Raw genomic sequence first — 70214 nt, forward strand, 5'->3', positions numbered from 1 at the left:
TCAGGTGGTTTATGACTATTAGTTGAAGATCAATATTCAGGTGGTTTATGACTATTAGTTGAAGATCAATATTCAGGTGGTTTATGACTATTAGTTGAAGATCAATATTCAGTTGGTTTATGACTATTAGTTGAAGATCAATATTCAGGTGGTTTATGACTATTAGTTGAACATCAATATTCAGGTGGTTTATGACTATTAGTTGAAGATCAATATTCAGGTGGTTTATGACTATTAGTTGAAGATCAATATTCAGGTGGTTTATGACTACTAGTTGAAGATCAATATTCAGGTGGTTTATGACTACTAGTTGAAGATCAATATTCAGGTGGTTTATGACTACTAGTTGAAGATCAATATTCAGTTGGTTTATGACTACTAGTTGAAGATCAATATTCAGGTGGTTTATGACTACTAGTTGAAGATCAATATGTTGGAGTAAACACCGTACTCCTGGCGACCGTGTCAGCGTGCATACGCCCGTCAGCGTGCAAACCCTCCCCTAACCCGGGCGACGCTGGGCCAATTATGCGCCTCCCCATGGTCTCCCAGTAGCGACTGTCTGCGAAAGAGACTGGAATCGAACCAGTATCTCTAGTAGCACAGGTAGCAACTGCGAAAAGTGAATTGATTATCTTGACAAAGGGTAAAATACTCACTAACACAGCTCATGAAACATGGAACCAGCACTTCACATGCCGCGTTTATATTTTTTCGTGGATGGCTGCAAACTATTATTAGGTCAGTGTTTTTTAAATCAAAACAAGCAGAGCGGTAGAAGAATGTCTTGTGGTATAGGTACGGTGGGTCGTGACTGGCCTCACACTCCATCCAATACCGTAGGTGGCGTTGTATGCACCTATCATTCAAGATTTAAGAAGAAGAATATAGAAAGTAAGCCTACACGGTTTTGACTAGATATTAAACAGTTTATGTCACAATTGACTAGAATTTACTTTTCGTAGCAGGGAAAGAGATCTTACGCAACAGGTTGGGAGAATTAGGTTAAAGTTAGGGAAATGATTAAGATTAGCTATGGAAAAAAACTACTTTAGATGTAATTTAACACAATGTATCCCTTCTAGTCATGACCCAGAAGCACTGGGCCCTAGACTGCAAGTTATTATATCCGGGTTATTTAAATTAGCTCCAGTTGAGTGTCTTTATCGTGAGGTTACATGTACCCTTGAAATAATAAACGAAAGAACAAAGTTAACAACTGGTTTGAATTTCAATGGACTCTTGGTGCATATGTGCACATTTCTAAACTTGAAAACAATCCGAGTGTAAAGTGCATTTGATTGTTTTCAATGGTTGAACTTTGACACAGTTTTTTCTTTTTACAGACGGACAGCTCGCTGGTGGTCAAAGGTAACGTGCAAATAATTAATTTACTCCACAAAATAACGTTATAACTAAGTGTTTGTGGCTACAGGAACGTTTTTACTTGCAGTGCAATGACAATGTTACAGGTATGTTACAACTAGCTAACTGTATCCACACATTAATGATGTCCTGAATTATTATCCTTTTTAAATTGTGTGTGTGGGGGGTTCTATTATTATCATAATTTACATTTAAGTCATTTAGCAGACGCTAATATCATAATATTATTGTCATAATAATCTTCTATTTTTTTTAAGTAATAAAAAAATAAAATCCTTCAGATGGCAAGTTCCAGGAAAGTCATTGAACTGTTTTATGACGTGGTCTCTCCCTACTCATGGCTTGGCTTTGAGGTCAGTGCCTTTAGATTGTACATGTTTTAATTTCAGAGGTAGAGTTGTATGCATTGATTAATCATTGTGCATGCATGTATCCGATCTTGAGGTCATGTGCCGTTACAGAAATGTGTGGAACATTGACCTTAAACTACGTCCTGCGTTCCTGGGTGGCATCATGCAGGGATCAGGTAAGTAGCTAAGATCAACATTACACAAACCAGGCTTCACAATAGGCTATGGATGGATTGTTATGTTTACATTGCACATGTTGTCAGTCAGCCATTAAGTCATTACGATGAGTCATCTGTATTGTGACGTAAAGTCTGTACTTTTATCCTGTATTCCAGGTAATAAGCCCCCAGGTCTGGTCCCAAACAAGTTCCTGTATATGACTACAGACCTGCACCGTCTAGCCCAGTACTTCCAGGTCCCCATCAGTCCCCCTGCTGACCCCTTTGAGGCCATGTTCGAAAAAGGTGCAACCCCCCTGCATCTTCTTCATGTAAATATGCCAGTAGCCTATTTTGCCAAGCTTATAACAACGCTATTGGATATATGTTCACATAGGGTGGGAACAGCACTAATCTGCCAGTACTGTTTCTTATATACAATGGATCTTAACATATCTTAAAGATCAATGAATGTTTCCTAATGTAGATCAACAGCATCTTTAACAGCTCTTGGCCTCAGTGTAGTAGAGCAAGATTTGGTAGCTCAACATTCCATTGAGTACTGCTGTCTGTTGGGGACACTCAAGGAGAAAAACATCTGTGCATTCAACATGTCTGTTCTATATTATCAATGAGCTTTATACCTATGAACCTAATATACTGCTCTGTATGGTCTCTATTAACCTTTTTGTGCCTCGCCGTCAAGCAAAATAAACTCCTTGCTGACCTCACGGTCACCACATTATTCTCTTGCAACCATGTATTTGTCTGTCCCAGGCTCGCTGTCTGCCATGCGCTTTGTGGCGGCGGTACAGGAGAGGGAGGTGGGAGGAGATAAGCAGGTAGAGCAGGTGTCACGGGAGCTGTGGATGAGGATCTGGAGCCAAGACAAAGACATTACCCAGCCTGCATCACTCTCTGAGGTACCAGGATGTACTCAAGTCACTGTAGCTTGAATTCAAGGCTTCTCTCCATTCATCATCTGTCTCGTGTTTTTCCCATGTGCCTTTCACATAATATCTGAAAAATTTGCATTTTACTAAAGTGTTAAACATGTGTTATCTTCCAACACTAATGACATTGTTCTCAAGATCACAATCCCTGAGTGCTGGAGGGCATAATCCTCCTAGAGCATTTTGAGAGTGGGTCTGGGTAGATAGTGGCGTCATGGATTTGAACATTGCAGGTTGTTTGTTTTTAATGTGATTCATGTTTTTTCCAGGCAGCCATGAAGGCAGGGCTCTCAGCCAGTGAGGTGGAAGAGCTGCTGAAACTGTCCACCTCTAAGGAAATCAAAGACAAGCTGAAGAGATCCACCCAGGAAGCACTGGACCATAGGGTCAGTGTCTCCCCCTCCTCTCCCTGTTCCCTCCCAACCAACCCCACCCCATACATGTAGATGGTTTAGATGGCTGTTAATGACAATAGCAGCCATCAGTGTGGGAGTGGACATCAGTATCAGTACATTCACTTCTTTCGCTATCTCACCTTGTCTCTGTACTCTCTACCTCAGGCCTTTGGTTTTCCTCTAGCTGTGTGTCATGTGAATGGAAAGGCGGAGGTGTTCTTTGGCTCTGACCGGTTTGAGCTCATTGCCCACTGCATAGGTGAGCCCACACTTCCTCTGGCATCATAAGGTGTAATGTTCCTGCATAAACTCCCACTTTGGATGCATCAGAATATTCACAAAAAGCATATTATAGAATTGACTTTAACCAATATGACTTATCAATCCACCATCATACCAGGGCATGTAATGCTTAAAAACAAATTGGATGAATACAATATTTAGCTACAGAAGTGCCATTTCTTACCGATCTCTATAGCTTCTGTCCAAAAATGAATCCTGTGATATTACATCAACACATACTGGAGGAGTTACTGGCTAGCTACAGTGGCTAGCTACAGTGGCTAGCTACAGTGGCTAGCTACAGTGGCTAGCTACAGTGGCTAGCTTAGGTAACAAACTAGCCAAGTTGGTCGCGCGGCGCGCATGACCAGAATGACACATCGGCCAACCACCAAAGTCACACCCCAAATTGAGAAAGGGGCTGGGTTTGAACGTTTTGTGTCCAAAGTCAACCTTTAAGATGATAACAATTACCGTAGGCTATAGACTTACAGCAATTTGGCATTTTACATAATTTAGCAGACGCTCTTATCCAGAGCAACTTACAGTAGTGAGTGCATACATTTTAATACTTTTTTTGTACGGGTCTCCTTGGGAATCGAACCCACAGTCCTGGCACCATTTTCTACACGGGACTGCAATCAATACTGTACATCTTATTGTAATACGTCACATGTCATTGTACACGTTTTATGTCATGCACCTCACAACCTTTTGATAGATGTATCTAGGTATGTAATCACTCAACTCAAGACCGTTATCATTATTGCATTATTGCTTCCTGGTTGCTAGATATGGTAGATTCTGTTGTTTAAAATATTGGTTCCTATATCATTACTGTCATCTCTTTGAGCCCATCAAGATTCACCTCAGTGCAGACCTTATCCAATCATATCCTTGTGTTTTCTAGGAGAGAAGTGGATGGGACCCCAGCCTGCTGCTGCCAAACTGTGACTTGAAACATGAAACTGGGACGTGACTGGGACTTGAAACCTGTCACATATGGAATTCATTAAGATGAATAAATATAATCGAACTGATTTGAAGTTGTCTATTTTCTAAATCGGACTGAAAATGATTATTTGAAATAGATAGATGACTGTCTTTTCACTAATAATTTTTACTGCTACAGAAAGAAACCTGACATTCATATTTAAGGACAAGCAAGGCTTTAGGAACATTAGTTGCCAGCTAGGGTGAGAGAAAATGCCAGATATGCGAAACAAAAGGAAGAGGACAGAAAATAGACTGGAAAGAAGTGGAAGAACCTGTTTCCCCAGGTCAAAAGAGAGATGGCGAAGGGTTAGCAAACACAACAAGAGTTTGACAGGTCAAGACAGAATGAGGGAAATAACTTATACAGAGGGAGAGAAATGAATCCACTAAACTGGTGTAACAACATTACGATAGACTCCCTGGATGAGGGAGAGGGGGAGAAATGGATCCACTAAACTGGTGTAACAACATTACGATAGACTCCCTGGATGAGGGAGAGGGGGAGAAATGGATCCACTAAACTGGTGTAACAACATTACGATAGACTCCCTGGATGAGGGAGAGGGGGAGGAAATGGAGTGAGAAACGATGGGAGAGAAAGATGGATGTAGTGCAGGTGAAGAGGGCGGAGTTGAGACAACACTGAATGTGTGACTTAGACAAACACAGAGCTACACAACACAGTTATCCCTGGAGCCTCACAATCCCCCTGAGAGGAGAGAGAATGGGAGAGGAACCACGACACTAACCCTGGACTACACACATTGACACAACAGGGAAAATGTATGAAATGTGTTGGTTTCTGTGACGGAAAGGGTCAAGGATTATATCACTGGATTGTTAAGGTTTCTTTCTCAAGGTCTGAGGCACACACACACACAGAGGGAGAGAGGTAAGATGACTACACTGTGTGTTTACTTTGTCTATGTGATTGTTTTATAATGATTTCTCTGAACTAGATATTGGTTCCATTACTGTATACTGTATATACGAGATAGAGATTGTTTGTGTTCCTCTGCTGAGTGTGTTTTACCGGTTTGTCTATGGGTGTGTGTCATTGTGCTTTACCTGGTTGAAAAAAATGCAGCTGGACAAGTTAAATAATCACTTAAATAATCACTGCACTGACACAAACATGTGATCATTTGTCTTTTGGAGAAGGTGTTGGGATACAACAGAAGTCCAATTTCAGTCTTAATTCACATCACAGGATCTGATCTAGTTAGTCCACTATAAACAGGATCTGAAACTCACTATTACTGGCCATCATGTGAGGATGATGTTGTTCATCATTCATGTGATTCATCCGTTCTTGTGTTTTAATGTTTAAGCGGGTTATGTGTGTAAGTGTGACCTTTCATCATGGGAAAAAAATAAACAGAGGATGTGTTACATGAATATTCCTCTCCCAGGCACTGAGCTGTCTGCCACTGAAACCTTGTTTTCAACCTGATTGAACCAGTGATTCGTACAGGATTTCAGAAGCAACATGACTCGGTTGAAATGTGAAAGTTCAAGACAAAGTAAATGTGGGAAATCTCAGCACAGTTCCCCTGGGAAGGTCTACAAAAATGACTCAATGTCAACCATTTCATCAATTACATTGGTTATGCACTGTGATCAAGAAATGTAATGTCACCTCTTGACATAATGTACCAGTTTGGACACGCCTACTCATTCAAGGGGTTTTCTTTATTTTTACTATTTTCTACATTGTAGAATAATAGTGAAGACAAATGCTATTTTATATTTGAGATTCTTCAAAGTTGTCACCCTTTGCCTTGATGACAGCTTTGCACACTCTTGGCATTCTCTCAACCAACTTCATGAGGAATGCTTTTCCAACAGTCTTGAAGGAGTTCCCACATGCTGAGCACTTGTTAGCTGCTTTTGCTTCACTCTGCGGTCCAACTCATTCCAAACCATCTCAATTGGGTTGTGGTCGGGTGATTGTGGAGGCCAGGTTTTCAGATGTAGCACTCCATCACTCTCTTTCTTGGTCAAATAACCCTTACACAGCCTGGAGGTGTGTTGGGTCATTGTCCTGTTGAAAAACAAATTATAGTCCCACTAAGCGCAAACCAGATGGGATGGTGTATCGCTGCAGAATGCTGTGGTACACATACTGGTTAAGTGTGCCTTGAATTCTAAATAAATCACTGACAGTGTCACCAGCAAAGCACTATCACACTTCCTCCTCCATGCTTCACGGTGGGAACCCCACATGCGGAGATCATCCGTTCACCTACTCTGCATCTCACAAAGACACGGCGGTTAGAACCAAAAGTCTCAAATTTGGACTCATCAGACCAAAGGACAGATTTCCACCAGTCTAATGTCCATTACTCGTGATTCTTGGGTCAAGCAAGTCTCTTCTTCTTATTGGTGTCCTTTAGTAGTGGTTTAGTAGCAATTCAACTATGAAGGCCTGATTCACGCTGTCTCCTCTGAATAGTAGATGTTGAGATGTGTCTGTTACTTAAACTCTGTGAAGCATTACTTGGGCTGCAATTTCTGAACTCTAATGAACTTATCCGCTGCAGCAGAGGTAACTCTGGGTCTTCCTTTCCTGTGGTGGTCCTCATGAGAGCCAGTTTCATCATAGCGCCAGATGGTTTTTGCAACTGCACTTGAAGAAACTTTCAATTTTCAGGATTGACTGACCTTTATGTCTTAAAGTAATGATGGACTGTTGTTCTTGAAGCTGGTTGAAAGAATGCCAAGAGTGTGCAAAGCTGTCCTCAAGGCAAAGGGTGGCTACTTTGAAGAATCTCAAATATAAAATATATTTTGATTTGTTTAACACTTTTTTGGTTTCTACATGATTCCATGTGTGTTATTTCATAGTTTTGAAGTCTTTGCTATTATTCTACAATGTAGAAAATAGTCAAATAAAGAAAAACCCTTGAATGAGTAGGTGTGTCCAAACTTTTGACCTGTACTGTACAATGTTGTAACCTACAAGGCCTCATGTTTTACCCACTTTGCCTTGCTTTGTTGTTAGAATGTCTTCAATGTCAGAAGCAGACTCCCGCTGTCAACCAGGAGACACCATCTGTAGTAAGTGTTACACACACACACACACACACACACACACACACACACACACACACACACACACACACACACACACACACACACACACACACACACACATACACACACGCACGCACGCACACACACACACACACACACACACACACACACACACACACACACACACACACACACACACACACACACACACACACACACACACACACACACACACACACACACACACACACACACACACACATACCATGCACGCACACACACACACACACACACACACACACACACACACACACACACACACACCACACACGCACACATGCACACTACACACATGCACACTACACACACACACACACACACACACACACACACACACACACACACACACACACACACACACACACACACACACACACACACACACACACACACACACACACACACACACACCACACACACACACGCACACATGCACACTACACACACACACACAGTTATCTTTCGTTGTCTTAATGCTCGCGTCTGTTCCTCAGATATCCGTGTGTACGAGCAAGAAGTGATCATCGTGCCCATCCTCCTATTGGCTAGCTTCCTGGTCGTGCTGGTCTTCATCATCCTGCTACGGTACTGTCCTGAGAAGGTGGACCGCATCCGACCACAGAACACTGTGGCCACGTCCAGATCACAGCGCTCCAGAAGACAACTGCACGGCATTGATGGTGAGTGTGTGTGTGTATGTGTGTATATTTGTGCTCAAGGATGTGACTTTGAAAGACTGTTTTCATAGGGAAATACTGTAGGTAATTTGAGGTAATGCATCTTTATGTTTCTGTCTAAGTCAACAACATAGGCTCTTATTCTATTTGCACAGTCTAGTAATGAACAGAATCAAACCTGTTATTATACTGTAGCTATCTACTTCTAAACTTCAGGCAATAACCTCTTCCTCTCTCTTCCCTCTCTGTCCTCTCCCCCTCCTCTCTCTATTCATCCTCCCCTCCCACTCCACAGCTCCCCTGGGTATCAACCCGCTGGAACATGAGACTATTGCTCTCGATACCCCCTCCTACTCTACCTTCTCATCAACTCACTCCCACCCCTCCTCCAACCGTCTCTCCTTCTCCATGAGGACTCCCTCTCTCCCCCCTATCCCCCCACCCAAGACCTTCATCCCATCCTCCCTGTCCAGCCCCCTGCCCCAGGCGTTGACACCTTCCTTCACCCCTATGGTCCAGCCCAGGGAGCTGCCTCGCCAGAGGCTGCCAGAGTCCTTCAACATAGTGGCCTCGCTGCCCACAGCCTTCTCCCTGCGCTCTGACAAGGCTGTCTCTCTCTACAGGGCCCGCATGGACAACAGGAACGCTGTGCTCCGAGTGCTCAACGGTGAGAGGAGTGGGAGGAGATGAAAAACAGCTACTACTGAAACAAGCTATTTAATAATGGCTTATAAGCAGTGTATTAGCATACCAAAGTGATGATATAGTCAGAACTACTTAGGGTTAGGATAAGGGTTCAAGTTAGGGTTGACATTAGTGTAAGGTAGAATTTGTGGCCAAAGCATGTTACTTCAATATTTTCCGGTATGGTCAAGAAGTGAGGAAACAGCCACTGTAAAGAGCCATTGAATGGGGGCACAGCGTCATTAGGCAGTTTCTTCCCTAGTTTCAATAGGTGTGGCTGGTGCTTGTGGATTGTTAGACAATCACCACCATAATTACAGCAACTGTTTACTTTGTAAAACTGGTCTCTCTACAACCTGTTTCTCTGACCTCCCTTTCAGAAATGTAATTACCAATTGGTACAGCAAATCTGCTTCAAGGCTTTGAGATAAAGACTAAATATGTTCAGCCATAGCAGTTGTTTATCAAAGGCTTGGGAAGGCCGTTTTCGCACAGCATGTTGCAGGCAATTTCATCTTCATCTCCTCCTCCTATCCCTCAGACTCTGCGAGCGCCACAGAGAGGCACAACTTCCTGGGCTTTGCTTCCTTCTTGTCTCAGTTGGGGCCACACCCCTTCCTACCGGAGCTTCTGGGCGTGGTCTCTCTGCGTGTGCCCCTAGTTACCGTTGTTGAGGAGCTAGAGAACAGAGATCTGCTCAGCTTCCTGTGGCGGTGCAGACAGGTAGGAACCACATTACCCATGAGGCATTGTCTCTACTAGCCTATTATTTATCGTAAAATTAGGAGCTGTTTGTGATTTTGGTTATACATTGATTCTCTTTGTGTGTTATGTCAGGATGGTGTGGGCGGGGACCCTCCATGTGAGATCACAGAGAGACGTATATTTACCATGGCCAAACAGGTAGCCTCTGCTCTGGTGAGTAAACTATGGTAATATGTTGGCTTAATGTGTTTCTGCAACAGTGGCTTCCTGTGCGTATGTATTTTCCACAGTGGCTTCCTGTGCTTCTGTATTTTCCACAGTGGCTTCCTGTGCTTATGTATTTTCCACAGTGGCTTCCTGTGCTTTGGTCAGTTGAATTCCAATGCAGGTTTCCTGTATGTCAGTGTACTGCACCTGTCCTGTGTATTATGTACAGAAGAGGGAAAGGAAACAAGAGGACGAAGTCACTGTGGACTAATTGAATGAAAGGGAATAATTTACGAATGTTGAGATATGACACTGTCTCACAGCTTTAACCTCTGACCTTTGACCTCACGTTATCCCCTGTCATCCAATCAGGAGTTCCTCCACAGCCGAGACCTTCTTCATGGCAACGTCTGTGCTCACAGTGTATTGGTCAGCCGGGAGCTGACGGCCAAGCTGTGGGGACTGGGCGGGGTCTACACCAGGAATACCCAGGGAGCTACTAAGACTGAAGTTCCCAGCTTGAAGAAATGGCAGGCCCCTGAGCTATTGGCTAGGAGGCCTGCCAATCATAGCAGTGACGTGTGAGTTACCCTACTTAGTCTATGCTGACATTTCAATCATTTCTCAAGGTATGCAAAATACACTGACACATGTTTGTCTTTCTCTCACTAGCTGGTCGTTTGGCATCTTGTTGTTTGAAATGGCGACCTTGGGTGAGTTACATGAAATCTATTCTTCTGACTTTGAGTGCCCCTTTTGGCCAATGATACACATAACAACTACTCTCATTTATTCTGATATAATCTCTTTCTCTGAGCTACAATCTCTAATTTGTGTCATTAACCTTTCCTTGTCTCCCATCTTTCTCTCGTTTTCCCTCTCTCAGGTGATGCTCCGTTTTCAGATATCTCCGTCAACGAGCTTCTACAGTTTCACCAGAGAGGGAAAACACTGAGAAAGCCAGCCAACTGCTCCAACTCACTGTAATTATCCATTATACTGCACTATTATTATTGTGTTATTGCCAGGAGAAGGAGCTTCTTTAGACCGAGATCAAAGAGAAGATAGAGGAATCTAGTGCCTAAAAGCCTGTTTTAGGATGGGGAGAACCATTGAGGAATTTCACCATTTTACATTTACATTTACATTACATTTAAGTCATTTAGCAGACGCTCTTATCCAGAGCGACTTACAAATTGGTGCATTCACCTTATTACATCCAGTGGAACAGCCACTTTACAATAGTGCATCTAAATCTTTTAAGGGGGGTGAGAAGGATTACTTTATCCTATCCTAGGTATTCCTTAAAGAGGTGGGGTTTCAGGTGTCTCCGGAAGGTGGTGATTGACTCCGCTGTCCTGGCGTCGTGAGGGAGTTTGTTCCACCATTGGGGGGCCAGAGCAGCGAACAGTTTTGACTGGGCTGAGCGGGAACTGTACTTCCTCAGTGGTAGGGAGGCGAGCAGGCCAGAGGTGGATGAACGCAGTGCCCTTGTTTGGGTGTAGGGCCTGATCAGAGCCTGGAGGTACTGAGGTGCCGTTCCCCTCACAGCTCCGTAGGCAAGCACCATGGTCTTGTAGCGGATGCGAGCTTCAACTGGAAGCCAGTGGAGAGAGCGGAGGAGCGGGGTGACGTGAGAGAACTTGGGAAGGTTGAACATCAGACGGGCTGCGGCGTTCTGGATGAGTTGTAGGGGTTTAATGGCACAGGCAGGGAGCCCAGCCAACAGCGAGTTGCAGTAATCAAGACGGGAGATGACAAGTGCCTGGATTAGGACCTGCGCCGCTTCCTGTGTGAGGCAGGGTCGTACTCTGAGCAGTAGGAGTAGCAGTGTTATCTGTGGTGATCCATGTTTCCGTCAGTGCCAAGAAGTCGAGGGACTGGAGGGAGGCATAGGCTGAGATGAACTCTGCCTTGTTGGCCGCAGATCGGCAGTTCCAGAGGCTACCGGAGACCTGGAACTCCACGTGGGTCGTGCGCGCTGGGACCACCAGATTAGGGTGGCCGCGGCCACGCGGTGTGGAGCGTTTGTATGGTCTGTGCAGAGAGGAGAGAACAGGGATAGACAGACACATAGTTGACAGGCTACAGAAGAGGCTACGCTAATGCAAGGAGATTGGAATGACAAGTGGACTACACGTCTCGAATGTTCAGAAAGTTAAGCTTACGTAGCAAGAATCTTATTGACTAAAATGAATTTTGTAGTAGTCAAATGGATGGGACTTCCTATGGGTTAAGGAAGGGTCACATAATTCCATCCAGGTCTTCAGGAGAGATTGGCAAATTAAATATACCTGTGAGCAGGAGTGAAAGTAAGGCGGTACAGCGTCCCTGCAAAATAAATAGTTGAGATACACCATACCGGTAAAACACGAATGAGCCTGTCGCAATAATTCAAGCAAAATGACAAAACTGTAGGCTATTCCACCACTTTATATCATTACCGAAAGTCAGAGGCATGAAAAATGAGTGAACTGACTTGAAAACGGGTGTTATAGCCTACGCTCCAAAATTCAATGTTGTTCGACGAGAACACTGAAATTGAACACTGAAATTTGTCAAGGCAGCGATGAGTGTCCGACAGCGAAGACGCATCATTTATTGCCTAATGTCATTACACTTAGTGGGGTTTGGTGTAACAGATTCACGTGCCTGGATAGCCTAGTAAAGGAGCCCTTTGAAGTGATTGTTTGACAATCAGATGAAAACATCATGACTGGTTGTGTTTATGCTACAGTAGAAGGTAATACATTGTAAAAGTTAATTGACAAATCTTTAGTACTAGGCCCACAGAGATCCTATTAAATGAATAGGGGATTCTATATGTAATTAATGATTAAGGCCATACATAAAATTATTTATGCACACGCTTATAGGAGGTCCCGTACCAGGAAGAAATGAATTCTACTTTCACCCGTGCTTGTGAGCAAACATTCCATAACTGCAGGTAGCAGTAGATCACAAACCTTGGCTTTATACCTGTTCAAACAACACACTCTAGGTGGCAGTATGCACCCTTTCAGTTTGTTTACCAACTCATAGAAGTAGTAGAAGAAGAAAATTGACTAGCTCAAAATGGAGAGCGCCTCAATGACACTGCCCATGCTCTCACAGATGCCATAATGGGACAGACAGATACACTGATCTCTCTCTGTCCTCTGTCTTTATGATGGAGATATGCCTCTATTTCCCCGTAACCACCCTTCTCACAGGTACTCCATCATCAAGGCCTGCTGCCAATGGAAGGAGCAGGATCGCGCCACGTTGGCCGAGGTCGACCGCAAGCTCCAATCAGGAGAGAAGAGTGCCAACGACAAAGTCCTCAAGGTGCCTGAGCCAATCAACATCGAGCAGTACCTGCAAGAGGCTGGATATGGGGAGTCCAACAGCTACACTGTTCTCTGAGTGGCAGCTGTGCCGTCCAATGAAATGCACTATGCCGAGGGACGACGGTGGATGTTTATATATGTATGCCTCCATTCATTACAGAAAGATATTCACTTCCTTCTGCTCTTTTTCAGTCCCCTTCATGGGGGACTGCATTTTTTTGTAGCATAGACTTATGATAAGTGTACTTGAACAGATACAATCGTTGAGTCAACTTCAGTTTGTAGATGATTGTGTATATCAGTGGAGGCTGCTGAGGGGAGGACGGCTCATAATAATGGCCAGAATGGAGTGAATGGAATGGTATCAATTTCATGTGTTTGATATCATTCCATTCACTCAATTCCAGCTGTTCCACTCCATTCCAGTCATTATTATGAGCCGTCCTCCCCTCAGCAGGCTCCACTGATGTACACTACCGTTCAAAAGTTTGGGGTCACTTAAACATTTCCTTGTCTTCCATGAAAACATACATGAGATGAGTTGCAAAATGTGTAGGAAATATAGTCAAGACGTTGACATGGTTATAAATAAGGATTTTTCATTGAAATAATAATTGTGTCCTTCAAACTTTGCTTTCGTCAAAGAATCCTCCATTTGCAGCAATTACAGCCTTGTAGACCTTTGACATTCTAGTTGTCAATTTGTTGAGGTAATCTGAAGAGATTTCCCCCCATGCTTCCTGAAGCGCCTCCCACAAGTTGGTTTGGTTTGATGGGCACTTCTTATGTACCATGCGGTCAAGTTGCTCCCACAACAGCTCAATAGGGTTGAGATCCGGGGACTGTACTGGCCACTCCATTATAGACAGAATACCAGCTGACTGCTTCTTCCCTAAATAGTTGTTGCATAGTTTGGAGCTGAGCTTTGGGTCATTGTCCTGTTGTAGGTGGAAATTGGCTCCATTTTTAAGCGCCATCCACAGGGTATGTGTAACGGGTGTCGTCATCGGACCAAAGCGCAGGGTGGTAAGTGTTCATGCTTTTTATTTAAACTGAACACTATAACAAAATAACAAAGAGAATAAACGAAACCAAAACAGTCCTGTCAGGTGCAGAAAACACTAAACAGAAAATAACTACCCACAAAACATAGGTGGGAAAAAGCTACCTAAGTATGGTTCCCAATCAGAGACAACGGATAGTCAGCTGTCCCTGATGGAGAACCATACCTGGCCAAAACAAAGAAATACAAAACATAGAAAAAGGAACATAGAATGCCCACCCAAATCACACCCAAACCAAAATAGAGGCATAAAAAGCTCTAAGGTCAGGGCGTGACAGTATGGCATGGCATTGCAAAATGGACTTATAGCTTTCCTTCTTCAAGATCTCTTTTACCCTGTACAAATCTCCCACTTTACCACCACCAAAGCACCCCCAGACCATCACATTGCCTCCACCATGCTTGACAGATGGTGTCATCACTCCTCCAGCATATTTTTTTTTCTGCGTCTCACGAATGTTCTTCTTTGTGATCCAAACACCTCAAACTTAGATTCGTCTGTCACTTATTCCAATCTTCCTCTGTCCAGTATTCTTTTGCCCATCTTAATCTTTTATTTTTATTGGCCAGTCTGAGATATGGCTTTTTCTTTGCAACTCTGCCTAGAAGGCCAGCATCCCAGAATCGCCTCTTCACTGTAGATGTTGAGACTGGTGTTTTGCGGGTACTATTTAATGAAGCTGCCAGTTGAGGACTAGACCCTCTAATGTACTTGTCCTCCTGCTCAGTTGTGCAACGGGGCCTCCCACTCCTTTTTCTATTCTGGTTTGCGCCGAGTTTGCGCTGTTCTGTGAAGGGAGTAGTACACAGCGTTGTACAAGATCTTCAGTTTCTTGACAATTTCTTGCATGGAATAGCCTTAATTTCTCAGAACAAGAATAGACTGACGAGTTTCAGAAGAAAGTTATTTGTTTCTGGCCATTTTGAGCCTGTAATCGAACCAACAAATGCTAATGCTCCAGATATCCAACTAGTCTAAAGAAGGCCAGTTTTATTGCTTCTTAAATAAGTACAACAGTTTTCTGCTGTGCTAACATAATTGCAAAAGAGTTTTCTAATAATCAATTAGCCTTTTAAAATGATAAACCTGGATTAGCAAACACAACGTGCCATTGGAACACAGGAGTGATGGTTGCTGATAATAGGCCTCTGTACGCCTATGTAGATATTCCATTAAAAATCTGTTGTTTCCAGCTACAATAGTAATTTACAACATTAACACTGTCTAAACTGTATTTATGATCAATTTGATGTTATTTTAATGGACAAAAAACAAGGACATTTCTAAGTGACCCTAAACGTTTGAACGGTAGTGTATATACTGTATATCAGGGATGGGCAACTCCAGTCCTCAGGGGCCTGATTGGTGCCACACTTGTGTCCTAGCCCCCAGCTAACGTACCTGACTCCAATAATCAACTAATCAGGATCTTCAGTTTAGAATACATTTAGTTTAATCACCTGCGTTTGCTAGGGATGGAGAAAAGTGTGACACCAGTCCGGCTCCCGAGGACATGAGTTGCCCATCACTGCTGTTTATGAAGGTTCACAAATCTTGTCTTCAAAATGATTGTGTAATAGGAGTAATAATATATGTCTAGATTCTTTTTGCTGTGATTTGAGGGACTGAAAGAACACATGGGTGGATACACCAGGCTTCATTAGAGGTTTATAAGGTGTTTATAAGTTGTTTTGTGACACTTCATTTATCATTTTAAGTCCAACAATGTATGTAGCAACTAATAATTCTAGCTTTAATAAATATGTCTGTCTCATAAGTAATTATCCTGCGGAAAAACTCAGGACCCTGGTTGCGCCTCAAGTTTGTTCTGGTCAGGTGATCATGAAACCTCCCCGAAGAGGAAGCTAAATCTGTCACTCCTTTTTTATGGTTCATAAACAGTTAATGAAATTAAGCAGACCAGACCCAGCTGCTAAATCCATGGAGACCAGAACTGTGGCAATTTTTGTTTTATGGTAAATGACCCAAGTGGGATATTTGGTACAAGCTATATGGAAGGTCAGATTTCAGTGGTTGATGTTCTACTGTAAATGAGTACAAACTGAACTGACATTATTTGCACACTCTCCACAATGTGAATCAATGTAGAAGTTTACCAATGTCAATTAAAACTGTTCACACTGATGCTTTTTCTCATCTGAATTGGTCAGCAGTACTCTGTTCCAGTGGCTCCCAAACCTTTTTGTCTTTTCAATTCTTTACTCATTTTTTTCTACTTCGACTTAATACTTTTCTACAAGCCAGGTGTTACAGGAGTTTGGCCTTGAATGATTGTATCATTGCGCAGTGAGAACCCTACAAGTCATTGAAATGCCACTATAGAGTCAAGGCTAATTATACTGAACAAAACAGTTCATATGAGGAAATCAGTCAATTTAAATACATTCATTAGGCCCTAATTTATGGAATTCAATTGAGGGGGAATACAGATATGGATTTATTGGTTACAAATACTTTAAAAACAATGGGCCTCAGGATCTCATCACTCATCATTTTTTTGCATTCAAATTGCCAATCGATAAAATGCAATTGTGTTTGTTGACCATAGTTTATGCCTGCTCATACCATAACCCCACAATGTTGACATTAGCAAACCGCTCGCCCACACACCATACACATGGTCCACGGTTGTGAGGCCGGATGGACGTACTTCCAAATTCTCTAAAAACGACATTGGAGGCTGTTTATGGTATAGAAATTAATATCTAATTATTTGCTAACAGCTCTGGTGGACATTCCTGCAGTCAGCATACCAATTGCACGCTCCCTCAAAACTTGAGACGTCTGTAGCATTGTGTTGTTACAAAACTGCACATTTTAGAGTGGATTTTTATTGTCCCCAGCACAAGGCCAACCTGTGTAACAATCATGCTCTTTAATTAGCTTCTTGATAGGCCTCACCTGTCAGGTGGATGGATTATCTTGGCAAAGGAGAAATGCTCACAGGGAAATAAACACATTTGTCCACAAAATTTGAGAGAAATAAGCTTTTTGTGCCTACGGAACATTTCTGGGATCTTTTATTTCAGCTCATGAAACCAAGGCTTTACATGTTGTGTTTATAATTTAGATCAGTGTAATTCCGGTCCCGGAGGGCTGAAACATTTCTAGTTTTCATCCTATCCTAATAAGGGACTGGTTCAGACCTGGGACAACAGGTGAGTGCAATTAACTACCAAGTAGAAACAAAAAACAGAAGTGTTTCCACCCTCCAGGACCGGCATTGAATAGCCCTGACAGTCTGTAGCAGCCATATACAAACAACACTCAGAGCTAAAGAGCATAGTTCCAGTAACAGGTGTTTATTGGTAGTACTGCATACACAGAGTATCTCCCCTCTCAGGACAAATAACCATATTCAGGTAGTTCAGTCAGTTACTAATACTCACTACATCCCCCTCCATGAAAAACTTCCACAACAAAATAATAACTTTGATTGTAGTACAAACGATCAAAGCTTTAAATCTGGTATCTGGTGAAAAAAAAAAAAAAAGTTAATTAAAGCTCTTTAATGTCCTTTCATACACTTGATTAGAGCCTGGCATCTACATTAACATTATAAATCCACTTTGTAAAAAGAAAAGTGAAATGGACCATTTCCAATAATAACACTATGGTTATAGCACCGTTGAAATGTAGAAAAAGGCAACTTGAACTGTCCTAGCTAGCTAGCCACGGTTACTGTAGGTGACCACGTTTGCAGTGTCAAATGAGTATATGTTTCTCCTGACAGACACACACGAACTCACCCATACTTTGTCAGTTTACCTCACAAACATGAACTCTAAAGACAGACTATCAGATTTTTTTGCACATTCCATGTCCAGGAAAGTCAAAGCATATCCTAATTATTTCCCCTCTTACCTATATTCAACCCCCTTCTCTTTATCTAGTTTCTAAAATGATTGAGGTTTATGATTAAAATCAATCCCCATTTTCCTCTCCCTTTCAGTCTTGGTCTCAGGCTTGAACGTCACTAATACAAGTCTTTAGTGTGGGTCCCAGTTTGAAGTTCATTGGAACCCCTCTTCCTCATCCCTCCCTCCTTCCCCCGTCAGTCTCGTAGGCTGTTGATGAAGGCACAGATCTTGAGGGCGGGTCCTAGTTTGATGTTCATAGTGGAGATGAGGTGTTCTTCTCTGAGTAGCAGCAGGGCCTGTCCGTCAATCTCCTGGGACAAGAACTGGGCTGCCAGCTCCTCGCAACCTGGGAGGGGAGGAGAGAGTGAATACGCTATGAAAAGGGACTGCTCACTAGCAATGAACATACACCTAAAATACACATTGCCGTGGGTTATGGACAAACCAGAACTGTTGGATTTTTAAAATCTATTTCAGGGTTACCCAAACTGGGTCCTGGGGCCCCCCTGGATGCACATTTTGTTTTTTGACCAAGCACTACAAAGCTGATTCAAATAAGCAACTCATCATCTCAGGCATGAACGTTTGAATCAGCTGTGTAGTGCTAGGAAAAACCCAAAACGTGCCCCCAGGACCCAGTTTGGGAAACCCTGTTCTAATTGACCAGTTGGCCATGGGTTCCATTTTTACAGATTCCCCTACTATGAAGACTCTTAATTCATTGTTTACTTCATTGACTGTTAATGAATGAGTACTGACCTTGTAGTGAAGAGATGAACCTGCAGACCTCCTCCACACCCCAATGGGTGGGGCTCCCAGACAGGAAGTTGGCCTCATCCAATGGGAGGCTGCCTTGAGCTGAGTCATCCAAAAGGGGATCGCAGTGGGCGGGCCTAGGGCAGGAGAGGGAGGAGCTAGGGGAGAGTGATGGGGAATCTTCCTCCTCCTCCTCTCCGTCACAGCTGGACACATCCTCTGAGCGACTGGACTCAGAACGACACTACAGCCAATCAGAGAGAAGAGCGTCATACATGTAGGCCTGCAGTTTAAATATGGTACTGGAACTGACCCTGTATGTATGTATTATACATAATCACTGAACAAAAATATAAACACAACATGCAACAATTTCATTGATTTTACTGAGTTACAGTTTATATGAGGAAATCAGTCAACTGAAATAACTTTTTAAAAAAGGGACTCGATCTCTTCACTGTATTTTTGTGAATTCAAATTGCCATCGTTAAATTGCAATTGTGTTTATTGTCCGTAGCTTATACCTTCCCATACCATAACCCCACCATGGGGCACTCTGTTCACAACGTTGGCATCAGCCAAGCCACTCGCCCACTTGACACCATATGGACTGCAGTTGTGAGGCCAGTTGGACGTACTGCCAAATTCTCTAAAACAACGTTGGAGGCCATTTATGGTAGAAAAATTAATATTAAATTCTCCCTCAAAACATGTGACATTATTGTGTTGTGTGACAAAACTGCACATTCAAATTGGCTTTTTATTGTCCCAAGCACAAGGTGCACCTGTGGTATGATCATGCTGTTTAATCAGCTTCTTGATATGCCACACCTGTCAGATGGATGGGATTATCTTAGCAAAGGAGAAATGCTCACTAACAGGCATATAAACAAATGTGTGGTCAAAATTTGAGAGAAACAAGCTTTTTGAGGGTATGGAAATGATCTGATATCTTTTTTTCAGCTCATGAAACATGGGACCAACACTTTACATGTTGTGTTTATATTTGTGTTCAGTATAGTATGCTTACTTACTTTATCATGTTCTTCTATCTGGTGTGTTTCAGTTCTATCTTGTTATTTTTGGTATTACATTGTTATGGATTACTGTAGTGTTAGGTTTAGAGATGGTTAGATACTCATTTTACTGTACTTGTGTATGTGACATTCAAACTTGAAACAGGAGGAGAGTAAACAACAACATTTCTATTTCATGGATCAGAAACATCCACTTTACCTCCTTGACAGGCAAATGTCTGCCGGCTATTTTAGCGCAGGCGATCTCCGAGCTACTCCTGCGAGGACCCCTGCGTCTGACGATGTTGTCTGGGGGAACTGGAGGACCAGGCGGCCGTGCAGAAGCTCGCCCCCTACTGACCTGGAAGTGATGACTGCAGCTCACATTGTATCTGGAGGAGAGTGGACAAAGCAGGTAATAACAAGGAGTCAATAGTGTTGGCTGCACCCAGGACAAAAATGTGATATCAACAGTGCTGACTTTAAAGTGTAGACCTGTTCTAGTCAGAGAGGTGTGTGATATAGTGAGAAGACAGGTGAGGTGGCTAGGGTACCTCTTAGCGCAGGTCTTGGAGCAGAACCTCTTGGAACCCCTGAACTGGCTGGCTGGAGCCAAGCTCTCACAGTACTCGCACTTCAACACTGGTGAGGAGAGAGTCAGACTGTTAGTACAGAGATGACTATGGGTCAGAGGAGGCTGGTGGAAGGAGCTATAGGAGGACGGGCTCATTGTAATGGCTGGAATGGAATAAATGGAACGTTGTCAAACACATTACAATGATTCCGTCCTCCTATAGCTCCTCCCACCAACCTCCTATGCTAGGGATGACAACTACTGTACAGAATCAAGCTATACTACTGCAACATCTCACAGACAACTGGATCAGAGGCAGAATCAAGCTATAGTACTGCAATCTCTCCCAGGCAACTGGATCAGAGGCAGAATCAAGCTATAGTACTGCAACCTCTCACAGACAACTGGATCAGAGGCAGAATCAAGCTATAGTACTGCAACCTCTCACAGACAACTGGATCAGAGGCAAAATCAAGCTATAGTACTGCAACCTCTCACAGACAACTGGATCAGAGGCAGAATCAAGCTATAGTACTGCAACCTCTCACAGACAACTGGATCAGAGGCAGAATCAAGCTATAGTACTGCAACCTCTCACAGACAACTGGATCAGAGGCAGAATCAAGCTATAGTACTGCAACCTCTCACAGACAACTGGATCAGAGGCAGAATCAAGCTATAGTACTGCAATCTCTCCCAGGCAACTGGATCAGAGGCAGAATCAAGCTATAGTACTGCAACCTCTCACAGACAACTGGATTTACATTGATCAGAGGCAGAATCAAGCTATAGTACTGCAACCTCTCACAGACAACTGGATCAGAGGCAGAATCAAGCTATAGTACTGCAACCTCTCACAGACAACTGGATCAGAGGCAGAATCAAGCTATAGTACTGCAACCTCTCACAGACAACTGGATCAGAGGCAGAATCAAGCTATAGTACTGCAACCTCTCACAGACAACTGGATCAGAGGCAGAATCAAGCTATAGTACTGCAACCTCTCACAGACAACTGGATCAGAGGCAGAATCAAGCTATAGTACTGCAATCTCTCCCAGGCAACTGGATCAGAGGCAGAATCAAGCTATAGTACTGCAACCTCTCACAGACAACTGGATCAGAGGCAGAATCAAGCTATAGTACTGCAACCTCTCACAGACAACTGGATCAGAGGCAGAATCAAGCTATAGTACTGCAATCTCTCCCAGGCAACTGGATCAGAGGCAGAATCAAGCTATAGTACTGCAACCTCTCACAGACAACTGGATTTACATTGATCAGAGGCAGAATCAAGCTATAGTACTGCAACCTCTCACAGACAACTGGATCAGAGGCAGAATCAAGCTATAGTACTGCAACCTCTCACAGACAACTGGATCAGAGGCAGAATCAAGCTATAGTACTGCAACCTCTCACAGACAACTGGATCAGAGGCAGAATCAAGCTATAGTACTGCAACCTCTCACAGACAACTGGATCAGAGGCAGAATCAAGCTATAGTACTGCAACCTCTCACAGACAACTGGATCAGAGGCAGAATCAAGCTATAGTACTGCAACCTCTCACAGACAACTGGATCAGAGGCAGAATCAAGCTATAGTACTGCAACCTCTCACAGACAACTGGATCAGAGGCAGAATCAAGCTATAGTACTGCAACCTCTCATAGACAACTGGATCAGAGGCAGAATAAAAAAAAATTAAAGGCTAGTGCATCAGTCTGCTGGTATGGAGTGTATTCTTTAAGGAAGGTAGAAAATATACCACCCACTAACCTGCAGGGCCTCCATTGTCAGCCTGTTGAACACCCATGGCTAGTGGCTCCTTCACTGGCCCAGTCACCTGTCAATCAATGTCAGGTTTGGGTGTTAGAGAAGGATATGTTCTGGCCCTAAAGCAAAGTTCTGTGCAAACAAAACCACATCTCCTCTCCTGATCCATGGTAAGCAGGTAGCTAGGTGCTAGCCAGGTATGTGAACTCACAGGGAAAGGCTCAGCTCCCTCCTGGATGACAAAACCCTCTATGAGGTGGGTGAGGACCTGAGGTTTGACCACCGCCTGGGGCAGAGGGGCTCTGTCTCCCTGACCCCCCACCCCCCAAGACAGGGGTAGAGACAGGGTGGGGGGAGAGGAGAAGGCTGGCACCACTTTAGGAGCTGGAGAAAGAGAGCGAGAGGAAGTGATGGAACCAGGGTAGAAAAGAGTGTGGGTGAAATGTCAGAGTTTGGGAAATTACACTATTGATTCAAAAAACAAACATGAATTTACACTACTCATTCAAAAAAACATGACTTAACCAAATATGAATCATGCTGTGTTTTTTACAACTTAACCTTAAATCCTTGTATCAAGCAATCGCCAACCTTAGATAGGATTCAACTAAACAAGAGCATACATTATGTCTTCAGACATCTTACCTGAGTCCATCGTGGGGGCGGGAGATAGAGGGGCAGAATCTCTCATTGGTGGACAGCAAAGTTGGGAAGGTTCGACTGCCATCTCATTGGTTGCATCAGTTTCCGACTTCCTCTTCAATGAGCCAATTGCAGGCTTTGCCTAATGCAACAGGAAGAGACTAGTTTTTATTAACACACACACACACACACCAACTCTTTCAGTTTCTAAGAGGATTACCGTGGTGTTCCCTCCAGTAGAGGCTATAGTGATGCCGTTGTCCTGGGGGCAGCAGCTTCGGGCCTGTGCCAAAGCCTGGGAGTTTCCTACTGAGCCCTGCCTTGCTCCCACCAGCTGGACTGGGACATGGGGCGGGTGGTGGCCCCCCGTGTTGGGCGGAGCCGGGAGGATAGGTGGAGGGTGGCGTGGGGAAAGCTGGACAGGTAAGCGGTGACCCTGTGAGGTTTTGGGCTGTATGTGCACAGGGCCAGAGCTGTGGCTCACCTTGTCCAAGTTAGTGTTGGACTGCTGCAGTGGCTGCACCACCAAGGTCTGGGTGTTGACGTTAGTTTTGGGGGTGACTGAACCTATGGGGTAGCCCTGAGAGGAGGTAGGAACGTTGGAGGTGGGGACTAGGATGTGCGTCACCGTGGCAGCAGGGGTAACCGTGGTTACCGCCCGGGCCTGACATAGGCCTGAGGGGGAGAGGAGGAGCTGGGAGAGAGGGAGCGTGGGAGAGGAGGAGGCAGGAACTGAGGTGGCAGCAGTTGGGGCCATATTCAGCTGGTTTCCAGTCTTGACATTTATACTGGGGAGAGCAGTGGGATGAGTGTAGCTAGTCAGTTTGTTGGCCATTTGTTGCTGTTGCTGCTGGGTGTTCTGAGAGAACTGCTGCTGTTGCTGCTGAGGATGCTGTTGTTGTTGACTTAGAGAATAGTTGGCTGATAAAGGGAGAGAGTTTAATGCATGTTTAAAGTTGGAATGAGAGATGGTTCTTTGCATCTTAGTGGCACACAAATTGATATAGAATTGTGTCTGCATATTGGAGGCAAAGATAAGTCCTTTCACCTGCGTCTCTCCTGTCTGGAAACTCCGTCTTCACTGCGGCCACTCTGGGAGTGGAGATACAGTGGAGAGCCAGGTTTTGCACCTGAGAGAGTAAGTACAGGGAGAGAGAAAATAAAGCAAACAATTAGAAACAATATTATCTGTGCAAAAATCTCAATTGCTGAGACAACTGTTGACTGAAAAAAAAATGCTTCTCACAACAGGAAGTGGTCACTACCTGGTCATTGTCGGATTGGGCATTGGAGGTGGGATGGACTTCCTGTTGCTGCTGTTGTTGCTGAGGCTGTTGCTGTGCAACTGTTGCTACAGCAGCCGTTGCTGTGCCACCAGGCATGAAGATGAGCTGGGAGGCTGCGAGGGGTGCCCTGAGGGAGCGGTTGACCTGTGGGCTCATAGGTCAGAGGTTATTGAATATAAAGAGGCTCCTTCTCAATTGACAAAAATATCAGTCTTCTCCTCATTCAACTCACTCTCAGGTACATCTGGCCCTGTCCGGCTGAGTTCCCACCCAGCAGCACTGATTGGCTGAGAGCTGATGATGTCACTGATGTGGCAGGGCCGAGGGGGCGGGGATTGGTCATGGTCCCTCCCCCAGAGGTGGTACTCAGATTGACCTGTGACAAGAGGGAAAATGTTGACGCTGCCATATGTCAGAAATCTCAAAGAAAGAAGCTAAGAAACTGCAATTAAGGATAACAATGCTTGCCACGTTTTATTTGAATAATTGACTGTGAAACTTACAGTGGTGGTTGCTTGGGAGACACTGTGGTTGGGAGAGTTGGACTGGCGACTAGCAGCGAGGGTGGCCTGAGAGAGAAACACAAAATTAAATAGGTCAAGAGAAAGTAAAAACTTTGAACGTTGTGGCAGTGCAGTGTATTCCTCTGCTTAGTGTTATTATTACCTGTTATTGTGTTATTACCTGTTATGTAAGGGATAATTAACGAGGGGCTATGTGTTCTATGGAAAATAATGAATGGCGTGCAAGGTGTGTTCCACAACGCGCTAGCGAAGTGGAAGTGACGTTCCACGGGGTTGCATTATTTTCCAGAGAACGCAAAGTGCCGAGTTGATTATCCCTTTTATAACATGGCTATAATTGAACACATTTGCCGGTAGAAATGTGTTAATTTGCCGGTAGAAATGTGTTCAACATCTACTGAAGTGGCTAGCAAGTTTACTAGATAGCTACAGTCTTCTTAGTAAACAAACAGACTTGCTAGTTTAGCTAACCAAAACATCATGCCTAGCTTGCTGCTATGAACATCGAATTCAACAATACCAACGTTTTCAATTCAACTTTTTCTTTCAAAAGAAGCTCAAACAGAACATGTAAGAATGAACTATAGCCATTGAATTCTACCGTGTGTTATAGGGATATAATGCATGCTTTAGAATGCCATTCAAGCCAATCAGAAACAAGTATTCAACAATGCCATGGTATAATAGTGTTATTACTTGTTGTGTCACCTTTCATTGTGTTATTAGCTGTTGTGCTACCCGTTATTATTGTGTTATTATTACCTGTTGCACGGCAGCCAGGTTGTGAAGCTGCTGGGCACTGTTGATTTGCTGCTGCAGCATTAGCTGCTGGAAGTACTGGGCTGCGTTCGGCTGTCTCTGCAGCGCCTGAAGGGCCTAGAGAGTACAAATCACCAAATCATCCTCAACATCACTTCATTGTTCAAATACACACAAGGTCAAAGCTAAATCTGACTTCCGCTTTTAACCCAACCACTACGAAAGACACACATACAGGTATTTTTTGGAGGTGCAGGGGGCTGCGACACTGGGCGCCCGGGGAGCTGTTGTTGTGGGGGGTTAAGTGCCTTGCTCCAGGGCACAACTGCAGGCAATGGCATCTAGGATTTGATACCAGCAACCCTCCAGTATGCACATGCTCTTCTTGACTGGTCATTCCTAGGCAAGGCTAGTAGTTCAACATTCAGTGCAGACATTCGCCCTATTGTCAAAGATAATGATTCATGCAGCAGGCTTAAAAATAATAAAATAATCACCTGCACAGCTTGCCTCTCATACAGAGACATGTGGGCTATCTGGGGAGGGCGGGAGTTCCCAGCAGACGGCGCATTCCCATTGGTAGAGCCCGTGTTCTGGTCATCACCTGCATCCATGCTCTCTGTACAAAACACAGATATCAATCAAATCATGGACTGTAATATCTTACAGTACTGTCAAATAATACTTTTTTCTTTCTTATATGAAAATATATACCATAACAATTGCAAAGCAATTTTATTACCTAGAAATCTCTCTTCTCAGTAGCAGACATTTGACCTCAATAGACCCATACCCAGTTATCACGTTCTAATCTAATCTATAAATTAACTGGCCATAACTGCTAAAGCTATATCTTGCTGTATGTTGTTGCAGTTCTTAGCTAGCGAATGCAATGGGTGAAATTGTCATTGGCGGTTGGAGGCCGGCTGGCTGTCAACAACATGATCGATGACCGAAAGGGAAGCAGCCAGGAGGGAACATGGACGGACAAGTGTGCTCTTCCAAACGTTTAAAACGTTCAATTAGATATTCAAAATTAAGGACAGACAATTGCGTTTGATATTAGATAGCTATATAATTTACTTTCAATGACTGGCAATGTTGCATTAGAACAAAACCTAGGCGAGATCATTGCAGCAATAGTGCATCTGGCTAACGTTAGCATAGCTAGCTATCAAGCTAGAGCTAGATCATAAGTTAATTGCAAGGCTTTGTGAAATTTCTCTCTTACCTCAATCTCCTGGACCTTTATTTTCTTTAACCTTTTAAATATAAAATCCAGCTTTTGTCTGTAAACGTTTTACGCATTTGCATTTGGAAGGAATCTTTGATGTTTTTCTGATTATTGTGTGAAGCAAACAACGGTGAGCCAGATGAGAGAAATCCCGCCCCCTCTCATTTTTTACCATTCCTTTTCCGGCGCCAAAAAAAAGCGTCATTGAGATGCATCAGAGAGGTCTCCTAAAATGGGGAGACTATGAACAAAAAGTGTGGTAATTTCTAAACGGTTCACCCGATATGGATGAAAATACCCTCAAATTAAACCGGACAGTCGGCACTTTATTGTATCATTTCAAATCCAAAGTGCTGGAGTGAAGAGCGCCCCCCCCACAATTGTTTTTTTTAATCACTGTCCCAATACTTTTGAAACTCACTTTTTTTTTATACTTGTGTGTCATTAAAGTTTGCTTTGCCTACCTATTTCAGGGATTTAGAAGAATGTCTACTATTCGTTTCCTATTGCTATTTCATACAAAATAGAAGGGGAAAATGTGTAATCTTCATCATTTAAAGAAACTGAGGGAGAGTAAGAGGACTCACATGCTATAAAGTTTATGCACACCTGAAGACAACTCCAAATACAGGGCTGACGAGAGAGAGAGAAGAGAGCGAGCGAGCGAGAGCGCAAGGGTCCAAATCAGCAAGGGTCCAAATAAAAGGCCTGGAAGACTTGAATGAAGCCACTTGAAAACGACAGTAAGCCCATCTAATCATTTGTTGTAGAATAACAGATGCGTAATAAAGATTTTGTATAATTTCAGACAGTAGTTTTGCAGGCGGAAGTACAGAGCTAGTAATCAAATCAGTTATAAGTGTCACAAATGTCAAAGGAACAAGTCGAAGGGATAGAAAATGGAAAATGGAGGTCCAGGGAGAGGAGGGGGGCTGCAAATAGAGACGGCCTTGGCCAGGGAGATGTAGAACCAGTAGAGCTGAAGATAGGGAAAAGAGGAAGAGTGAACAGAGGGGTGGGTGGGAGAGGTAATGGAAGTTTGGGTGTAAGAGGTGAAGGGGGAGCTGGATTGGGAGGAGGGGTGAGGATGAGGTAGGACAGAGAGGAGATGCTGAAGCAGGAGATAGCGCTGTGGTTGGTGGAAGACCAGGAGAAGACTCACATCTAACCCAGCAGGACTACCTCTACCCCACAGATGATTGAGCTGGCTAACACGGAGAGCAGAATCCAGGATGTCCAGGCCATCATCCCTGACCTGGAACACTTTAACATCCGGTTCAAAGCCATTCCTCGACTGGGCTGCCGGGAGGTTCAAAACTTTCTGGCCATGAAAAGGGACGGTCAGATCCTTCAAATCATAAAACTCCTCTTCTTTGACCAAGAGGATGATAAAGAGCAGAGTAGGAAACACTGGAGGGAGAACAAGACCAAAACAGGCAGAGGGTTCAGGCTGAGGCATAGTGATACGGCTGTCTCAACACCGGCTATGTACACCAGTACCACCAGGAGTTGGGCTAGGTTGGAGGTGGGGGAGGTGTCTTCGATAGTGACTAAAGGAACCAGAGTGAAGGTGAAAGACATTGTGAGCAAAGAGTATTGTGACAAGTCAGTGTTTTGGAGGAACGGCGTGTCACCCGGGCCTCGGAGGTTCGATATGTTCTTCCAGAATGAAGCAGATGAGTTGGAAATGCTCAAGTTCTTTCATGAGCTGGGAGAGGGCGGGTCAGGTGGAATCAGGACAGCATTATACACCAAAGGCAACAAGGTGGAGTATGGATTCCTCAGCGGAAGGTTGGACTTCCTGCCCCAAATCCAGACGGGCAATTCTGGAAAAAACAGAAAGGCGGCTGAAAAGAAGAAACGTGAGCGGCTCGTGATCGAATGCAAATGTACTGCCGGCAACATGGTTGGGAAACTGGTCACTAAAATCCACAACAGTAACCAGTACAGCTACCAGGTCCAGACCTACATGTACATTCTGAATAGGGAGGGGGAGGTAGAAAAGTGTTCTCAGATGAAGAGAGCAGTGATGATTGTGAGACACTACCACCAGGGAGGGGACCCTCCCAGGGACTTCCGCTGGAGTTACCTGCAGATAGAGCCCTCAGTCCAGGACATTTCTTGGGGGAATCTAGCCCTCACCCTCCGATCCAACAGGTCCCAGACGTGCTCAAAAGGTTTGAAATCCAGGCTCTTCACTGGCCACGGCAGAACACTGACATTCCTGTCTTGCAGGAAATCACGCACAGAACGAGCAGTATGGCTGGTGGCATTGTCATGCTGGAGGGTCATGTCAAGATGAGCCTGCAGGAAGGGTACCACATGAGGGAGGAGGATGTCTTCCCTGTAACGCACAGCGTTGAGATTGCCTGCAATGACAAGTTCAGTCCAATGATGCAGTGACACACCGCCCCAGACCATGACGGACCCTCCACCCCCAAATCGATCCCCTTCCAGAGAACAGGCATTGGTTTAACGCTCATTCCTTCGACAATAAACGCGAATCCAACCATCACTCCTGGTGAGACAAAACTGCGACTCATCAGTGAAGAGCACTTTTTACCAGTCGTCTGGTCCAGCGACGGTGGGCTGTTGTCTGTGATGTCTGGTGAGGACCTGCCTTACAACAGGCCTACAAGCCCGCAGTCTAGCCACGGCTAAAGGCTGTATTCAGGCACTCCACTTCACGCTGTGCATTAGAACAGCCCTTATCAGTTGTATATTGGTTAAATATGAATCATATTTTATCAGTACATACAGAGAGCAGTTGTTTTAAAAATATATTTATTATGTTTTACATCGTGTTGCTTAGGGAGTTAATTGCCCCTGTTAACACGCCAGCACACTAAAACGTGTCATACATGACAGATTCAGAACTGTAATCAAACACTTTATTCATATTTAATTGATGCAAAAGCGCAAAACTAAACAAATTCTCTTTTACTCTTCCCCTCATCTGCAAGTACAAATAGCATCACAAACTAAAGCCAAAGTCCGAACTGGCCAAAACCATCGAACCCAGACCTAGTTTGGTTCTGATCCATTTCGCCACATCTCATTGGGGCCTGTTGTCCTGGGCCAGGTCTAACTAATGCCATCTTTCAGGTCTTGATTGAACTAAGCGAGTGCCATTGGCCAAGTTTTTTTTGTTTTAAAAACACCACAAACAAGCAAAAACAAAATTAAAAAACAACATTCACCCACATGTCACAGAGAGTACATGTGTATTTTTCTTGATTATATAAATTACTTAAGTTCCTCCATTTTACTGTTGAACACAAAGTGCCTTCTGTTGCCTTATGAAGGACCTGTTCAATCACAGCATTATATTACAAAATCATCATCAATGTCCTCAGTATCATTAATGCTGCATTCATAACCAAGTGGGAAGATGGTATTTACCACATACGACTGGGATTTACCCACTTGAACACCCTTCCAACTGGTAATTACTAGTGGGAAAATTGTCTATGATCCCTGTGCTCCGACTTCCCCCTCATGGTGACCTCACCTATAAGAAAATTACCTCAATAACAGCTTTTTTGGCTGTTAAATGCAACAAAACATAATTTATAAAAATCCATTAATATGGTTTTTTAACACTATAATTTGTGTGAAAGCTGTACTTTTAATTTACAGTTGACGCTGCTTGTTGGCCATTAGCCAATCAGTGTTTCTCAACGATTTCAAAGAACGTAAAATGCATCCAACTTGTATTAACAACTTCACAACTGGTAATTACCACCTTCCCACTTGGTTATGAACACAGCATAACAGTAGGCTACTACTCAGGACCATGGTTTGGGTCAATGCCATTTCAATTTTGTCAACATACAGTGCCTTGCGAAAGTATTCGGCCCCCTTGAAGTTTGCAACCTTTTGCCACATTTCAGGCTTCAAACATAAAGATATAAAACTATTTTTTTGTGAAGAATCAACAACAAGTGGGACACAATCATGAAGTGGAACGACATTTATTGGATATTTCAAACTTTTTAAAATAAAAAACTGAAAAAAATTGGGCGTGCAAAATTATTCAGCCCCTTTACTTTCAGTGCAGCAAACTCTCCAGAAGTTCAGTGAGGATCTCTGAATGATCCAATGTTGACCTAAATGACTAATGATGATAAATACAATCCACCTGTGTGTAATCAAGTCTCCGTATAAATGCACCTGCACTGTGATAGTCTCAGAGGTCCGTTAAAAGCGCAGAGAGCATCATGAAGAACAAGGAACACACCAGGCAGGTCCGAGATACTGTTGTGAAGAAGTTTAAAGCCGGATTTGGATACAAAAAGATTTCCCAAGCTTTAAACATCCCAAGGAGCACTGTGCAAGCGATAATATTGAAATGGAAGGAGTATCAGACCACTGCAAATCTGCCAAGACCTGGCCGTCCCTCTAAACTTTTAGCTCATACAAGGAGAAGACTGATCAGAGATGCAGCCAAGAGGCCCATGATCACTCTGGATGAACTGCAGAGATCTACAGCTGAGGTGGGGCACTCTGTCCATAGGACAACAATCAGTCGTATATTGCACAAATCTGGCCTTTATGGAAGAGTGGCAAGAAGAAAGCCATTTCTTAAAGATATCCATAAAAAGTGTTGTTTAAAGTTTGCCACAAGCCACCTGGGAGACACACCAAACATGTGGAAGAAGGTGCTCTGGTCAGATGAAACCAAAATTGAACTTTTTGGCAACAATGCAAAACGTTATGTTTGGCGTAAAAGCAACACAGCCCATCACCCTGAACACACCATCCCCACTGTCAAACATGGTGGTGGCAGCATCATGGTTTGGGCCTGCTTTTCTTCAGCAGGGACAGGGAAGATGGTTAAAATTGATGGTAAGATGGATGGAGCCAATTACAGGACCATTCTGGAAGAAAACCTGATGGAGTCTGCAAAAGACCTGAGACTGGGACAGAGATGTCTTCCAACAAGACAATGATCCAAAACATAAAGCAAAATCTACAATGGAATGGTTCAAAAATAAACATATCCAGGTGTTAGAATGGCCAAGTCAAAGTCCAGACCTGAATCCAATCGAGAATCTGTGGAAAGAACTGAAAACTGCTGTTCACAAATGCTCTCCATCCAACCTCACTGAGCTCGAGCTGTTTTGCAAGGAGGAATGGGAAAAAATGTCAGTCTCTCGATGTGCAAAACTGATAGACATACCCCAAGCGACTTACAGCTGTAATCGCAGCAAAAGGTGGCGCTACAAAGTATTAACTTAAGGGGGCTGAATAATTTTGCACGCCCAATTTTTCAGCTTTGGATTTATTAAAAAAGTTTGAAATATCCAATAAATGTCGTTCCACTTCATGATTGTGTCCCACTTGTTGATTCTTCACAAAAAAATACAGTTTTATATCTTTATGTTTGAAGCCTGAAATGTGGCAAAAGGTCAAAGTTCAAGGGGGCCGAATACTTTCGCAAGGCACTGTAGGAAGTGAACTGATGGGAACAGAATTAAAATGGAATAGGTTCCAACCCTACTCTTCAAATAGCTAAGGAAAAAGGTAGAACGGGTCAGAAGTACATTTTGGTCAAGGCCCAGTCAGCATCCTACTCTAAAACAGCAACACGGACTAAATGTGTGTGTCTAGCAGTGCATTGGTTAGAATGGCTCTGTACTATATTGTGGTCCAACTTAATTTGAAGGTCGTTATTAAATGTTTTTACCCATTCGAAAACTTTAGGCTAAGAGTGTTTATTATTTCTTAACAATCGTAAATATATCTAACCATTTTAAAATGTATAAACCATTTAATTACAATGACCTGTAAGCATATAAATCATGAACAAAAGCCTGCGTATTCACTTACTGTAATATTACCATGGAAAAATGATTCTAAGCAGTGTATAAGCAGACCTTCAAATAAAGTGTGACCTACGAGTCGGTACACAGCCATCAGCTACTGAAACAAACTGGATGGGAGTCACATGTTAGAAGCTGTTCCTATGGTTGCATTGTGTCAGCACTAACACGTCAGAAAGGCCTTACGGTTTCCACTAGATTAGACAGCCACAAAGTCAAAATTGGCTCTATCATGAAAATTAAATACATTTTATTTAAAAGTCAGGCTTCGGCATCAGGTTCAGTGTGGTTAAGGTTAGTTAGGTTTAAAAATCAGATTTTAAATTGTAGAAATAGACGGGGTTCATGACTTTGTGGCAGTGTTAACTAGTAACGACACCCATTGTGCCAGATGAACCAGATGTAACAGAGTGTCTGAGACGTCACTCTCCATCCAGAGGTGGCCACTCCAGTTCATGAAAAAAATAAAAAGTGTATCCAGGTTTTTGTTGCCACCTCCAAATAATGACGCCTGGGCCATGCAAACCAGGGCAGGTGACTTACCATCTAATATAACAAACTAAGTGTTTAGGAGTCATAGATCCTCCAGCCTTCCATAAACTAGTGTGCCCACCTCTAAACTCATCCCTGAAACTGTCAAAATGAACTAGGATGAAGTTGCGCCTAGACACTGAACTGAGGTCAGTTTTATGTTTCTCCGGACTTGGAGAGAGTAAGTGATGATCCTAGATCTGTGCCTAAGGGCAATATCTATCCGAAGTCTCAAAAGCTTCACACGGGATAGATCCCTCCCACTACTGACACCAGATCACATGGGAAGCAAGTGGTCATCCCTCTCTTCTGGCTGCTCCTTTGGCTCTGTGGACACACCCCTGTATGTGGGAGGTACCTCTTCGGGGCCCTGTGTCCTACACACAAAATTACATCCATCCTGAGGGTGAGGGAGAGAGAGTGAGAAGAGTTATGACTGACCAGCCAATCCCAGCCCTCAAAAGAACAGCGAAATGCCCTCAAGTAATGCATAAATGTGGCCTTCAACATAGACACAATCCCAAATCAACCCATTTAACCTCCAACATTTTATTTTTATTTAAAATGTATTTAACTAGGCAAGTCAGTTAAGAACTCATTCTTATTTACAATGACGGCCTAGGAACTGCCTTGTTCAGGAGCAGAACGACAGATTTTTTTTATCCTGTTAGCTCAGGGATTCGAGCCAGCAACCTTTCGGTTACTGGCCCAATGCTCTAATCACTAGGCTACCTGCCACCCCAAACAGACACTAAAATACCAAATCAACCCATATACCCTCCTTCAACAGACCCTGAATCCCAAATCAACCCATATAACCTCTTCCAACCTAAAACACTCGTAGGGGATAGGGTTTGGTATCAATCCATATGAAATGAAAGGCAGGAATGTTAATAATGCCAGTTCACACACTCCATGCTGAATACTCCCTCTAGCTAGCTAGTGTAGTGAAGTTCCAGCTAATGGATAAATGAGTTTATGATATCTGTTCTGCCGTGATTAGCAGCAGAGTTCTAAGGCACAGATGACTGCTCTCTGGGACATTATCACGTTGGCCAAATGTTCCAAAGTAGTGAAGCACAGTGCCGTCTGTCCGAGTCAGAAACACACTGATTTCTGAGAACAGTCCCAGAACTTTGCTGCCGTACCTCATCAATAAGCTGACAAATTAGCTACTGTATGGCCATTCAAACACCTTGCACTGGGCAGCTAGCTGGAGCAAGTTTGCTCAACTGAGCGAGCAGGATATGCCGTAGTAGCATTACGTCATAGCTACCAAGAGAGGAGCGATTATCGGAATTAGTGTTAAGCGGATGAACAAAAACTAGATTTTTTTCGATTAGGTCCTCGTCCTACAAGACAGAACGGTTGAGGGACGAGCTTCACGTAGTAGTGACGCCGCCTGACGTGAGACAGTGATGTGACTTCTACAAACACTCACCGCTGCCAGGTTGCCAACCTGCGTCCAGAAGACATAGTTGGGGAACTGCTGCAACCCTTTGGCCCCGACAATCAACCGCTGGTAGAGGAATCCACAAATGAGGTACACTGACAAGAGGACGAACCCACTGGGACAGAGGAATGAATAAACATTTTAAAAAGGTGTCAAATCCCCAGTTGGAAACCCATCCCATTAATTGACACATGAACAAACATCACAATGATTCACAGTGATAATTATTCTGCTGTTCTGTTTTGTTAAATGTAAATGTTAAGCGTTGAGGAAATAAGAGACCATTATCATAATAAATACCAATAAATATGTAAATATTTATTGGGTATTTGTTGGAGAGAGAAATGGAGAGCTTTGGTTGCTACCCTGCGTTCCAGCCAGCGGGTTGGGGATAAGTCTGAGTATTTCTGTAGTCACCGGAATGTGTGTAATCAGGAAGGATGCATAATCTTAGTACTAACATGATGAGTATTATGGAGCCTGCACTGAGCTGGGATGGCAGAGCGGGACAGACCGCACTGGAGTCCAGTTCAAACAGATAGAAACAGTCCCTGTCCCTCTCCCTCTCCTCCAACACCACTTCCAGCTTCCCCTAAGAGACACATGGGGAGAGAGAGAGAAAGAGAGGTTTGAGCAAGAGGGAGGACGATAGGAGGGGATGTAGAGAGGTGTGCGTCAATGTGTGACAGGGAGTGAGGCATGTCAAATCACCACACCACAGTGATCCAAACCCTCCCATCCCTCTCTCACCATTTCCACTCCTCTGTTGCAGGAGATCATGACAATGGCTTTCCTCATCTCCTTGGAACAGTGGCCATCATACTTGGTGCCGTTGCTGTAGATCAACATCACCCAGTCACCTGTAGGGGGTGATCGGTAGCAAAGAGCGAGAGAGAAATAGTGAGAGAGAGAGATGGAAGGGGAGAGAGAAAGGGCATCACTATATCTGGTCATGCTAGAGCTGACTTACAGAGATACTATAATATACCGTAACACACTGATAAGACCGGCACATGACTTTCTCAAAGGAAAAGATAAAGAACCGGACATTCTTACTTCCTCCGATAGCCTGTGTTGCAGTGTACAGGCCAAGCACTGTCTCACTTTCTTTTTCCGTATGGTCGATCTGAACGAGTCCCGCTCCTACCATTTTCCCCGCATCCCCACACACCTGGAACTGGTACGTGTAGCTTTCCTTGCCGCTTGTCGTCGCCACAGAGAAACTGTAACCAAGGGAACCGTGGAAAAAAAACTGTGGTAACGTTACCTTGTATAAGTGTTACGTGTGATGTTACATGAGTGAGGTAGACTAAAATGAACAATCTCTGGAAAATTAAAACTAAGGGAGTTTCCAAGCTTAATGTGGCCTCCTGACTGCTGAACAATAACCTTTTTATACCATCATGCAAAGCTAATTTCTGTGACAGCTGACAAAGTATAATTTCACCTCCCCAAGCAATGGACGTCAGTGTGTGTGGAGTCTTACTTTTTGGCTGATAAACAATTGCTTTGATACCCCTCACCTGGTAAAGCAATAGGATATCCCACAGATATTTTTATGTTTTCCATTTCTAAAACGGTAATTCCTTACGTCTTGTTAGTGAGCGGTTCTAGAAGACTGAGGACCTTCCGTTCTGCCGGGGACTCAGAGAACAGCTTACACCTCTTGGTGTCGTCACTGGCCTGGCTTCCACAGACCAACAGGACCAGCTGAACAGCCAGAACTAACAGCCGCCCAGACGTCGCTGTGTGTGGGGTGGACATGGACACCTGGGGAAAATATATAATGGAAAACAATTAAAATACTATACTTTGTAAGGCTTATTTGGTCTGTTTCACTGCATGACTGATTCATTGCCTAACCAATTCATTTGACACAATGACACGGATAAAAAGCAGTAAACGAGTGCTGCTCTTTTAACGCTGTAGGACTACTGAGAAAAAACACCTGCCTTGTGATATTTACAATGATTGTACAAAACATTAGGAACACGCGCTCTTTCCATTACATACTGACCAGGTGAAAGCTATGATCCCTTATTGATGTCATCTGTTAAATCCACTTCAATTAATATAGATGAAGGGGATAAGACAGGTTAAAGAAGGATTTTTAAGCATATTTTATTTTATTTCACCTTTATTTAACCAGGTAGGCTAGTTGAGAACAAGTTCTCATTTGCAACTGCAACCTGGCCAAGATAAAGCATAGCAGTGTGAACAGACAACAACAGAGTTACACATGGAGTAAACAATAAACAAGTCAATAACACAGTAGAAAAAAAAGAGAATCTATATACATTGTGTGCAAAAGGCATGAGGTAGGCGAATAATTACAATTTTTCAGATTAACACTGGAGTGATAAATGATCAGATGGTCATGTACAGGTAGATATATTGGTGTGCAAAAGAGCAGAAAAGTAAATAAATATAAACAGTATGGGGGGATTGTATGAGTGCGCCATTCAGATTGTATGTGTGCGCCATTCAGAGTAAATGGGCAAGACAAAAGATTTAAGTGCCATTGAAGGAGGTATGGTAGTAAGTGCCCAGGCTCAAGGCTCAACCATTTCTGTGATTCCCAAGACACGAGATACATATCAGACAAAACTCTGCTACAACAGCGAGTCAGACCATATGAAAGTAAAATTACGCAGCAAAGCGGTTTACAAGAATGGTGCGTTCAAGAGAACTCGGAAAAATACGAGGTCAAATCATGACGTCACTGATTTATAGCTCGGAAAGTCGGAGCTCTCGAGGCCCGCGTTGGGAGTAGGACTTGTTTTTTTAATGATCGGAGCTCGTTTCTTCGAGTTTCGTATTGTCTTGAACGCTCGGAAGTTTCTTTTATTTTTTTAAACCTTTATTTAACTAGGCAAGTCAGTTAAGAACAAATTCTTATTTTCAATGACGACCTAGGAACAGTGAGTTTAACTGCCTGTTCAAGGGCAGAACGACAGATTTGTACCATGTCAGCTCGGGGATATGAACTTGCAACCTTTCGGTTACTAGTCCAACGCTCTAACCACTAGGCTACGCTGCCGAGATTTGAGGTCAGTTATTTTGTATGCGGCATAAGATCTGTTTGCAGAAGGAAATTAAACTATCCCGCCATCTTGACTTGCACACCCCTGACCTAAGGTGCATTCAGGATGGTTGCTGCAACGTTCCGTGAGCGCTCATGGCAAAACTGTCGAACATAAACTGTGTTGAATTGAACGTTCAATTACAGAAACGAGCTTGACATGAACACCGTGGTAGATGTCGTATGTCATTGCGAAATAGGTAAGGCCGTAATTAACAAAGCAGCTGTCATGCTACTTTTGAAACGTTGTAGAACGTTACGCATCCTGAATACACCCCTAGCCTCGGCTGATACTGTAACACAAACAACTTTTAGACATACCTTCATTCTGAAAAGATGTAGCCAGCTATTCCGTTAGCGTAGCCAATGAATAGTGTAGGTTGAAGTGGCTACAATCTAGCTGGTCTGGTCAAGTAGCTAGCAAAAGCAAGCTAAGCTAGCTAAATGGCACACCGTGTCTCGTTTTGTCATGCAAATGCAACAGACTAACACCTGGTAATCAATTTCGATCACGCACAATTACAACACCATGTATGTTAACAGTCCGCTATAAAATGTACTTTAATACAAACTATTTATGCTATAAAATCATTATACACCGTCTAGCGTTACTTTATGTCAGATGCGGAAGTGGAATTAAATAAGGAAACGCATTTGACTGTAGCAAAGATTTATCTAAATCAAGACACACCACAAGCTTGTCGTTTCCAATGGTATCAAATGAGTCGTAGAGGGCAGAGCTAAGCACGTGCTAGCGATATCCTATTGGCGCGTTCTAGTATACATGTGCATATTTACGTTAGGGCACGCCTACTCTGTGAAGTGTGTGCAATAACTAAATTCTCATTTGCACTCCTAAACAGCGCGATTAAAAAAATAAAACAAAATTATGACATAGGGTGAAGTCTACAAAACTTAGTCCATTCTGTTCATAACAGATTCTAGTTTTGGGAACAGAAACATTTATTGAGATCAAATGTTTAATTGATGATAATATTTGCAGGATCTCGGCAAAAATCCATATCGTTCCATCTTCTCCCAGTGGGCTTCCTCTCACTGAGAGGAAGCGGATTTATCACATTTACACAGCCGGTGAAATAACTGTCTCATTGTTCTAACCATTCAATTCATGGGGCATTATTGGCATGGGAAACATTTATTTTTAACATTTTTTATCAACAACAAATCAATACATGAAGTACATGTGGGAACACAAGTATATATAAATAATATCCAATAGACAATTGAGCTGGGGGCGGGGCTAGAGGGTACAATATCACATTACACAAGGACGTTAAGGGACAAGCATACACTTATAATTCTAACAGCTTTTTTGTTAGTAGAGTATTTCATTGTCTTAAAATACAGTTCAGTTTCTTTTTGTAAGGTAAGAAAATGTGGTGTTTTGTAAATTTACATTTGTGAATATGAAATAATGAAATGAATTACATTAAAATGTTTCTGGTTATTTTATTTCTATCGTAGGTAAAGAATCCAAGCAGTTCATCTCTCCACAATAGTGTAAGCTCTTCATAAATGTGTTCAAATATAAATCTACTGATGTCTTGCCACAGTTTTCTTACATGAATACAATGCCAAAAAAGATGCAACAGTGTTTCTGGGTGGTCATTACAAAAGGAACAATTTGAGTTGATGTTTTCCTTAAACTTCTTCATATAGTGGTTGGCAGGATAATATTTATGAATAATTTTAAAGGAAACTTCCTTAATTTTGTTAACTAGTAGGTATGTGTGAAGAAAAATGATATATATAAATTAAGGACCATGACAAGAAAACCTGCTGATGAAAAGCAGAAAGTTTCACTGGAACTTTGTCAATATTATAATTGCAAACCAACATGAAGTTAAGTCCACCAAAAGTAGAGAAGACATGATGAGGAATACAATTCCACATATAAGTGGGTCTTCTTAGGAATTGTTTTATCCAATTGATCTTAAAAGTATTATTTAAGGTAGTAAAGTCCAGAAAATTCAGCCTACCATTCTCATAAGTGTTCATTACAACAGTTTTCCTAATGTAATGATACGGTTTCTCCACAGAAAGTTGAAAAGCATCTGGTCTATCTCCTTGCTTATTTTACCATCACGATATAAAGATAGAGCACCATATGTTAGTCTAGAGATACCTTCAGTCTTGCTTATTAGGACTTTTTCTTCCTTTTAAAGATAAGTCCCTCTGTAGCCATTGATTTAGCTTCTTCTGTTTTTTTTAAATAAGAGAGTTCAAATTTAGTAAGCCTCTAGACTTCTGATCCTTTGTAATGGTTATGCCTAAATATGTAAGTTCTTCTTTTACTGAAATACCATAATATAAAGGTGTCACACAATCTTTGACAGCTATGAGTTCACATTTATTCATGTTAAAATATAGACCAGATGCTTTGGAAAAGGATTGCATCACATTGATCGATATGGGAATATGGTTAGCGTCTTTCAGAAAAAGTGTAGTATCGTCAGCCTACTGGCTTATAATAATTTCTTTACCAGCTATGGAAATACCTTGTACAGGACTACTGTTTAAAGAATTTGTAAGAAGTTGGGTGATTAATAAAAACAGGTACGGAGAGATAGGACAACCTTGCCTAATTCCTCTCTTTAACTCAAATCTCGGTGAGGTGCCCTTATTTCAATTTGATAGAGCTGTTACCATTTGTATAGAGAGTCTTAATAGACTTACAGGAAAAAATCCCCAAAGCCAAGTCGTTCAAGGGAGTGGAAGATGAACTGATGCTCTGTCAAATGCTTTATAAAAATCTAAAAAATAATATGAATCTATCCTCAGTTATTAGGTCTGAGTAGTCAAGTATGTCTAATACTAGTCTGACATTGTTAGAAATATGTCTGTTCCTCATAAAGCCAGACTGTGTTTCATCAATGATTGCATCCAGGACTTCTTTAATTATTTTTGCAAGTAGGCTAATATCTTATAGTCATTACTAAGAAGACAAATTGGACGCCAGTTATCGATGAGCAGCATTTATTTTTTAGGCTCAGTGTTATTAACACCTGACTCGTTGTAGGAGGGAGAACATTGTTTTTAATACTCTCTGAACACACTTCAAATAGGAAGGGAGCTACTTGTTCAGAAAATAATTTGTCAAATTCTGATGTAATTCCATCAACACCTGGTGATTTATTGTTCTTTAGATGTTTGATAGACTCTAATCTCTTCAACTTTGATGGGTTCGTCACACTGTTTAGATTCTATATCACCGATAGTGATCATTATTCAGTGAGTTAAAAAACATATCTGTGGATTCCTGACAGTACGTAGAGCAATACAATTTTCAGTAAAAATTGCTACAGTATTTAGCGATACATTTTTGGTAATCTGTATTAACACCATCAATGTTTAACTTAATGGATAGTGTTATTTGTAGAGTGAAATTTCACAAGTCTAAAGAAATAGGATGAATTCTGTTCTCCCTCCTCAATCCATTTCCCCAAGATCTAATAAAGGCTCCTTCTGCTTTTGATCTATATCTATTATCCAGTTTATTTTGTAACTCAATCAGTTCCATCTTCTCCCCGAAAGGCTGGCTGGGGACCTCTGAGAAAGGGAAGTTATCTTAATGAATCACCTTTTCCTCTGGTCTCAGCAAGATTACTACCATATTTTCTAAGGTATTTGGACACCTCAAATTTAAAGCTCCCAGTTCTTTTTTTATTATTATTTTTTTTACCCCTTTTTCTCCCCAATTTCGTGGTATCCAATTGTTTTAGTGGCTACTATCTTGTCTCATCGCTACAACTCCCGTACGGGCTCGGGAGAGACGAAGGTTGAAAGTCATGCGTCCTCCAATACACAACCCAACCAAGCCACACTGCTTCTTAACACAGCGCCCTCCAACCCGGAAGCCAGCCGCACCAATGTGTCGGAGGAAACACCATGCATCTGGCAACCTTGGTTAGCGCGCACTGCACCCGGCACAGGAGTCGCTGGTGCGCGATGAGACAAGGACAAGGATTTCCCTACCAGCCAAACCCTCCCTAACCCGGACGACGCTAGGCCAATTGTGCGTCGCCCCCACGGACCTCCCGGTCGTGGCCGGTTACGACAGAGCCTGGGCGAGAACCCAGAGTCTCTGGTGGCGCAGCTGGCACTGCAGTACAGCGCCCTTAACCACTGCGCCACCCAGGAGGCAGCTCCCAGTTCTTGAAATAAGATTTTTCGTCACAAGCCCTTTCCCAAAAGTGTGAAAGCAGATCTTTAACCTCAAACTTAACTATATCTTTATTTAATAACGAGCTATTTAGCTTCCAGTAGGATGCTCTACCAAGGTTAGTATCAGGGGTAAATATTTTGATATCAGTGTAAATGGCCCTATGGTCTCTGAGGGGAGTAAGTACAAATATCTCTAGTAACACACTCACCATCAATACATTTGGATATAAGCCAAAAATCTATTCTGGATTGTCTGGAGCCTGTTTTGTTACTCCAAGTGAATGATCTGTCGCCCGGAAACCTCTCTCTCCATATATCAGTAAGATCAAACTTTTCCATAAAAATAATTAAACCCAAATTCTGATTGGTTGGCCTACCTGGGGGCCATCTATCAGTTGAATTATCTATTGTAATGTTAAAGTCCCCTCCTATCAATAATAACGAATTCAGACATTTAGATAACCAATGAAGTCTATGTTTCTCTATAGATCCAAGCAACTCATCATTCTCATGTTTGGTGTTGTACCCGTAGAGGTTTACAGTAATGAGTGTAATGTCATTGTGGTCCTTCTGTGGCTCAGTTGGTAGAGCATGGCGCTTGTAATGCCAGGGTAGTGGGTTCGATTCCCGGGACCACCCATACGTAGAATGTATGCACACATGACTGTAAGTCGCTTTGGATAAAAGCGTCAGCTAAATGGCATATATTATTATTATATATATTGTAACTGATCATTCTCATGTTTGGTGTTGTACCCGTAGAGGTTTACAGTAATGAGTGTAATGTCATTGTAACTGATCATTCTCATGTTTGGTGTTGTACCTGTAGAAGTTTACAGTAATGATTGTAATGTCATTGTAACTGATCATTCTCATGTTTGGTGTTGTACCCGTAGAAGTTTACAGTAATGAGCGTAATGTCATTGTAACTGATCATTCTCATGTTTGGTGTTGTACCCGTAGAAGTTTACAGTAATGAGCGTAATGCCATTGTAACTGATCATTCTCATGTTTGGTGTTGTACCCGTAGAAGTTTACAGTAATGAGCGTAATGTCATTGTAACTGATCATTCTCATGTTTGGTGTTGTACCCGTAGAAGTTTACAGTAATGAGCGTAATGCCATTGTAACTGATCATTCTCATGTTTGGTGTTGTATCTGTAGAAGTTTACAGTAATGAGTGTAATGTCATTGTAACTGATCATTCTCATGTTTGGTGTTGTACCTGTAGAAGTTTACAGTAATGATTGTAATGTCATTGTAACTGATCATTCTCATGTTTGGTGTTGTACCCGTAGAAGTTTACAGTAATGAGCGTAATGTCATTGTAACTGATCATTCTCATGTTTGGTGTTGTACCCGTAGAAGTTTACAGTAATGAGCGTAATGCCATTGTAACTGATCATTCTCATGTTTGGTGTTGTACCCGTAGAAGTTTACAGTAATGAGTGTAATGTCATTGTAACTGATCATTCTCATGTTTGGTGTTGTACCCGTAGAATTTTACAGTAATGAGTGTAATGTCATTGTAACTGATCATTCTCATGTTTGGTGTTGTACCCGTAGAGGTTTACAGTAATGAGTGTAATGTCATTGTAACTGATCACAAGACAAATAAAGTGACCAAAGGGGTCACATTCTGAGTGTAGAATATTACCACCAAAGGTATTTTTCATTGTAGTGACACCAGCGGAGCGTTCAGATCCATGGGAAAGCCAAATATCGTTGCCCCACTGTGACCTCCAGAAGTTGGCATCAGCCGAAATCGAGTGAGACTCTTGAAAAAAGCAGAAATCTGTTTGAAACTGTTTAGCAAATAAAAATAAGGCCTTGCGCTTCACATTGTTTCATAACCCCCTAGCATTAAGAGAAACTATAGACAAAGACAAAACAACAAAGATGATATAAAACTATAAACTGTAGTAGGATGAGAAATAAAATACAAACTAATAATTTAAATAAAAGGGTACCTACTAATTTAGCGCATGTGAAAACGGATCATTAAAAAAAATGAATAAAAAATGTTACATGTTCCTAAGACATTTTTCACTTGGAAATAAGTATTAATAACTAAATAGAACAATAACTGTGTAAAGTAAGAGCAGACCTGTATGCCCTTTAAAACACTATCTTAGTTACTGTATACATACAAAATAAATACAACTTTCAGTCTTCTTCGTAAGTTACTAAACAAAATAGGCCTTCTGGCCATACAAGAACAAGCTAATACAAATAGTCACCTGATGCTTGTTAGGTAACGTCAATCAATACAAGGAAAATGAGAATATCATGGCCGAAACCATCAATCTGTTCCTTCTGGTGAGATTCTAGGGAGGAATATGGATTTCTGAACCGTTGGTGAAGCCTCATCCTCTGATGAAGTAAGCAGCCTTTCCCTCATTTCGTGCTATCTTGATCATTGGCCACAACTTGTTCCTTCTTTCTATGTCCTCCGGGCTGAGATGCTTGGCGAAACACATACCATGGCTCTGAAGGAAGGAGTTCTTCCTAGCAGCTTTCCAGACAGCATCCCTGTAGAATCTGGCAGTGAAAGAGGATGATGATACCCCTTGGTCTTGAATCGTTTTGCTGTTGCTTCTTGCCGAGGCGATGCACAACGTCGATGGTATCACCAACTTTGTTCTTCTCTGCAGGCAAAACTTCTTGGCAGATGCGGATAGCCACTCCTCCCACCTCTGGCAAGCCGTAGAGTCTCAGGTTCCATCTTCTTGTGTATTGTTCCAGATCAGTGAGACGTCTATGGTAGACATTGTTATTCTTTCCTACACTTTTTTCAACTTTTGTCACTCTCGTTTTCACATCCTTGATTTCACCACATGCAAACTCCACAGTCCTTTTCAAGCCTTCAATAACCATGGTGTTTACGCGCCCACCATTTTCTCAATGGCATCAGACCTGGAGTTGATGAGTAAGGAGAGGGTAGCTACGATGTCAGAGTTCATGTTGGGGTTTTTGGAGGGTGGAGGTTTGCATGGAGTAGCCGGTAAACGGGAATTCGTCAACAGCATGATATTATCCATAGGCCAAGTGTAGTTATGGCAGTTGTCTATAAGCACATTTCTCTTGTTGATTAGCAATAGAACGGCTAACGTCTTCCTTTCTTTTTTTTGTCACGATTTCACATGGACATGCCAAAATAAATGATCCAATTCTTATTCCAGTCATAGGAAAGTTTGTATATCTTGAACAAATAAAAGCGTCTGTTCAAGCCGCCATCTTGGCCTCCTTCGGCATGGGAAACATAAGTTAACATTGCCAAAGCAAGTGACTGTAGTTGTAACGAGCGGAACGAGTTGATTCTTCACTACCCTGTTCTTCATCGATTAAGTTTAACAGCGGTTGGCATCCAATAAATGTTGCATTACCGCCATCTACTAGACTGGAGTATAAACTCCTTTATACTTTGCCTGGGAAAGAAAAAATACCCTACCATCTAATATTAAACTCACAAAAAAAAGTACTACATTTTTTTTCTAAAAATTCCATTCTCCACTATTTAAATATATTTAGTCATACTTCAAGCCAACAGCCTGAAACGATGGGACACCAACACTTAACACACCCTGTAACTATTCTGACATCAAACCTTGCACACCCAAATAGCTCTCTGCAGCTGCCACCACAACATTTACATTTTACATTTAAGTCATTTAGCAGACGCTCTTATCCAGAGCGACTTACAAACAACCTCAATTTTCTGCGATATACATCCCATCCCTGCAGTACAGTTGATAACCATTGCTATAAAATCACCAACATCCAATCTTACTGAAACATATCACTTGTTGGTTTATCCCTCTGTACAGGTACAGATCTTCTACTCAGAACCACTCCTCTTAGGATCCCTCCCACTTGACCCATCTTCCTCTACAGTACTTTCTTCACTGCCTCAGCATATAACAACTTCTGCACTACTCTAACCCTGGAAACTTCAACCTGCCTCTATCGCACGGGACATTTCTGATTCCCAGCCCCATGGGCACCCTTACAATTAACACATACCACTACTTTCCCCAATGTTACACATTCCTTTGTCTCATGCCCTTCTGCACTCGTCTCACACCTAGGAACCTTCCTCCTACACAATGTTGCCACATGCCCATAAGCTTGATACCTGTAACAACGTAATGTATTTCAAATAAAAGCTCGTACAGGATAACTTATATATCCAAACGTCACTTTGTCGGGCAAAGACTCAACATCAAAACAAAATAAGTTTACACCATTTTTAACCGACTCAAGCTCACCATCTTCCTCCCTCCCTCTCTTAGACCTCCTCTACCTCTCTTTTTCCCTCCATTCCTCCTCTGTATTCCAAGTATAAGTCTCCTTACGGTGACGCAATCTCAATCGCACTCCACACTGCCCTTTCCCACCTGGACAAAAGGAACACCTATGTGAGAATACTGTTCATGACTACATCTCAGCGTTCAACACCATAGGGCCCACAAAGCTCATCACTAAGCTAAGTACCCTGGGACTAAACACCTCTCTCTGCAACTGGATCCTGGAGTTCCTGACAGGCCACCCCCAGGTGGTAAGGGTAGGCAATAACACATCTGCCACACTGATCCTCAACACCGGGGCCCCTTAGGGGTGCGTGCTTAGGCCCCTCCTGTACTCCCACGACTGCGTGGCCAAGCACGACTCCAACACCATCATTAAGTTTGCTGATGACACAACAGTAGACCTGATCACCAACAATGATGAGACAACCTATAGGGAGGAGGTCAGAGGCCTGGCAGTGTGATGCCAGGACAACAACCTCTTCCTCAAGGTGAGCAAAACAAAGGAGATGATCATGTATTACAGGAAATATCGACGGGGCTGTAGTGGAGCGTGTTGAGAGTTTCAAGTTCCTTGGTGTCCACATCACCAACACACTATCATGGTCCAAACACACCAAGGCAGTCATGAAGAGGGCACGACAACACCTTTTCCCCCTCAGGAGACTGAAAAGATTTGGCATGGGACCCAGATCCATCCAGGACCTATATACTAGGCGGTGTCAGAGGAAGGTAGAAAAAAATTGTCAAAGACAGCCACCCAAGTCAGACTGTTCTTTCTGCTACCGCACAGCAAGCAGTAGCAGAGCGCCAAGTCTAGGTCCAAAAGGCTTCTACCCCCAAGCCATAAGACTACTGAACAATTAATCAAAGGCCACCTGGACTATTTACATGGACCCCATTTGTTTTACACTGCTGCTACTAGCTGTCTATTATAAAACTATCTTGACTAACTGTACCCCTGCACATTGACTCGGTACTGGTACCCCCTGTATATAGCCTCGTTATTGTTGTGTACTTTTATTGTCCTACTATTTACTGAAGTTAATTTAGTAAATATTTTCTAAGCTCTATTTCTTGAACTGCATTGTTGGTTAAGGGCTTTTAAGTAAGCATTTCACGTTAAGGTAACAGCTGTTGTATTCGGCCCATGTGACAAATAACATTTGATTTGATAATACTACACTTCTGACATACATCTTGTTCTTGCCTTGTCAAGGTACGCCATTTAACTGTCTGTAACAATCTCTGAACATTCAGCACAAACCCCTCTGGATGTAGCACTCAACAGTGCCTCCCGCTTGTAAAGCAGCTGTTTTGTCTTGATGTTCTTCTTTATCAAAGCTACCGCAACGCCTTTCCATTTCAAACAAGCTCGCTCTCTTTCTCCCGATTCCTTGTTTCGCTTGCTGTGAAACAGCACAGTAGTGGTCATGTTCCTCCCTTGACAGCTTCACAACCCTGTCAGCTGATTTGGGAATTTGTAGTTGGGAAGTGCTTGGTAAGGGTGGCAAGAACGAACGAACATCACACAGTAAGTGATGTTCTGAATTGAAACCCTCGCCATTCTCTCGTGTTTTCCCATGACTTTAGCCAGTGTAAATCAGTGAAACGACATTGATGGCTCCAGCAATGCACAGCTTCAAATCAAATCACATTGTATTTGTCAAATGCGTCGAATACAACAGGTGTAGGTAGACCTTACAGTGAAATGCTTACTTACAAGCCCTTCACCAACAATGCAGTTTTAAGAAGAATAGGTGTTAAGTAAAAAATAGATAAGTAAAAAATAAAAGTAGCAAATAATTAAAGCGCAGCAGTAAAATAACAATAGCGAGGCGATATAAAGGGGGCACTTGCACAGAGTCAATGTGGGGGGCACCGGTTAGTCGAGGTAATTGAGGTAATATTTACATGTAGGTAGAGTTAAAGTGACCAAGCATAGATAATAAACAGAGTAGCAGAAGCTTAAAATATGATATAGGTGTAGGATGATATAGTTGATATAGGATCTAAAATACAATAAGGTTGTCTGTCTGTATTTATAAATAATATGTTTAAGGCCTGAATGGACCAGTCATGTGCATCATCACACAGATCAGAGGTCTGATACCATACACACAGTTTAAAACAGGAGAGATGTTTGATGTAGGGGGAAGTCACATGGATGTCTACCATGGCTGAATGTGTCACTAAATTCATCATGATGACCATTCTTCCCACTCTTCAGAGGAAACTCAACTCAGCTGACAGTGAAATAACTACATCAAGCTCACAATGGAATAGACAACAGTATGTTCGAGGATCAACAATGTTTCTTCACTGATCACTGTGTGGAGTGATGATGGTGATATAGACCAAACCTGTTTACTCTGTCTGATTGTCACTAACCTAATTGGCATCCTCCTTCATGCATTTACGTGAAAGGATTAGAGGTAGCCCACCACTTCATTTATTGGTTTAAACAGAGTGCATGCACTCCAGGTATGTTTGATCTTGGGATGAGGGTACAATAGGATTATCTACAGGTGGAACGGACAGATGTGAAAATACAGTTTTTCATCATTCAATTGCCATTGATTGCTGTCTCCCATCCGGAGGGGGTGTAGCTTCCCTCCACTCTGACACCCCACCCTCATTGAACCCCTGGCCTGAAAATACCAGAGGAAAGGAGCATTACAATACATCTATCTGACACGTTATCTTATGGATTTACATGATTTAGTGATCTTATAGATTCCAGTAATTCTTCATGGTTAATAAAAATACTCTGTTTACATACTTAAATCATTGGTATTTGTAATGACTCGGGCTCCAAGGTTTCCTAATTAGGTCACGTGGTCAGGGTAAACTCCTGGCCCTAGCAGCGCTGACAGTGCAGCTGACATATATATAAGTCCTTCTTCCTTTTCTGTCATTGCCCAATCCTGTTACTGTGATCTGAAGAACTAGCTTTCCTTTCCCAATTTACTACTTCTCCAGGAATTGTTAGGGAAGTTTTTATAAGCCTGCTGTCGGCTGTGTTGGTGGTTTGTTTGCTGAATCACTGTGTGAGTGTGTTCTCACTCCTCTTTGCCTCCCCTCCCCCTTCCTTGATTCTAGAATCTACAACCCTTACCTGCCTTAAGTGTGCTATGCAGACACACCCGGCAATCCTGCATCAACCAATCACTGACAAGGGAGAGACACCCAGGAGGTGTACTTCCTGTATTTGGTGAGAGAGGAATGGAGCAGGAGAGTGAGAGAGAGAGATAGTGATAGTGAGTCAGCGAGCTTTATCTCGGGGTCAACAGTAACTGATCACGTCAGTGTTGGAGGAAGGAGAACAGATTGATTTGTGAGATACAGTCCGCAGCCTTTCATTTGCTTTGTCCAGATTCCTCTGTTCATTAACAGCGGCTGTGATGACAAGACAGAGACAAAAAGAGGAGGGGGAAGGTAAGTGTCAATCTGTTCAGACTTGTTTGGGAATTTGAGCAGGGAAGGAGGGAGGAGGGGTGAAACAGCAAGAGGGAACAGACAGACCAAGAAGGAAGCAGATGCGGAGAGAGACAGAGGGTCAGGATTGGATTAAAGTTTAAATAGAACTTTGTTCGCCATTCTGACCCCCCCCCCCCAGCAGATCTGGAGAGGAAGGAGGATTGCTTGTGTTGTGCAATCGTTGTTAGTTCACACTACTAAACTAACTGAGAGCTGCAGAGAGAAGGGAGACTGGACATCTCTAGCGTTCTAAACTCAGGTGAGACCCTTAGATCTCTTTACTGTGTTTCTCTGCTGATCTACCAGTCATTCTACAGTTCTAACATTGATTCATGGCTAATTTGTCTAGTGGTTTATGTGTTACATGTGTTTTCATTGTGTGTATGAGAGTCCTGTTTTAGGGTTAGTTGGTGTGTTGAGCGATGTTATGTGGACAGTGCTATGCAGACGTGTGCTGAGCGTTGTTATGTGGACTGTGCTATGCAGACGTGTGCTGAGCGTTGTTATGTGGACTGTGCTATGCAGACGTGTGCTGAGCGTTGTTATGTGGACAGTGCTATGCAGACGTGTGCTGAGCGTTGTTATGTGGACTGTGCTATGCAGACGTGTGCTGAGCGTTGTTATGTGGACAGTGCTATGCAGACGTGTGCTGAGCGTTGTTATGTGGACTGTGCTATGCAGACGTGTGCTGAGCGTTGTTATGTGGACTGTGCTATGCAGACGTGTGCTGAGCGTTGTTATGTGGACTGTGCTATGCAGACGTGTGCTGAGCGTTGTTATGTGGCTATGCAGACGTGTGCTGAGCGTTGTTATGTGGACTGTGCTATGCAGACGTGTGCTGAGCGTTGTTATGTGGACTGTGCTATGCAGACGTGTGCTGAGCGTTGTTATGTGGACTGTGCTATGCAGACGTGTGCTAGCGTTGTTATGTGGACTGTGCTATGCAGACGTGTGCTGAGCGTTGTTATGTGGACTGTGCTATGCAGACGTGTGCTGAGCGTTGTTATGTGGACTGTGCTATGCAGACGTGTGCTGAGCGTTGTTATGTGGACTGTGCTATGCAGACGTGTGCTGAGCGTTGTTATGTGGACTGTGCTATGCAGACGTGTGCTGAGCGTTGTTATGTGGACTGTGCTATGCAGACGTGTGCTGAGCGATGTTATGTGGACTGTGCTATGCAGACGTGTGCTGAGCGTTGTTATGTGGACTGTGCTATGCAGACGTGTGCTGAGCGTTGTTATGTGGACTGTGCTACGCAGACGTGTGCTGAGCGTTGTTATGTGGACTGTGCTATGCAGACGTGTGCTGAGCGTTGTTATGTGGACTGTGCTATGCAGACGTGTGCTGAGTGTTCCCAGGTGTCATATAATCTGCTAGGCTGTTTCTGTCATTATCTACAACACTTTACTGTTGGCTCTATTGTTGTATATATACTTGGTGCTTATTAAAGGGAAAATATTGTTTTTGAGTGGATTTTCCCTTTAAATGAACTCAAGCAGTTAGCAGTAGAATCCATTGAGTTAAAGTGTATTGAATTACAGGGTTGGCTATTAATTGTTGTCTGACTATAGGTTGTGATGCTGTGGTCTCAAACTGATCGCATAAACACATTGTTGCCTGTGATTCTTATCATCATAACACCTACAGTTATAACACATTGGACTTGTGTTGTATTATAGTTAGTATTTTCACCTTTTTGTAATTTACATTTGTTTTACTACCTATTTGAATAAATGAATAGTGAAGCATTGGTCAGGGCTGCTAAAGACACTATTCAGCTTCAGTGTTTGAGGACCACAATAGGCCTAATGCTGTTGTTAACCTTCCATTTTCATTGATCTCAACATTCCTTTATCTCCATTTCGTGATTGAACGTGTTTCTACTTCAAGTGATTCTATTGGTTGTAGCAGTATCCTTGCAGAATGTCCAGATTGTGATGAATCATTAATGAATATTACCGTCTTTCAGGTTCTAAAAAAAGTTACCATGGGGACCAAACGTCCCAGTCTGACTCCCTTTGATACATTTGATCCATCCAATCAAAGCGCTTCCTACCAGAACCCTCAGCCAATCAGCCAGATCTGCCACGAAACAAGTCCCCGACCTGGAACTGTGGTCCGGACAGACAGAGACAGGGAGAGGATCCGAGAGGAGGAATGGAGGAGAGAAAGAGAAATGGAGAGACTGAAGGACAAAACAAGAAATAGAAGAAAAGAGATGGAATCCGGACCAAGAGAGAGGAACAGAGAGGAGTGTGCCCTCATATCCAGAGGAAGGGAGGAGGAAAGGGAATGGAGAGAGAGAGAAAGGGGGGGAGCGGGAGAGAGACGTGCCAATGGAAGACCTACTTCAAATCTAGAGATTAGGAACCACAGAGACAGAGAAAAGGAGAGAAAGAAAGGAGACACGTTTCCTAGAATGGTAAAACATAGCGAAGAGAGAGACAGAAGAATGAGTGCATTTGTGGAGGAAGATGTGGGGAAAGAAGGAATGAGACAATTGGAGAGACCGAAGGGAACAGAGATGGACGACTGGGAGAGAGAACGAGAGACAGCAGCAAAGATACAGCGGTATCGAGATGCAGAGAGGGACTTCCAAAGCCACAGAGAGAGGGAGAGGGAGAGAATCAGGGCACAGGAGGACAGAGAGAAGAATGGAGGAAAGCCCATGGAGGATAAGACCGTGAGACGGAGGGAGAGAGCGAGGGAAGCGGAGCCAGATTTCAGAGAGAGGAGAAGAGAGAGGGATTCAAAGGGTAATGACCTATGGAGCAAAAGAGAGAGGTATATGGATGGAGAGAGAGAGAGGTCAAAACTCCGGCAGGGAGAAAGAGAGGATGGAAGAAGAGAGGGAGATTCACAGATCTATTCGGACAGAGAGGGCAGGGGTGGAAGGAGGGAAGGAAATACCGAGGGACAGAGGGACACCAGGAGTGAGGGAGACAGTGATGGAGAGAAGAGGAAAGAGAGAGTGAGAGATGACAACAGAAGAGAACTGAAACATCTGCACAGTAAAAGTGATGGGGGCACTGAGGGGAACGCAGCATGGGATAGAGTGAGGGAGAAAGAGAAGGAGAGACAGAAATGGAGAGGGGGGGAGATATACAGAGAGAGGGATGGAAGGAGAGATGCTTATAGACAGAGAGTTAGGGAAGGGGACAGGGATGGAAGGAGAGATGCTTATAGACAGAGAGTGAGGGAAGGGGACAGGGATGGAAAGAGTGACATGGAGAGATACAGAGAGAGGGAAAGGAGAAAAGTGAGGGAAGTGGAGAGAGAGAGGGATGAGGTGAGAGAAGGGGGCAGGCGAGAGGACAGACCAAGGAAAAGGAGGGACCTAGAGAAAGTGAGGGTGGGAACACAGCCCAATGTAACAGGAGAGAGAGGGAAGTGGATGGATGGAGAGAGATTCAGAGAGAGGGAGAGATATTCCAAGGGGGAGGATGAAGAGAGGAGGTGCAGGGAGAAGAGGGACAGAGAGACAGATCTCAAAAGGGAGGGAGGAGCAGACGGAGCTAGTCCGCTGAGCGAGACAGATCCCAAAAGGGAGGGAGAAGCAGATGGAGCTAGTCGTTCGCTGAGCGAGACAGCCCCAAGGGTGCCACCACGAGTCCAGAGCAGCGGAGAATGGAGCAGTGACATAGAGAGGGAAAGACAATGGAGAAGAGGAGGAGAAAGTCATGAAGAGAAGGAGTCAGAGGGAGAGAAGGATGTGGACAGGGGGCAGAGAGACTGTAGTGAAAGAGAGAGACCAGATAGAGTGAGGGGGAGAGAAGAAGGAAAGGAAGAGACGATACCAAAGCGCCCTGAGCAGAGGAGGATGTGGTTATTACCACAGAAGGTCAGATATAACAAAGACTCCTCTTTAGAGGATGATGTTATAGAGCGAGAAAGAGATAGGCACACTAACAGATGGAGAGAGAGAAGTGAAGAAGAGGACAGATCTGTGGAACAAAGGACAGGCAGAGATAAAGAGAGGAAGACAGAGGGAGAAGGACAAGAGGACAGGTCGGTGGAACAAAGAAAGTCCATAGACGAAGAGAGAGAAGCTGAGAGGGAGGGAGGGAGGGAGAGGTATTTGGAGAGAGGGTTAAATGTAGATGAAGACGATGAGACAGAAGCCTGGAGGAGTTATAGCAGAGGAGAGGAACACCAGACTTACAGTGATGGAGAGAGAGAGGAACGCTGGCAGAGGGACAGGGAGACGGAGAGAGAGAATGTGACAGATAACACAGAGGGTGACAGAGAGGAAGAAGGAGGAAGAGATAGATATACACTCTTCGAGAGCGATGGAGGAAGTGATAGAGAGTGGGAAGGAGGGAGGGATAGAATCCCTTCCTCTGAGGACGGCTTTATCACTGTGTCCAGTGGTGGAGAAGAGGAGTTTGAGGACTGCAAGGAATTCTTGGAAGTTGGGGTTGCTATTCATGTTACCAGGCAACCTGTTAGCTTTCAGGGGAGCGAGGGAGAGATGGAGAGAGGTGGAGGGAGAAGACATGAAAGAGAGAGAGAAAGAGCAGAAGAGAGGACAGAGCAAAAAGATGATGCAGTGGTGGGAGAGGTGAATGACGGAAAGGGGAAGAAGCAACCCACCTATGTATTCTGTGTGATTGGACAAACACTGCCCAGGTCTAAACCCAATCAGACAGCAGTCTTGGGTGACATGGAATCAGAGCGGACCAATCAAAATCCTGGATATGGTCATAGGGACAGTGGTGACATCACACACCTCCCTCATGAGAACCCTTCCAGAGATGGAGACCAAGGGGCAGAGGATGAGAGAAAAATAGTGAGGGATGAGATCCATGTGCCAAAGGAGGAGAGAACAGACACAGAAGAGAGCTCCATAGTGGACGTCAGTCACACAACCCTAGAACGAGAGAGCGGAGAACGACTGAAGGTCATGGAGGAGAACCCATACGCTGAGATAGAGCGAAGGAGGAACTCTGAGACTGAAAAGCTCCTCAAAGAGTGGAGAGAAAGACATGAAGAGTACACAGAAACAAGAGAGAGGGACCCAACAGACAGGAGGAGGACAGAACCAGAGATAGGTCCATCTTCACATCCCAGTGGAGAGTACCACCACCATGGGATCCCTGTAGTTGACCAAGCCACCTCTGACCAGAATAACCCTGTAGTGATGAGCCCAGAGGAAGCTGTGGCCATCCAAATCTGTATAAGGGGAGCCTGGAGCACAGAAGAGGAGGCCAAGCGCCACTCCCAGGCCTCACACATGAAGTGGGCCAAGAACGTATTGAGCGAGATCCTTGGCAGCTCGGAGGAACCAGCCCTCGGCAACCCCCAGCCAGAGTCACAGGGAAGTCAAGAGGTCAGCCAGACTGCGAGAGGGACCGAGAAGGTAGAAGAGGAGCTAGAGGAAGAAAAGGATGAGACGCTAGAGGGGGGAGGAGCCTCACCCGTCTACGCCACGGTTCAGAAGAGGAAGAAGCATGGGAGGAAGTCGGTGGAGGAGAGGTTGGCTGAACTGGAGGCAGAGCCAGGGAAGCTGGAGGATGAGAGAGGTACAGGGGAGAAACTAGCAGACGTGCATGCTGAGGCTTTCACAGCTATGCTTGGTGATGGCAAACCCATAGACATGCATGCTGCCCTGACCCTACACAATACTCATGGTGACACACCTACAGACACACAGGGAGAGGAGGTGGAGGGTAACAATGTGTGTGCGGACAGACAAACAGACAGTCATATACATATCCAGGTAGAGATGGTGACAGAGGTTGAGGGTGAGATGGAGAAAGGGGTCGAAGTTGGGGACGAGGTTCATATACTGGATGCAGAGAAAGAAGCGAATTCCCAGAAAGAGGAAGATCTGTTTCTCTCTGTGAGCAACACCCTGTACAAACCAACCAGCTGCCCCAGCCTTATATACAACCCTGATTCAGAACAACCTATCACCACCATAGAGGAAAAGACAGAGGAAGAAGGGGATAAAGAGAGGACTGTGGGACAGGGGGAAGAGAATAGTGTGGTAGAGAGGAAGCAGGAAAGGAGGATAGAAGATGGGACCGAGGACAGGGGGAAAGTGGGAGAGGCGACTGAGGAGAGGAAAGTGGAAAGGGAGGAGGAGAAGAGGGTAGGAGGGGAAGAGGAGAGGATGAGGGAGGGCAAGGAAGATAGTAAAAAAACGGGGGGAGGGGGGGTGAAGAGCACTTGTAGCTTCCAAGATTTGGGCACCGATGTTCGGTATAGGAGGCGGGGGTTCCGCAAGGCAACAGAAAGAAGAAACGAGGAAGAAGAAGAAGGAAGAGGAGATGCGAGGGATCGCAGAACAAGAATCTTCCAGGCGTCAGGTGAGACAGACAGAAAGAGAAGGAGGAATAAATCAAGAGAAAAGCAGCTCAACACCTCACACAGATTAACATTAGAACATCCTAATTATGATCTTAATACTCAACACCTCACACAGATTAACATTAGAACATCCTAATCATGATCTTAATACTCAACACCTCACACAGATTAACATTAGAACATCCTAATCATGATCTTAATACTCAACACCTCACACAGATTAACATTAGAACATCCTAATCATGATCTTAATACTCAACACCTCACACAGATTAACATTAGAACATCCTAATTATGATCTTAATACTCAACACCTCACACAGATTAACATTAGAACATCCTAATCATGATCTTAATACTCAACACCTCACACAGATTAACATTAGAACATCCTAATCATGATCTTAATACTCAACACCTCACACAGATTAACATTAGAACATCCTAATTATGATCTTAATACTCAACACCTCACACAGATTAACATTAGAACATCCTAATTATGATCTTAATACTCAACACCTCACACAGATTAACATTAGAACATCCTAATTATGATCTTAATACTCAACACCTCACACAGATTAACATTAGAACATCCTAATTATGATCTTAATACTCAACACCTCACACAGATTAACATTAGAACATCCTAATTATGATCTTAATACTCAACACCTCACACAGATTAAGATTAGATCATCCTAATTATGATCTTAATACTCAACACCTCACACAGATTAACATTAGAACATCCTAATTATGATCTTAATACTCAACACCTCACACAGATTAACATTAGAACATCCTAATTATGATCTTAATACTCAACACCTCACACAGATTAACATTAGAACATCCTAATTATGATCTTAATACTCAACACCTCACACAGATTAAGATTAGATCATCCTAATTATGATCTTAATACTCAACACCTCACACAGATTAACATTAGAACATCCTAATTATGATCTTAATACTCAACACCTCACACAGATTAACATTAGAACATCCTAATTATGATCTTAATACTCAACACCTCACACAGATGAACATTAGAACATCCTAATTTTGATCTTAATACTCAACACCTCACACAGATGAACATTAGAACATCCTAATTATGATCTTAATACTCAACACCTCACACAGATGAACATTAGAACATCCTAATTATGACTACTCAACACCTCACACAGATGAACATTAGAACATCCTAATTATGATCTTAATACTCAACACCTCACACAGATTAACATTAGAACATCCTAATTATGATCTTAATACTCAACACCTCACAGAGATTATCATTAGAACATCCTAATTATGATCTTATTACTCAACACCTCACACATATTAACATTAGAACATCCTAATTATGATCTTAATACTCAACACCTCACACAGATTAACATTAGAACATCCTAATTATGATCTTAATACTCAACACCTCACACAGATTAACATTAGAACATGCTAATTATGATCTTAATACTCAACTCATTTCATGATCATCTCATTTTGTCAACCTAACCAAACCTTTTAGAACGCCAGACAGTTATATAAACAAATGTTAATTATTAGTTATTGATGCCCACATGAAAAAATACTATAGTATACTATTGTATAAATACTATATTATAAACCAGGTGCTTCGAGCCCTGAACGCTGATTGTCTGAAAGACGTGGTATAACAGACTGTCTAACACTGGTATGACAAAACAGTACTTTGTACTGTTCTAATTACGTTGGTTACCAGTTTATAATAGCAATAAGGTACCTCAGGGGTTTGTGGTATATGGCCAATATACCACAGCTAAGGGCTGTATCCAGGCACTCTTCGATGCGTCGTACATAAGAACAGCCCTTAGCCGTGGTATATTAGCCATATTTGCTTAAGTATTCGCTGTAGTTTTTTTGCAGAATACTGTAATATTTACGGTAGTATACTGTAGTATTTACAGTTAACTATAGTATAAATACTGTAGTAAAATAACTGTAGTATATACAAAAGTAATTAATGTAGTGTTTTTGCGAATTGTAATATACTGTAGTATTTGCTGGAGTGTTTTTGCTGACTGTAGTGTTTTTGTGGACATTACTGTAGTATTTACTATAGTATGCTACAGTATATTACAACATTGTAATATTCTATAGTAAACTGTAGTATTTTTTTCATATGGGATCTCACAAAAATCTTAATGAGATCCAACCTCTGATGCTAACTAACCCAACCTTACCACAACTGTGGAATTCTGTTTAGCTGTTTAAATTTCCTTATCTTGAGGTGTGAATTTCATCATCAGTTCATTGAAGTGATTTTATGCAGATACTTACAAGAAACTGCCATCAGCTGAGTCACTGAAATGGGGGAAGGAGGTGGGGGAAATGGAGGATGACAGTGGATGTGGGGACAAAGTGGCAATCACAGAATCTCGCAATAAATAGGCAGGGTTAGACTGTCTGGAACCAGAACTCATTCCTCCTCCATGACTCTTCTAGCCATTCTATCCCAGCTCTGTTGTCAGTTCAGTAGTTCTGTTTAGAGAACAGCACCTAGAGTTGAGCACAGCCAGGGGAGTTCTGCAAACAACCCCAAACAGCTCTGCCTGTTCTGTAGGCCATATTGGGCTGAGCTGTTCTCAGCCACAGTATATTACATTATTGGGTTATGTTGCTCTACCTCTCTGGACGACACTGGAACCAATATGTTCTGCTTCCAGATGATGAGGAGGAGGAGGTGAGCTTCAACTGGGGAGACGTGGACCTGAGGTGAGTAGAAGATAGCAGGGGGAAGGAGGGGGCACATGTAATGTAGGTGCACTGAGCTACCACAGTGACTGTGTTTTTATTACATTGTCATATTTTATGGCCACTTGCCATGTATAGAGTCAGTCTTTTGATGTCATGCATGCAATAAGTACAGTTAGATCTGTTGCCTGCAATTTAACCCTAACACTAGGCTGTGTTAGTTAGTACGCCTGAGTTAAAATAGTAGAGATAAAATGTACCACACTACTTCTGTAGATGAAGTGGGAACGATTCCCTGACTTGACTCCTGTCTCTCACTCTGTCCAGGAATGTCACAGATACCATCAGAATGGCTAGGAGGAACTCCAAATTTTACAGTGAGTATCTCTGCTCTACCTCTACTGCACTACTTCAACGGCTCTGCCTCTACTGCTCTACTTCTACTGCACTACCTCTACTGCACTACATCTACTGCTCTACTTCGACTGCACTACCTCTACTGCACTACTTCTACTGCTCTGCCTCTACTGCACTACCTCTACTGCACTACTTCTACTGCTCTACTTCTACTGCACTACCTCTACTGCACTACCTCTACTGCACTACTTCTACTGCACTACCTCTACTGCACTACTTCTACTGCACTACCTCTACTGCACTACCTCTACTGCACTACTTCTACTGCTCTACCTCTACTGCACTACCTCTACTGCACTACCTCTACTGCACTACTTCTACTGCACTACCTCTACTGCACTACCTCTACTGCACTACTTCTACTGCACTACTTCTACTGCACTACCTCCACTGCACTACCTCCATTGCACTACCTCTACTGCACTATCTCCACTGCAATACTTCTACTGCTCTACTTCTACTGCTCTGCCTCTACTGCTCTACTTCTACTGCTCTACCTCTACTGCACTACTTCTACTGCTCTACTTCTACTGCACTACCTCTACTGCACTACCTCTACTGCACTACTTCTACTGCACTACCTCTACTGCACTACTTCTACTGCACTACCTCTACTGCACTACTTCTACTGCTCTACTTCTACTGCACTACCTCTACTGCACTACTTCTACTGCTCTACCTCTACTGCACTACTTCTACTGCTCTACTTCTACTGCACTACCTCCACTGCACTACCTCTACTGCACTACTTCTACTGCACTACTTCTACTGCTCTACTTCTACTGCACTACCTCTACTGCACTACTTCTACTGCTCTACTTCTACTGCACTACCTCTACTGCACTACCTCCACTGCACTACCTCTACTGCTCTACCTCTACTGCACTACCTCTACTGCTCTACTTCTACTGCACTACCTCTACTGCACTACCTCTACTGTCTTCCTCTACTGCACTACCTCTACTCTTCCTCTACTGCTCTACCTCTACTGCACTACCTCCACTGCACTACCTCTACTGCACTACTTCTACTGCACTACCTCTACTGCACTACTTCTACTGCACTACCTCGACTGCACTACCTCTACTGCACTACCTCTACTGCACAACCTTTACTGCACTACTTGTACTGCTCTACTTCTACTGCACTATCTCTACTGCATTACTTCTACTGCTCTACTTCTACTGCACTACCTCTACTGCTCTACCTCTACTGCACTACCTCTACGTCTTCCTCTACTGCACTACCTCTTCCTCTACTGCTCTACCTCTTCCTCTACTGCACTACTTCTACTGCACTACCTCTACTACTACCTCTACTGCTCTACCTCTACTGCTCTACCTCTTCCTGCACTACTGCTCTACCTCTTCCTCTACTGCTCTACCTCTACTGCACTACCTCCACTGCACTACCTTCTCCACTGCGCTACTTCTACTGCACTACTTCTACTGCACTACCTCTACTGCACTACTTCTACTGCACTACTTCTACTGCTCTACTTCTACTGCACTACCTCTACTGCACTACCTCCACTGCACTACCTCTACTGCTCTACCTCTACTGCACTACCTCTACTGCTCTACCTCTACTGCACTACCTCTACTGCACTACCTCTACGTCTTCCTCTACTGCACTACCTCTTCCTCTACTGCTCTACCTCTACTGCACTACTTCTACTGCACTACCTCCACTGCACTACTTCCACTGCACTACTTCCACTGCACTACCTCTACTGCACTACTTCTACTGCACTACATCTACTGCACTACCTCTACTGCACAACCTTTACTGCACTACTTCTACTGCACTACCTCTACTGCATTACTTCTACTGCTCTACTTCTACTGCACTACCTCTACTGCTCTACCTCTACTGCTCTACCTCTACTGCACTACCTCTTCCTCTACTGCACTACTTCTACTGCACTACCTCTACTGCTCTACCTCTACTGCTCTACCTCTTCCTCTACTGCTCTACCTCTTCCTCTACTGCTCTACCTCTTCCTCTACTGCTCTACCTCTACTGCACTACCTCCACTGCACTACCTCTACTGCACTACTTCTACTGCACTACCTCTACTGCACTACTTCTACTGCACTACCTCGACTGCACTACCTCTACTGCACTACCTCTACTGCACAACCTTCCTTACTGCTCTACTTCTACTGCACTACCTCTACTGCATTACTTCTACTGCTCTACCTCTACTGCATTACCTCTTCCTCACTGCTCTACCTCTACGTCACTCCTCTACTGCACTACCTCTTCCTCTACTGCACTACCTCTTCCTCTACTGCACTACCTCTACTGCACTACTGCACTCTACTGCACTACCTCTACTGCACAACCTTTACTGCACTACTTGTACTGCTCTACTTCTACTGCACTATCTCTACTGCTCTACCTCTACTGCACTACCTCTACGTCTACCTCTACTGCACTACCTCTACGTCTTCCTTTACTGCACTACTTCCTCTACTGCTCTACCTCTTCCTCTACTGATCTACCTCTTCCTATACTGCTCTACCTCTACTGCACTACCTCCACTGCACTGCCTCTACTGCACTACTTCTACTGCACTACCTCTACTGCACTACTTCTACTGCACTACCTCTACTGCACTACCTTTACTGCACTACTTGTACTGCTCTACTTCTACTGCACTACCTCTACTGCATTACTTCTACTGCTCTACCTCTACTGCATTACCTCTTCCTCTACTGCTCTACCTCCACTGCTCTACCTCTACTGCACTACCTCTACATCTTCCTCTACTGCACTACCTCTTCCTCTACTGCTCTACCTCTACTGCACTACCTCCTACTGCACTACCTCTACTGCACTACTTCTACTGCACTACCTCTACTGCACTACTTCTACTGCACTACCTCTACTGCACTACTTCTACTGCTCTACCTCTACTGCACTACCTTTACTGCACTACTTGTACTGCTCTACTTCTACTGCACTTCCTCTACTGCTCTACCTCTTCCTCTACTGCACTACTTCTACTGCACTACCTCTACTGCACTACTTCTACTGCACTACCTCTACTGCATTACCTCTTCCTCTACTGCTCTACCTCTTCCTCTACTGCACTACCTCTACTGCACTACTTCTACTGCACTACCTATACGTCTTCCTCTACTGCACTACCTCTACGTCTTCCTCTACTGCACTACCTCTTCCTCTACTGCTCTACCTCTACTGCACTACTTCTACTGCACTACCTCCACTGCACCACTTTCACTGCACTACATCTACTGCACTACTTCTACTGCACTACCTCTACTGCACTACTTATACTGCTCTACTTCTACTGCACTACCTCTACTGCACTACTTTTACTGCACTACTTGTACTGCTCTACTTCTACTGCACTACCTCTACTGCACTACCTCTACTGCATTACTTCTACTGCTCAACTTCTACCCCACTCCCTCTACTGCACTACCTCTACTGCACTACCTCTACTGCTCTACCGCTCTACCTCTACTGCACTACCTCTACTGCTCTACCTCTACTGTTCTACCTCTACTGCACTACCTCTTCCTCTACTGCTCTACCTCTTCCTCTACTGCACTACCTCCACTGCACTACTTCTACTGCACTACTTCTACTGCACTACTTCTACTGCTCTACCTCTACTGCACTACCTCTACTGCACTACCTCTACTGCACTACCTCTACTGCATTACTTCTACTGCACTACCTCTACTGCATTATCTCTTCCTCTACTGCTCTACCTATTCCTCTACTGCTCTACCTCTACTGCACTACCTCTACGTCTTCCTCTACTGCACTACCTCTTCCTCTACTGCCCTACCTCTACCGCACTACTTTTACTGCTCTACCTCTTCTCCTCTACTGCACTACTTCTATTGCTCTACCTCTTCCTCTACTGCTCTACCTCTTCTGCACTACCTCTTCCTCTACTGCTCTACCTCTTCCCCTACTGCACTACCTCTTCCTCTACTGCTCTACCTCTACTGCTCTACCTCTTCTGCATTACCTCTTCCTCTAGTGCTCTACCTCTTCCTCTACTGCTCAACCTCTGCCGCACTACTTCTACTGCACTACCTCTTCCTCTAATGCACTACCTCTTCCTCTACTGCTCTACTTCTACTGCACTACCTCTTCCTCTACAGCTCTACCTCTACTTCTACTGCACTACCTCTACTGCACTTCTTCTACTGCTCTGCCACTTCCTCTACTGCTCTACCTCTACTGCTCTGCCTCTACTGCTCTGCCTCTACTGCTCTGCCTCTACTGCTCTGCCTCTACTGCTCTACCTCTACTGCTCTGCCTCTACTGCTCTACCGCTCTGCCTCTACTGCTCTACCTCTACTGCTCTGCCTCTACTGCTCTACCGCTCTGCCTCTACTGCTCTACCTCTACTGCTCTGCCTCTACTGCTCTGCCTCTCTTTTCTCTCCTTCATCCCTGAGGCACTCACATCCACTTTCACACATCCACTTCTCTGAAATGTATTTTATATGTAATAATATGATAGTAATGTTAGTTCAATAGCACCTTTTATGCTACAATGAGCAGAGAGAGCTAGTCTTGTGTTTATGTCTATGTAGGTATGGAATCTGTGAAGGCACATGCATTTCTAGGTTGACTACGCTCCTTGTCATTTGAAATGAAAAAGTCACTAAAATCAAACAAGATATTTCCACAGACAGATATAATCTGCCAGTGAAGGTACTGTTAAACAAACGTGTCCACAGACAGATTGAATCTGAGACTAGATATGACTGTATAGCAGTGTACTCTGAGTCCCAAGACAGACTTCTTCCTGTGAATGGCTTAATCATGTATACAGTGTGTGCTTGATCCCTTTCTGTATTTTCCCAGATTGTTTTCCAGCTCAAACATGTTGTAGGTTTCTTCCACGGAACCTATAAACTGTAGGATTTCATTTTCGGTTCTACTTTCTGACCCAATCGTTTAAACATACCAACATGGCAGCAGGTTTGCAGGTCTATGAGTCATGGTGAAATTGCATGAAATGGGGAAGTCGTGCGTGTGTGTGTGCGTGCGCTCCAGGGCCACAGGCAGGTTTGTGCAGGTATTCATATCTCTTAACGCCAATTAAAACCAACTGTTGCTGCTACAGCATGGCATTCCAAGAAGTGTAAAATGCAAACCATACACTCTGGCTAACCCACTTCTCTGTCTCTCTCTACCTTTCCCTCTCTTGATATTTCTCCCCCTAACTCTGTTTTTCTTCTTACTGTCCTCTTACTGTCTTCCACTTTCTCCTTTGCTTTCTTTTTCTGCCTCTCTCTCACTTGTCTTCTTCATCAACACCCATTCTGTCCCTGTCTAACTTTTCTCTCTCTCTTGCTCTACTCATCTCTCTCGTCACCTCTTTGCCTCCCCTCCTTTCTCTCTTCCCTCTCCCCTCCTCTCCCTCACCCCCTCTCAGATTCCCAGCTCTACCAGGAGTACAGTGAGACGGCTCAGAACAGGGAGATCCTCAGTCAGTCTTGCTCTGACGCCCTCTCCATCTACGAGGAGCTCCCTGGCCCCCTGGCCCCCTCGCTCCCTCCGGCTCGCAGGCCCTTACCCTGTCTCCCCCCAGTCATCCACCCCCACTCACTGTCCCACTCTGGCTCTACCTCCAGTGGCACCAGTGCCAAGTTCCTACCCGTACCACAGCCGCCCCAGCCCCCCCCGGCCAGGCCTTCCTCTCCCCGCCTCTCCATCTCCCTCACCCAGTCCCCCAGCCTATGGCAAGAGATCCCTGAGGTCAGGAACAGTGCTGCGTTTGGGGAGCTGACTAACGACCAGAGACGCCTGCAGGAGGTAAACAAAAACAAACAGTTGACCCTTCAACCAGCAATGTCGATGATGACATTTGCCAGGGGCCTAGTAGCTAATGTTGATTTCCTAGAGCCTGGATCTATGGGTCCTTGGGGTAGTTGGAACAGTGCCTGTAATCTCCTCCTCTCCTCTTCCTTTCTTCTTCCTGTCAGGTGCAGTTTGAGGTTGTAACTTCAGAAGCGTCGTACTGTCGTAGTCTGGATATTGTGGTGGATCACTTTGTCAAGTCTAAGCAGCTCGGGGAGCTGTTGACTACTCAGGACAGGAGCTGGCTGTTCTCCAGGCTGGCTGATGTCCGAGCCATCAGCCACAGGTGAGAGGACTGGGACTTATTTGTTTGTTCCTCAAACTAGCAAACCCACAGGCTGAATGTCACGGGCCTCTCTATGCCCCTCTTTATCTTGTTTCTGTCAACGTTTACCACATAGTCCTTCTCTGTATTTGTTGTTCTCGTAGTTTTCTGTCGAAGCTGGAAGAGAGGGTAGAATCTGATATGATGCACTTCACCGTGTGTGACATCATCGTTCGCCACTGTCAACGCTTCAAGAAGGTCTACGTGCCCTACCTCACCAACCAATCATATCAGGATGCCACTTACCAGAGACTCATGTGAGTCCTCCCCCAGGGTTCACTGACTGGACAGACTCCTCTCTGACACTCTTTGTATTACTGCACATTTATATGTGTTTACGTTGACTTGCAAACAGCATCTTCTTTCTCTCTGTCTGCCTTGCAGGGATGAGAACCATGGGTTCAGGCGGGTAGTGGAGAAGTTGGAACGCAGTCCAGTGTGTCAGCGCCTTCCTCTTCGCTCCTTCCTCATCCTCCCCTTTCAGAGAATCACACGAATCAAACTCCTTGTGCAGGTGTGTTTGTGTGACTGTGTGTATGTTTTAAGTGCACAATCAAAGTATGCGACTCCTTATAATCCTCTCTTCGACTCGATCTCACTCTCCCCTTCTCATTCTCCCCATTTCTCTCTGTATTTTTGCCTCAGAACATTGTGAAGAGAACAGCCCAAGGCACAGAGGAGGAGGTCCAGGCCATTAAAGCTATGAAGCTACTGGAGAGGGTATGTTACACCCCCTTCTGATGGTGCACTGTTACGTGATGTAGCCAAGAGATAACTGTTAACCATATCTCTTCTCTCCCTCTGTCCTTCAGTTGATCCAGGAGAGCAATGACAGTATTACTCAGATGAAGAGCATTGAGTCGCTTGTCTCTCTCAGTGCCAGAGTGGACTTTGAATGCAGGGTGTGTAATAAACTACATCTCCCACGATCCCCTGCTTTACATGCTGTCCCTTGAACATGTGTTGAACTGATCACAACAAAAAGTTACAATACAAGTACACGTGTGTGTGTGTTGTAGACTCTCCCCCTGGTCAGTCAGTCTCGTAGACTGGTGAGAGAGGGACCGGTGACTGAGATGATGGATTTCTCTCTGAAGGAGACAGAGAGGAGTGTCTACCTTCACCTCTTCAATGACTACTTGCTGCTGTCGCTGAACAAAGAGTGAGTCCCCTCAGACAAACACACTCACACAACAACCAAAGCAAACCAAGCATGAGGAAATCTAGACCGATAGGACTTTCTATTGACGTTGAAGTTGTTTCATGTTCTCATCATTGGGCATTATTTACTCTCCACTCTTCTCCTCCCTCGCTCTAGAGGGGGCAGGTTCACGGTGATAGACCATGCTCCGGTTTCAGAACTACGAGCTGAGAACTGTCGGGTCAAACTGCACTCTCTAGAGAAGAACCTTTTCCGCCTCCACCTTAACAAGAAAGCCCTGCTACTTAGCACCGACACACAGTAAGACAGAGAGGGTAGTGTGTGTGTGAGTGTGTGCCTGTGTGTGTGTTACAAAGAATGAGAGTAGTTTAATCCACAGGTGTGTGTTATTGTGTGTAAAAAAGTGTGTTTTCTTGTGATCTTTCAGAGGTGATAAACTGCGTTGGATCTCAGCTGTCTCCAGGCCCCATCCTGTTATTGACTATTCTGCAGAACAAGGTGGGTTGAAAATTGCTATATTGCCATCCAGCCTAGCAAGGCCAGACAATGGGGACATCTTGACCCTGTTGTATTTGACCTCTGACCCTCTCTCCCACTCACAGACTTCACACAGATGCAGTGCGTCCGAGCCTTCGTTGCCCACCAACCAGATGAGCTGTCCTTGGAGAAGGCTGAGGTCATTCTCGTCCACCAGCAGAGCAGCGACGGTAAGGAAGACAGAACCACCCACTTCCTGATTGGTTGTGGGAATACACAACATCTCCATACCTCAGCATTATTGAGTGCTTAAAATGTGTTGCTTTTTTTAGTTGCTTTTTGTTAAAACTCTTTCCCTTCTGTCCCTCCTCTTTCCTCTCCCCCTCCATGCTTCTCTGTCCCTCTACCTCTGTCATTCCTCAGGTTGGGTGGAGGGGACCAGGTTGTCAGACAGACACAGAGGATGGACTCCTGAGTCCCATTTGGAAACCATAGCCAGCCTCAGGGTCCGACAGCGCAACCTGCAGGATGCTCTAAAGATTACCACAGCCACGGCTGCAGTATGACAAACCATCCACTGTCTGACTGCGCTGGGGGAATCCTAGTCACTGTGTATCAATGTGGTGGAGTTACTGTGGATTTGGACAGTGGATGAAACACATGTTTCAGACTGGAGTTGTCCTTCCCGGCCTCAGCCTGCTTATTGGGGATGAATGGCTTTAGGGGGAGTGCCTTAGATGGGGGTGCCTTAGAGAGAGGCACTGGACTGACATGAATACCTGTAACACTTACAGGAGTGTCAACGTAAATTATTGGAAGGGTTTTGGAGGTGTCTGGGAGTGTCTAGGGTCGCCTTGTAAATCAAACCTTGCTAATGAATGTCGATGGACTGTTACAGGATGTATTGGAAATCAGCCATCTAAGAACATCAGTGGATTGAGGACCTGTGGCCCCGGAGAAGGACAGAGGTTTCTCCATAACTACTTTACTTGGGGACTTTGAAAAAAGACATGGTTTGGGGCCTCCCGAGTGGCGCAACAGTCTAAGGCCGCTACAGGTCACTACAGATCTGGGTTCGATCCAGGCTCTGTCACAGCCGGCCGCGACCCGGGAGACCCATGAGGCGGCATACAATTGGCCCAGCGTCGTCCGGGTTAGGGGAAGGTTTGGCCGGCTGGGATGTCCTCGTCCCATTGTGCTCTAGTGACTCCTGCACGCTGACTTCGTTTGCCAATTGTACAGTGTTTCCTCCACATTGGCTGGCTTCTGGGTTAAGCAAGCAGTTTTGGAAGACGCCTGGCTCTCGACCTTCGCCTCTCCCGAGTCCGTACAGGAGTTGCAGCGATGAGACAAGACTGTAACTACCAATTGGATATCACAAAAAAGGGGTAAAAAGTACAAAAACTAAACATGGTATGATACACCTTGGCAGAGTTTTGCAATAGAGGGTATTGTATTTGAACAAAATGTTTCTACATATTCAGGGTAATGTATTATTTGTGTATATTACAAAGATTTTCATAAATGACTTATGGTGGGTACTTATTGGTTGACGGCTCAAATTGAATAGTTCCGCTGCTCTATGTTCACTACATACTTCAGGATAAGACTGCCATCGTTGAAGTCGTTTGTGGTCTAAATGAGGGGTGTTGTACAAAACAAATTAATCAGCGACTTGATCATCTTTAACCAATCAGGGTATCAAAGCCAATGACAAATGTTTTAAACGCCCCTTTACTGATGTGTCCTCTGGATCTGGCCCAACCCATTGGTTTCTGGGACCAATCAGAATGGTTAGAATGTGTTTGCTTTCTAGAAATCGTCAGGGAGGTACTCAGATTCAGATCCGGAGAAGAAACTAATGTCTGTGGGCATGGCGTAGCATTTGGCTGGAGAAAAGAGTTTGAGTAGCCTGGCAAGGATACTTAATCCCATTTGAGATACAGAAGACTACGAGATAGAGTTTGCATGCACATTGTTAAGAATGTTGAAAGGGCTGTAAGTGCAATACATTTCCAGGACTGTGTATGTAGCCTACACAATTAGATTTTATGAAAAAGAGGTGCAATGATCAAAATAAGCAGTTCTGTCTGTGTTGAGGAGACTGAGAAAGTATGCTTTGGAAATAAATGACGATACTCATGAATATTACTTGTCCTCCACCTGTAAATCAATTTAGGCTTATGTGAAATACATTTTTCCTCTTCTGACTTTTGTTTTTGATAGCAAATAGTGAAATTGGAACAGCAGGAGAACTTGGCCTACGCCACAAACTTTAGGGCTATAATCAATCGTAGACCCTGGTCAAAGGACTGAACACAACTACGTTTACAGTCCTTCTTCTTCTATGAGGCTTAACGGCGGGTGGCATCCAATTTGTTGCATTACCGCCACCTACTAGACTGGAGTACAACTCCCTTATACTTTGCTTGAAAAATAAAAATGTACTAATTAAATCTAACACTACATTCACTAACAACTCACTCATTTCAAAATTATAAATTGTGTTGGATCTCAGCTGTCTCCGGGCCCCATCCTGTTATTGACTACTCTGCAGAACAAGGTGGGTTGAAAATTGCTATATTGCCATCCAGCCTAGCAAGGCCAGACAATGGGGACATCTTGACCCTGCTGTATTTGACCTCTGACCCTCTCTCCCACTCAGACTTCACACAGACGCAGTGCATCCGAGCCTTCGTTGCCCACCAACCAGATGAGCTGTCCTTGGAGAAGGCTGAGGTCATTATCGTCCACCAGCAGAGCCGCGACTTCCTAATTGGTTGTGGGAATACACAGCATCTCCATACCTTAGTCTTATTGTGTTGCTTTTTTCCCCCAACACTACACTCACTAACAGTTCACTAATTTCAAAATGATATCAAATAAAATTGACACCCACCTACTTCACTAATTATATTTATTAATTCCTACCTCATGCCATCGTCATGAAAGGATGGGGCATTACCACTTAACACATCCTGTAACTCTTCTGATGTCAAACCTTGCACACCCAATTACCTCTCTCCAGCTGCCACCACAACCTCCATTTTCTGGGACTTACATTCCATCCCTGCAGTACAGTTGATAACCATTGCTATAAATGCTAAAAATCCAATCTTACTGAAATGTATTTAACTTTTTGGTCTATCCCCCTGTACTGGTATATCTCTAGTACTCTCACCACTCCTCCCCCTTAACCCATCTTCCTCTACTTTCTTCACTGCCTCAGCATATGACAACTTCTGCACTACTCTAACCCTGGAAACCTCAACCTGCCTCTATCGCACGGGGCATTTCTGATTCCCAGCCCCATGGGCAC

The 70214-nt window shown here is 43.7% G+C and overlaps 5 protein-coding genes and 2 long non-coding RNA genes across 22 annotated transcripts; 3 read left to right on the plus strand and 4 right to left on the minus strand.

Annotated features, from left to right (window-relative positions):
* Window positions 1-625: 625 nt before the first annotated feature.
* On the plus strand, window positions 626-4564 carry LOC118367909 (glutathione S-transferase kappa 1-like). 8 transcript variants are annotated; one of them, XM_052494921.1, is made up of 9 exons: window positions 626-741; window positions 1347-1371; window positions 1668-1739; window positions 1831-1912; window positions 2072-2200; window positions 2672-2817; window positions 3117-3233; window positions 3408-3501; window positions 4435-4564. In XM_052494921.1, exons 1-9 carry the CDS (start codon window positions 671-673, stop codon window positions 4476-4478), a joined length of 780 nt encoding a protein of 259 aa, XP_052350881.1. In that variant the 5' UTR covers window positions 626-670; the 3' UTR covers window positions 4479-4564. The 8 variants fall into 8 exon arrangements, with proteins under 8 accessions (XP_052350881.1, XP_052350883.1, XP_052350882.1 ...); XM_052494923.1 differs by having other exon boundaries at window positions 627-741; window positions 1848-1912; XM_052494922.1 differs by having other exon boundaries at window positions 650-741; window positions 1644-1739; window positions 1848-1912.
* A 381-nt stretch (window positions 4565-4945) lies between these two features.
* Window positions 4946-16427, plus strand: LOC118367910 (tyrosine-protein kinase STYK1). Its single transcript, XM_052494928.1, has 10 exons — window positions 4946-5412; window positions 7525-7580; window positions 8111-8296; window positions 8589-8960; window positions 9519-9700; window positions 9815-9895; window positions 10262-10470; window positions 10562-10602; window positions 10776-10872; window positions 13102-16427. The coding sequence occupies exons 1-10, from the start codon at window positions 5306-5308 to the stop codon at window positions 13292-13294; spliced, it is 1524 nt and encodes a 507-aa protein (XP_052350888.1). The 5' UTR covers window positions 4946-5305; the 3' UTR covers window positions 13295-16427.
* A 1157-nt stretch (window positions 16428-17584) lies between these two features.
* Window positions 17585-34651, minus strand: LOC118367911 (polyhomeotic-like protein 1). Of its 2 annotated transcripts, none has more exons than XM_035751647.2 (15): window positions 34525-34651; window positions 25991-26112; window positions 25497-25610; window positions 24714-24779; window positions 24443-24586; window positions 24190-24354; window positions 23973-24054; window positions 23145-23845; window positions 22928-23066; window positions 22494-22666; window positions 22286-22352; window positions 20490-20577; window positions 20156-20327; window positions 18923-19163; window positions 17585-18509 (listed from the first exon to the last, which is right to left on the minus strand). In XM_035751647.2, the coding sequence occupies exons 2-15, from the start codon at window positions 26105-26107 to the stop codon at window positions 18358-18360; spliced, it is 2421 nt and encodes an 806-aa protein (XP_035607540.2). In that variant the 5' UTR covers window positions 26108-26112; window positions 34525-34651; the 3' UTR covers window positions 17585-18357. The 2 variants fall into 2 exon arrangements, with proteins under 2 accessions (XP_035607540.2, XP_035607539.2); XM_035751646.2 differs by lacking the exon at window positions 34525-34651 and adding an exon at window positions 26725-26935.
* LOC118367677 (cation-dependent mannose-6-phosphate receptor-like) lies at window positions 33361-37945 on the minus strand. Its single transcript, XM_052492668.1, has 7 exons — window positions 37940-37945; window positions 36128-36306; window positions 35593-35759; window positions 35287-35396; window positions 35051-35128; window positions 34525-34602; window positions 33361-33483 (listed from the first exon to the last, which is right to left on the minus strand). The coding sequence occupies exons 1-7, from the start codon at window positions 37943-37945 to the stop codon at window positions 33361-33363; spliced, it is 741 nt and encodes a 246-aa protein (XP_052348628.1).
* Window positions 37946-49332: 11387 nt separating this feature from the next.
* On the plus strand, window positions 49333-69041 carry LOC118367678 (trichohyalin-like). Of its 2 annotated transcripts, none has more exons than XM_052494930.1 (16): window positions 49333-49548; window positions 49730-49849; window positions 51560-55901; window positions 58629-58677; window positions 58984-59033; window positions 64507-64886; window positions 65057-65217; window positions 65361-65513; window positions 65641-65770; window positions 65902-65976; window positions 66069-66158; window positions 66276-66418; window positions 66575-66718; window positions 66846-66916; window positions 67021-67125; window positions 67319-69041. In XM_052494930.1, exons 3-16 carry the CDS (start codon window positions 51578-51580, stop codon window positions 67459-67461), a joined length of 6018 nt encoding a protein of 2005 aa, XP_052350890.1. In that variant the 5' UTR covers window positions 49333-49548; window positions 49730-49849; window positions 51560-51577; the 3' UTR covers window positions 67462-69041. The 2 variants fall into 2 exon arrangements, with proteins under 2 accessions (XP_052350890.1, XP_052350889.1); XM_052494929.1 differs by having other exon boundaries at window positions 49733-49849.
* Window positions 55914-58621, minus strand: LOC127915248 (uncharacterized). 5 transcript variants are annotated; one of them, XR_008090709.1, is made up of 5 exons: window positions 57096-57293; window positions 56997-57048; window positions 56841-56944; window positions 56633-56788; window positions 55914-56580 (listed from the first exon to the last, which is right to left on the minus strand). It is a non-coding gene; the product is annotated as an uncharacterized LOC127915248 (long non-coding RNA). The 5 variants fall into 5 exon arrangements; XR_008090710.1 differs by lacking the exons at window positions 56841-56944; window positions 57096-57293 and adding an exon at window positions 57304-58621; XR_008090708.1 differs by lacking the exon at window positions 57096-57293 and adding an exon at window positions 57304-58621 and having other exon boundaries at window positions 56841-57048.
* LOC127915247 (uncharacterized) lies at window positions 59048-64043 on the minus strand. Of its 3 annotated transcripts, XR_008090706.1 has the most exons (6): window positions 63416-64043; window positions 62660-63379; window positions 59683-59794; window positions 59571-59626; window positions 59277-59346; window positions 59048-59234 (listed from the first exon to the last, which is right to left on the minus strand). It is a non-coding gene; the product is annotated as an uncharacterized LOC127915247 (long non-coding RNA). The 3 variants fall into 3 exon arrangements; XR_008090705.1 differs by lacking the exons at window positions 59571-59626; window positions 62660-63379; window positions 63416-64043 and adding an exon at window positions 60531-60867 and having other exon boundaries at window positions 59048-59416; window positions 59655-59864; XR_008090707.1 differs by lacking the exons at window positions 59048-59234; window positions 59277-59346; window positions 59571-59626; window positions 59683-59794 and adding an exon at window positions 60247-60340 and having other exon boundaries at window positions 61561-63379.
* Window positions 69042-70214: the final 1173 nt, after the last annotated feature.

Source organism: Oncorhynchus keta, chromosome 34 (genome assembly GCF_023373465.1).
Source record: "Oncorhynchus keta strain PuntledgeMale-10-30-2019 chromosome 34, Oket_V2, whole genome shotgun sequence".
Lineage (NCBI taxonomy): Eukaryota > Metazoa > Chordata > Actinopteri > Salmoniformes > Salmonidae > Oncorhynchus > Oncorhynchus keta.

Coding starts and splice junctions, on each gene's coding strand:
- LOC118367909 (XM_052494919.1), top strand. CDS start 783: ATGTCTTGTGGTATAGGTACGGTGGGTCGTGACTGGCCTCACACTCCA. Junction 1,740..1,847: donor ACTCATGGCTTGGCTTTGAG/GTCAGTGCCTTT, acceptor GTGCCGTTACAG/AAATGTGTGGAACATTGACC. Junction 1,913..2,071: donor TGGCATCATGCAGGGATCAG/GTAAGTAGCTAA, acceptor CCTGTATTCCAG/GTAATAAGCCCCCAGGTCTG.
- LOC118367910 (XM_052494928.1), top strand. CDS start 5,306: ATGAAATGTGTTGGTTTCTGTGACGGAAAGGGTCAAGGATTATATCAC. Junction 8,297..8,588: donor ACAACTGCACGGCATTGATG/GTGAGTGTGTGT, acceptor CCCACTCCACAG/CTCCCCTGGGTATCAACCCG. Junction 10,471..10,561: donor GCCAATCATAGCAGTGACGT/GTGAGTTACCCT, acceptor TTCTCTCACTAG/CTGGTCGTTTGGCATCTTGT.
- LOC118367911 (XM_035751647.2), bottom strand. CDS start 26,107: ATGGATGCAGGTGATGACCAGAACACGGGCTCTACCAATGGGAATGCG. Junction 22,353..22,493: donor AGGGAGCTGAGCCTTTCCCT/GTGAGTTCACAT, acceptor ATTGATTGACAG/GTGACTGGGCCAGTGAAGGA. Junction 19,164..20,155: donor GACATTTGCCTGTCAAGGAG/GTAAAGTGGATG, acceptor GATTGGCTGTAG/TGTCGTTCTGAGTCCAGTCG.
- LOC118367677 (XM_052492668.1), bottom strand. Junction 35,760..36,127: donor GAACCGCTCACTAACAAGAC/GTAAGGAATTAC, acceptor CCTTGGTTACAG/TTTCTCTGTGGCGACGACAA. Junction 34,603..35,050: donor TTGAACTGGACTCCAGTGCG/GTCTGTCCCGCT, acceptor TTCCTCTACCAG/CGGTTGATTGTCGGGGCCAA.
- LOC118367678 (XM_052494930.1), top strand. CDS start 51,578: ATGGGGACCAAACGTCCCAGTCTGACTCCCTTTGATACATTTGATCCA. Junction 55,902..58,628: donor AAGAATCTTCCAGGCGTCAG/GTGAGACAGACA, acceptor TTCTGCTTCCAG/ATGATGAGGAGGAGGAGGTG. Junction 58,678..58,983: donor TGGGGAGACGTGGACCTGAG/GTGAGTAGAAGA, acceptor CACTCTGTCCAG/GAATGTCACAGATACCATCA.